The sequence below is a fragment of the Pipistrellus hanaki genome (genome assembly GCF_964339955.1).
Source record: "Pipistrellus hanaki genome assembly, chromosome: 3".
Taxonomy (NCBI): Eukaryota; Metazoa; Chordata; class Mammalia; order Chiroptera; family Vespertilionidae; genus Pipistrellus; species Pipistrellus hanaki.
The window spans coordinates 122,505,478-122,577,566 of record NC_140505.1 but is presented as its reverse complement, the minus strand read 5'-3'; the positions used below and the strand labels follow the sequence as shown (position 1 = coordinate 122,577,566).

Below are 72,089 nucleotides of genomic sequence, written 5' to 3'. Positions count from 1 at the left end.
CCATCAGGCCCAGCCTCTGTGTGCAAGGCCCTTTTGTGACAATGCGAGAGTGAGACACCACCCTGGCTATTATTAGTATAGATCAAACTTGTTCTCTTGACATTATTTGAAATAACACTGTGCATCCTTTTTTCTTTTCTTTTTAATAACAGCTTTATTGAGATATAATTCACATACTATAAAATTCACCCTTTTAAAATGTACAATTCAGTGGTTTTTATTATGTTCAGAGTTGTAACAATCCAGCAATTACCACTATCTAATTTTAGGATCTTTTCTTTTTCTTTCTTTTTACAAAGACATGCTCAGCCCTAAGCTGGTTTGGCTCAGTGGATAGAACCTGGGCCTGCAGATTGAAAAGTCTAGGGTTTGATTCTACCTCAGTTTCAGGCTCCTACCCAGCCCCTGCCCTGGTCAGGAGGCAACCAATGGTCCCTCTTCCACTCTCCAACAGTCAATGGAAAAATACCCTTGGTGAGGATTAAAAACAAACAAGAAGGTGATAATCTGGTCAGACGGTCAAATCTCCAAAGTGCTTGCAAGCTACTCTTCCTCTGAAGCCTCTTCTCCCCAAGGTGGCCTGAGCGCAGGGGATGGGAACTGAATGTTCTCGAGCATTTCCTGGAAGGCCTGTGGGGATGGTGCCTCCGCATTCGGGAAGGTGGCCTGGACTCTGCTGTACAGGCTGAGGCAATTGGGGTACAGCCAGATGAACCCGAAGTGGTCCTCATCGAACAGGACGAAGACTCCGGGGATGCGCTGCATGTAGGCGAAGCCATAGAAACACATCCTGCAGGTTCGGGGGTAGTTCTGGAGTCTTGAGCTCGTGCCCTCAGGCAGAACAAACTGCACAGGCTGCTCTGCCAAAGCTGCAGCCGGGGACTCCCCGACACTGGGCTGCGCAGGGCTCAGCCAGCCATGGCCCTCGCCATCCTCGCTCCTCTGCTGCTGCTGCTCCTGGATCACCTGCCAGTGAACCTCCTGGATCAGGCGGGAGCACTCACTGAAGGAATGGGGCAGCTGGATGCGGCGCCCGAGGTGGATCTCTAGCACCTGCTGCCCAGCGGGGTTTTGGTAGTCACCCGTGATCTTCGTGACCCTGGCATGCTTCCCGTGGAAGCTGAGCAGGACGATCTCTGGGCTGTAGACATCGTGGGTGCCTTGGAAGAGGCCTGGCCTGATGAGGTCGCCCGGCTGGCTTGGCGGGATGTAGATGCGGCGGTAAGTCCAGTTCTCAAGCCGACGACAGCGGATGGACTTATTTAGGACGAAGCGCAGCCTGTCATTCTGGAGAATGTCCTGCATCGCCCGCTCCCATTCTTCCTTCAGCCACGTTTCTAATTCCTGGGTGCTCCAGTCAGACATCCTGTGGTGGTCCGGCTGGTGGCACTGGGTGGAGAACCCGTCCTTCCGAATCTGGTAGCGGCAGCCGTGGGGCCCTCGGCGGCCCTGCAGGCACTCCACCACGGCCTGCTTCCTCTCCGTCAGGCTAATCCTAAACGCGGGCTTGAATTTCATCGAGTCATACAGATAGGGGTCATGGAGAGGCAGGTACGTCCAACCAAAGATGCACACGCCGTGCACCGCTACCCCCAGCAGTCCTCCATAGGGCTGGTTATCTGGCTGCCACAATCCCAAAATGTGTCTGTAAGGGTGGAGCAGCTTCGCATAGAGTTCTCGACAAGACACACCCATCGTCTTCAGGTTCTGCAAGTTTTCACCACAGCCGTACTCCTCCCGGCAGCGCCGTCTCCAGATGCTGTCCACGTGCAGGATGCTGTAGAATTTGGTGCAGGTCTGGGCCACGCTAGGCAAGTCGGTGCCCGGGAGCGAGGCGAAGATCTCCACCAGCATCTCAGGAGGCAGGTCCTGCAGCGAGCAGCAGCGCGGGGGCAGGATGGGTGGCTTGGGGCTCCTGGTCCCTTCACTGCCCGCAGAGGACCCAGCCACCTTGGTGTTCGCAGCCACGTGCTGCTCTTCAGGGGCCGGGGCCGGCTTGCTGTCGGCTGCTGCCATCTCAGCTGGTCCGGGGTGGTGCTGGCGACACTGGCATCCCTGCGAAAGGCCCGCGCAGCAGAGGCAAGCGCACTCCTCCTCCATGCCTGGACCAGTAACAGCCAACTGTCACATCGACCTCCATCAGCCCGGCTTTTAAGCTGGCACCTTCCCGCCCAAGGAGATACCCAATCCTATTAACATTCACCTCCCTTTCTCAGTGCTCCCTCCCTGCCATCCCACCCTAGCCCTTGCCCCAGGCAGCCACTAATCTGTGTTCTGTCTTGATATGCCTCCAGGGATATTTCACATAAATGAAGTCTTAATATCTGGTCTTCTGTGACTGGCTTCTTTCACTTAGCAAAACATTTTAAAGTTTCGTGTATGTGTGTTATATCATGTCTTGGTATTTTGTTTCTTTTATATTGGCTAATAATGTTCTAGTGTGTGGGTATACCACATTTTGTTTACCCTTTCATCAGTTGATAGTTGATGAATATTTGGGTTGTTCCCAGTTTGGAGCTCTTCTGAATAACACTGCTATGAATATTATGTACAACATTTTGTGTGAACATGTTTCCATTTCTCTTGGATATGTACCTAGAAGTGAAAATTTTGGGTCATATGATAACTCTATGCTTTAACATGTTGAGGAACTGCCAAAAACGTTTTCCAATGTGGCCCCACTATTTTACATTCCTACCAGCAGTGTACCAGGGATCCAATATCCAATTTCTCTACATTCTCATTAATGTTTCCCCGAAAATAAGACCGTGTCTTATATTAATTTTTTTTCTCCCAAAGTTGCACTAGGTCTTATTTTCAGGGGATGTCTTATCTTTCCATGTGCTAGGTCTTTTTTTCGGGGAAACATATATATAATCAGCTATTGAAGGAGTTAAATCATCTTTCCTCTCCCAGGATTTTGAGAGCCAGAGACACCACACCCTAGGAAGAAATCTGTGTAGGAGGATTAAAGGCAGGCCAATAGATCAACAGAAAGACAGAGGCTGCTGCTATTATTAGGGGCAAAAAAAAAAAAAAAAATAGAATTCTGGGAACTAGCTATGGTTATGGGAAATATTAACCATCCTCTGCTAACCGTGATTGCCTTTTATTGGTTAAAGAAAGGATATTCTGACCTAGCTAGGAGTTTTATGCCTTCAAGATTGGGAGTCAATCTTTGACCAGGAATCAACCTTGGAATGTGGCTCATTCTCATTCAAAAATGGCCTATTATCCTGAAAAGATTAACAGCCTTGTTGCTCAAACAATGCAGTCCCACCCCAGCCTTCTACTTCCCGGTGTCTGTAATCCCTACTTCCCTAGGCCTATAATTCCTACTTCCTGGTGTAATCTTTGTTTTATCAGACATAAACAGATTGGAGGGCTTCAGAGCAGATTTTGGTGAATGACCTACTGCTCTCCCATACTGCTGGCAGTATTGGAATAAATGTTAATATATGATTCACCCCTGTCTCTGCTGAATCGGCTCAAGTAGTGATAGGCAGCCCAGACCTTTGGATTGTCTGGTTACACTATCTGCTGCTCCATCTGTTTACACAGCTCTCCCACTCCACCCACTATCCAAACCTCTACTCCTGTGCTGGGCCTCACCTACTAATGGCACATGATCTTGGTCAGGAAGCCTTCTAAAGCACCTTGGCCTTAAGTGCTCATCAATAAATGAGTGACTAAAAAAGTGATGGTGCATTTATACTATGGAATACTATGCAGCAGTAAAAAAAAAGAGAAGGAACTCTTATCCTTTTAGACAGCATGAAGGGATCTGGAGAGTATCATGCTAAGTGAAATAAGCAGTTAGAGAAAGAAGTATCACATGCTTTCACTCATATGTGCAATATCTCCTTTTTCTTTTTAAGACTTTCTGTCCACTTAGCTTCAGTGACATTAGATCCTGATGATTTTGCTCTGGTTACTCTGAACTACCTGGTGAACATCTGATTGCTCTTTTCATTCTATATACCACCCAAAGAAAGATGGTCAGTTCCCTTAACTTCACCCAGTTTTGTTAGTGGTTTTATAATTGTCTCTACATTGGGTAGAGATTACCTACCTATTTTGACTCTTTTATACTTAATTTGTTACCGTATTCTGTCCAATCTATATCATAAATACTACCTGGGTATTCCTCACTGACCCTATTGCTACTACTTTATACACTGTGCTATTATCACCATGTTCTAATGCAGGGGTCCTCAAACTTTTTAAAGTGGGGGCCAGATCACGGTCCCTCAGAGAGCTGGAGGGCCGGACTATATGAACTACTAATTCCTACTGTAACACCTTGGCTGCGCTCACTGCCCAAAAAACCTGGCGGGCAGGATCAGACTCCCCTGGGGGCTGCATGTGGCCCGCGGGCCGTAGTTTGAAGACCCCTGTTCTAATGGCTCTCTTACCGTCTCACATTATTTACCTTGCTATGTCAAAGAGACTAAGACATATCTGTAGCATGTACCCAATTATCCCAGTGCTTTTTTAAAACCAGCCAAGCTCTCATTTATGGAAATGCTTGCCATAAACTCCTTTTTGAAGCAAACTCAAATCTTCTACCCCTAACAATAAGTACTCTACTTCTGAATGTATCTTGGGCCTATTTTCTCTATTCCTTTTTCTCATGATCTTGCATGTTCTCAAAACATACTTCCACTCATTCTCTGCTTTATAAATTCTTACCAGTTATTAAAGGTTTGGTGCAAATATCACTTCCTGTAGTTTTCTTTGATTCCTCTGTCAGATTCACCTTTTATCCTCATCTGAGTTTTCATAGACCTATCTATGCATATACCTCCATTATAGCACTCATTATGCAGTACTGGGAGGAATTGTTTTTGTATCTGGCTGCTTTTAAAAGACTGAGAACTTCCCACAGGGACATGTGCCTATTTCCCAATATCCCCAATGCCAAACATCATACCAGAAATTAGAAGGCTCCTAATAATTGCTTGAGTCACCACTTTATCATATTAAGAGGCATAGAAAAATGAACTGTCTCAAAGGAAAAATGGAAAACCAGGTCTAAGAGGTTTAAAAACTATTGAACTTTTATTTTTTTTTCTCACAGAAATGTTACTATAATCAAGACAAATGCCGATAATGAAATACAGAGAGTGAAAAGGCAGTCATTGAAGTGCAAGTAGCTCTTGTGGAAGTAGGCCTATTGCTTTGTGGTGGGTGAAGTGGATTTGATGAACAGCTACCCAGACTGGACAGATGAGTGTAGGAGTGAAAGCAGCATGAGTATTAGCTACAGAGGATGGCCTCTAAATTAAGAGTCTAGTGATAACAACAGCTTTATTGAGCTTTGGGACATATAGACCTAGCTACCTACTGGGTAAGATCAAGCCACTTGGGACTCACACATTTCCCTTCTCTGTAATATTTCTAATCTTATTTCTTCGTTGCCCTTGTTCACATTCTTCTTTACACACATATATCCTATCTAATAAAGATGGAATATGCAAATTGACCATCAATTCATGATAAAGATGGGGGCATGCACAGCCCATAAGGAGGGAATATGCAAATTAACACAACAAAGATGAAGGCCTGGGTCCTGGGTGGCAGAGGTAAACTGTTGCCAGCAGCAGGGGAAGGAAGGCCTATCCTTGAACGAATCTTTATATATATATACTAGAGGCCTGGTGCATGAAATTTGTGCATGGAGGGGTGTCCCTCAGCCCAGCCTGTAACCTCTCCAATCTGGGACCCCTTGAGGAATATCTGACTGCCCATTTAGGCCCAATCCTAGGATTGGGCCTAAATGGGCAGTTGAACATCCCTCTTACAATCCAGGACTGCTGGCTCCCAACCACTCTCCTGCCTGCCTGCCAGATTGTCCCTAACTGCTTCTTCTTACAAGCCTGATCACCCTCTAACTACTCCCCCGCCAGCTCAATTGCCCCTAACTGCCCTCCCCTGCTGGCATGTTTGCCCCCAATTGCCCTCCCCTGCTGGCCTGGTTACCCCCAACTGTCCTCCCCTGAAGGCCTGGTTTCCCCCAACTGCCCTGCCTTTAAGGCGTGGTACCTCCCAACTACCCTCCCCTGCAGGTCTGGTTACACACAACTGCCCTCCCCTGCTAGCCATCTTGTGGTGGCCATCTTATGTCCACATGAAGGTGGCCATCTTTGACCACATGGGGGCAACCATCTTGTGTGTTGGAATGATGGTCAATTTGCATATTATATCATATATATATACTTTATATGAATGGGGTGGGAAGGAAGTAAGATTAGGGACAACTAATAAGAAATAATTTCTTGAGCTTTATCCATGTTGTTCTCAGATGCATGTTTGTTTTATATAAGAAGAAAGTCCTAGTATCTGTACTACCAAGTAAATTTTGAAGTTTCAGAAGTGGAACACAATGAAGTCTCCTTACACAAATGAATTCTAATGGGCAGTTTGTGTGTTGAGGGTGAGGGTGGGATGAGTGTGTTGTGGGTATGTGGGAGGATAAACTTGTGTAGTATGTTCAGTAGAGAGGATTTCTGCTCCATATGGTCATATGGTCATTCAGGAATCCAAACTGATAGAGACTCTACTCTCTTCAGCACAGACATCAATCAGATGGACATTTCTAATTCTTACGCAGTCTGTGAAATGAACTCTAGCCATGCACCCAGAAGAAAAGGAAGTTGGATTATTGAACAATAAGCCTATATCTACCAGAGTAAATATAAGTGCTAACTGGATGTATCAAGAAGAAAAATGTTGCTGTTATATTTATATTCATATGTATATCTACAGATGTGTGTACACATATAAAGCTATAAAAGAAATTATGATAGAATGTTTTTAAGACATTATAATTAATCACATACTTTTTGAATGTTTCTATATGACATAAATAGGCTATACTTCAGTAAATTCATTCTGTAGTTTGGAGGGAATGACTATAATATTACCTATTTATTGTTTTTGCTCATTTTTCTAAAAAAAAAGAGTAGTGAGAACTTTAAATCACACTTGCCTAAGGTTTCAAAAGTAAATAGATTTGTGGGTGGAAGCACTACCCCTCTAAGTGGACTTCATGCTTTTACTGTTTGTGATTCTCTCTGCATTCAATATGTCAACTCCAAGTTAAATTGTACTCCGAGTGGCACAGTAATTGCATCTGATGCCTAGAAGGGTGAACATCAATTAGTTACAAGTGTTCAAAAGGCTGCTGACTGACAGGTTGCATTATTCTTGTATGAGAACTTCAAATTGTTTGAAGGCATTTTCAATAATGCCAATAGGTGGCAAAACTCTTAAATGATGTTGCCACTTATCTTTCTTTGCCACCATTCCATTAGAACTCTAGATTTATCTACAGTGTCTAACACACCCTGATCCTGACCTCTCCAGATTCAAAATTGTCTTTATTTTTCCTCGGTTTTTATTTTCTCTGAATCTAGTAATAGAACTATGTAGAAGAAAAAAACTATATTACTTACTTCCTCAGAAAGTCAGTGTTTTGCAGCAGTTTCTCAAGTGTTTATGTGCATACAAATCACCTGGGGATTTAGTGAAAATGCACATCATGATTCAGCAGGTCTGGGGACCACCTTAGGTTCTACACTGCTAACAAACCCCCAGACAATTCTGATGTTGCAGTCTGTGGATCAAAATTTGTGTGGCAAGGGCTAATATTTCAGCAATCTACAAGACTAATGGTTAGCCAGAAGGCTAAGATATATCCACAGATAATAGGCCTTTCATTTTCTGATTAGTAGAATAAAGACTACTCAATTGTTTCAAAATACAAATGTTGTTAAATATCTTTAGGTTCACTAGTGGCTACTTATAATTATTGAACCTCAACCCTTAATAACTAACAAAGTCTAGTAGGAAGAGCCAGCAGTCTGAGAATCTGGCCTGAGGAGATTTGCTCCTAAATTGTGGGTAACAGATGAAGCAAATAAGAAATTTGGCATACTAATGTGCTTTATAGATGTCTCCTTGCAAAGCCACAAAATCGGGGATCTATCTGAACACACTAGTATTTAGCAGAGGGTCTTGCACTTATTTTTCAGTAAATGCTCAATGAATAAATGAATGCAACAATCTTTAATTGTTAAGAGATGTTGATAACTAATCACCTACATAAGTTTGAGTAGGTTAATCTTTCTGTTAGACACAGGCTCTCTTATATAAGTGTATTAAATAAAATATGTGCTGTTCCCTCCCCACTCCCACCAATAACATGAATGGGTTTGTTGAAAGACTCTTGCTGTCTGCATGTATTAGCAATGAAATACACTAGCAATGTGTGAGGGGGAAATTTGCCATTACAAATCAAATGGTCAAGAATGTCTGGTTGAAAAGGTAACATTTTAATGAAGAATGAAGATGGCGAGGAAGTCAGCCGTGTGCAAATCCAAAATCAGAGATCCAAGTAGATGGAACAGCAAGGATTTATGAGGTGTGAACATGCCTGGGCTACTGAGGAAAGGGCAATGTGGCTTTATCTAATAAGAGATGGAGTCAGAGAAGTAAGGTTGGAGAGTGAGAAGTAGATCCAGAAGAAAAATGAATCAGAGAAGGAAGATGGGTGGGAAATGCTCTGTATGTGTGCATGTGAGTGCTTGTGTGTGTAGCAGGCACAATTATAAATGTATATAATTTTTAAAACTTCGACTTTAAATTTGAATGAAATAAAAAGTTGTGGAAGTGTTTTGAGCAGAGGAAAGGCATGACCTCATGTTACCACAGAACAATTGGATCATTTGTTAGGAATAAAATGAAATGTAGTGATTGTGGAAACAGAGACCAGTTAAGATACTATTTAAAAAAAAATCCAGGTGAGAGAGACTTAATCTAAAGGGTAATGGAAATAATTAGATTCTGGATATATTTTGAAGACAGAGATAGAAATATTTGCTGATAGATCTAATGTGGGATATAAAGAGGTGAGAGAAGTTAATTATAACTCTAAGATAGGAGGCATTGCAAATGGAAGGTCCAGAATGAAGATATAAATTTAGAGGTCATAAACTTACAGATGGCATTTAAAGCCATGAAATTGGATAGGATAATATTGAGAAAAAGGAGAAGAAGCTCAACTACTGAGTCCTGCAATGCTTCAACATCAAGAGTTTGGGGATATGAGCAGGAATCAGCAAAAGAACCTGGGAAGGATCAGCTAATAAGGTAGGCAAGAGAATAATTATCATAATTCTCAGCAGTAAGTTACTACCAATCAACACAGTCAAGACAGGAGAAATCTCCAGTAATTCAAAAGTGAGCATAAGTGAGATGTAAAGATATGTTTTCAGAATTCTAAATATCAGTGTAGTAAGTGACTCTTAGGAATATAAAGAGATATCATCATCGGCATTATTATCCTATCTAATAAAGAGGGAGTATGCTAATTGATTGTCACAACCTCACAAAGATGGTGGTGCCTACAGCCAATAAAGAGGGAATATGTTAATTGACTGCCATACCCTCAAATATGGCGGCGCCGACACCACAAGATGGCAGTACCCAGTCCCCTCAGCCCCATTGGGGCGGCAGGCATGTGGCATGGCTTGGCCCACCCTGCCTCTGGAGTCCCCCAGTCCCTTCAGCCCCCAGCTGCCAAGGGCTGGTCTGAGGCATAGGCAAGCCTCGGATATCAGCTGCCCAGCCATCTGGGGCTACTCAAGACTCAGGTAACCAGGGCCAGCTAAGGCTTGCGCTGCCTGAAGTGGCAGCAGCAGAGGTGTGATGGGGACATCACTTTCCCCTGATTGCCGAGACGCCTCTTGCCCCTGAGGATTCCTGGACTGTGACAGAGGGCAGGCCTAGCTGAGGGCCCCCCTCCTCCAGTGTATGAATTTTCATGCGTTGGGCCTCTAGTTATTATTAAAATGATAACACAAGTAACACTTTAAAAAAATAAATCTTTATTGTTTAAAGTATTACATATGTCCCCCTTTTTTCCTATTGACCCCTTCTAGTCTGTCCTTCTGCCCCTACCCCATCCAAAGCCTTTACTTCCCTATTGTTTGTGTCCATGGGTTATGTATATATGCATATGATTTCTTTTAAAAAAATATATTTTATTGATTTTTTACAGAGAGAAAGAGAGAGGAATAGAGAGCTAGAAACATCAATGAGAGAGAAACATCAACCAGCCTCCTCCTGCACACCCCCCACAGGGGATGTGCCAGCAACCAAGGTACATACCCTTGACCAGAATTGAATCTGGGACCCTTCAGTTTGCAGACCAATGCTCTATCCACTGAGCCAAACTGGTTTAGGCTGCATATGATTTCTTTACTTTATCTTTCCCCACCTACCCTCCCGAGCCTTCCCTCTGAGCTTCCACAGTCTGTTCTCTGCTTCTATGTTTATTTTGTTCATCAGTTTATTTTGTTTATTAAATTCCACATATGAGTGGGATCATGTGATACTTGTCTTTCTCAGACTGGCTTATTTCACTTAGCATACTACTCTCCAGGTCCATCCATGCTGTCTCCAAGGGTAAGAGATCCTTATTTTTTACTGTTGCATAGTATTCCATGGTATAAATGTGTCACAGCTTTTTTATTCACTCATCTACTGATGGACACTTGGGCTGTTTCTAGATCTTAGTTATTGTAAATTGCTCTGCTATGAACATAGGGCTGCATACATTCTTTCTGATTGATGTTTCAGGTTTCTTAGGATATGTGCCTAGAAAGAGGATCACTAGGTCAAATGGGAGTTCCATTTTTAATTTTTTGAGGAAACACTATACTATTTTCCATAGTGGCTGCACCAGTGTGCCTTCCCACTAGCAGGGATCCCTTTTCTCCACATCCTCCCCAGCCTTGTCATTTGTTGAGTTGTTGATGCTAGCCATTCTTTTAAGTGTGAGTGATACCTTATTAATTTATATCTCTCTGATGATTAGTGATTTTGAGCATTTTTTTAAATGTAGGTTATATAAATTTAACCTTCAAAAATGGAATTATTAGTCACACTTTTTTTTGGTGAAAAATGAAGATGAGAAAGGCAAGTAACATTACCAAGTTCATTAAGCACAATGAAGTAAAAAGATGGGAATTACAACTGGAATCCACACATCAAGTGGCATAGAAGGATGTAACTTTGAACTAGGAATATGCATTTTAATTAATTTAAAATTATTAAGATCACATACACTTTTCCATGTAGTTTTCTTTTTTAAAATTTTAAAAAAATTTCTTTATTGATTAAGCTGTTACATATGTGTCCTTATTCCCCCATTACTCCCCTACCCCCCCTCATGCCCTCACCCCCCTGTTGTTTGTGTCCAAAATGTAAGTACAGTTTTTAAAAAATTGTTATAAAGCAAATATTGCATAACTACCATTAAGAGCATGGAATTGAATATTGTCAGAACTCCAGAAACTTTTCAAGTGCTCCTCCCAGGTGAACACCTTCCTATTCATCCCACCATCCTGTTCTAAATAATTTTATCTCCTATGTGTGAACGCTTGAACTATATAATTAGTAGAGGCCCGGTGCATGAAATTCATGCACTTGGGGGGGTGGGGTCCCCTCAGCCCAGCCTATGCCTTCAGTTCAGGAGCCCTCGGGGGATGTCCAACTGCCATGGAGGTGGGAGAGAGCCCTGTCACTGTCACTACTGCTCACCAGCCACGAGCTTGTAGCTGAGCGGTGCTCCTTTTGTGGGAGTGCACTGACCACCATGTGGCAGCTCCTGCATTGAGCAGGATTGGGCCTAAACTGGCTCTCTGATATCCCCCGAGGGCTCCCATATTGCGAGAGGGTGCAGGCCAGGCCAAGGGACCCCTCTAGTGCCCGATTGGGACCAGGGAAGGACACAGGAGGTTGGCCAGCAAAGGAGAGACCGTGGGAAGGCTCCAGGGCATGAATGGATGACTGAATGACTGGACACTTAGCATATAGGGCTTTTATTATATAGGATTTTGCTTAGGTTTGAACATTTTATAAAAGGTGTCATACTCTTTTCTATTATTTTGGGATAAGAATTGTAACCATCTGTATCAAACATAGCTGCTAGGATTAAGAATTAAGACTAAGTGTGGCCGGGACTGGTTTGGCTCAATGGATAGAGCGTCGGCTTGGGGACTGAAAGGTCCTGGGTTCGATTCCGGTCAAGGGCATGTACCTTGGTTGCGGGCATATCCCCAGTAGGGGGTGTGCAAGAGGCAACTGATCGATGACTCTCTCTCATCGATGTTTCTAACTCTCTATCTCTCTCCCTTCCTCTCTGTACAAAATCAATAAAATATATTAAAAAATAAATAAATAAAATAAATCATGAAGAATTAAAAAAAAAAGACTAAGTGTGATTAGCATGACTTAGTTGTTTGTTCAAAAAATATTTGCTCAGGAAAGATAAAACTATAAACCAATAAATAGCATCACTGCTTACTTCAGAAATATTACATTAAAAAATTTATGAGACAACTACTCAAGGTAATTGAAGATAATCATTTTTCTATATTTACTAATATGTAAGTTTGATGTCACAGACTTTGTACAATCCAACCTGTTCCCTGACTTGAAAACCTTAAACTAATGCCAAGACCCCAAGATCACATACATACATTTTTATTAAAAAGTTTTCTGTTTATAACTCTTCAAGAAAACTTGCTGTCATTCTTCCTGCTCTTTTTCTCAGATTCCTATAACCAGTCTATCTAATGGTTTTTATCTTCAAAAAATTGTTTTTACTTCTCACCATCCTCTGTGCCACTACCCTGGTTGATACCATCATCATCTATCACCCAGTTATTAAAAAATGTCTCTGAACAAATTGGACTTTCTGCCTCCACCCTTATGCAGTGAGGGCCCAGTTTTTATCATATAAATTAATCAAAACCACACAACATTTCCATTCAACCCCTTAACTATGATCCCCTCACTTGGGATAAAAGCCAGAGTCCTGACAAGGACTGTCAGTCTCTTCAGGAACCCTCCTCCATGCTTGCCCCATGAATAATACTCTCACTTCATTCTCCTCTAGTCTTGCCTAGTTTTCTGGACTCCAGCACAATAGTGTTCCCTCTGTTCTATGGGCATGCAATGCATGTTTTCATATCAGCACTTTGCACTCATTGGTCTAACTTCTTAGAATGATCTTTTATCCTTCTGTATGCCTGACATTCTCATTTCCTTTAAGTCTTAAAAGTCACATTTTTATTGATATCTTTCCTGAACACTTTATGTAAAATTATACATGATTCCCATTTATACTTTTCTGCTTATTTTATAGCACTTATCAATATGCATTATACCATAACTTTGACATTTTTGGACCCCTTCTCTACAAGCTAGAATATAATCTCCACAAGGACAGAGCTTTCTGTCTGTTTTATTCAATACTATATTCTCAGAGTATAAAACAATGCCTGGGTTGCCCCATGATGGAATAAACTAGTTCATTATTTTATTTCTGAAATTCTACATTTAAAAATATCATTTTACAGTTTCATTTCACATAGTATCCTATTCCCTGTGAATAGCTTCACATTTTTATTGTATGTAGTTCTATTAAGCCTACTTACAGTATACTCTATGTCTGATCATTCCAGCATCTACAATCAATCCGAGACTGTGTTAGCTCCCTTATTTCTACTGGTTTTCAAAGTTAATGTCATTTCCCTGTGGGCTTAGAACTGACTGTGAGTTCCCAACTCAGCATTTGCATTTCCTTCTGACAAGCATTTACAACACTCTTTCTGCAAACTTGATTAAACTCAGTGTGTAACGTGAGGGTTTGTTTTGGAGTATGATTGTGTTATAGGGTCCCATAGAGCTTCGTCTGAGAACCTTCTTTTCCCTTTTGCTCTGCTTTTTATGCAGTCTGCTGAGGAAAGGTGGAGGTGGGGAAGGTTTGTTTATGGTTTGCCATTTCAGGGAAGTGTACACATTTGGAGTTTGGCCTTCTCTTCATTGGACTCTCAAGGTTGGTTGGCGATTTCTGAATTTTTGTTCCCATTCTCCAACAGGCCATCATGAGGAGAAGTAGATCTTGTTAGTTTGATGGATGCTCAAGACAGATATTCTTACTTCTCTGATATGCTTACTTCACTTGGTTCCTACCTTCTCTTTGATTTACTATCTTGTCACATATATCACAACTTTAAGAAAGATTTTAAAAACATGTTAAAAGCATTTTGGTTGTTTTCAAAAGAAGGGATTATTCAAATAGCTTAGCTTATATTAACAGAAGTAGGATTTAAACATTTTTTCAATTATATTATAAAAGTAGTATGGAAATATGATGAAAAATATGATGAAAAAATTAAGGAAAGAAGAAAAATCACCTATGTAACACACCAATACAAATTCTATCAGCATTTCAATTTTGGTTATATATTTTTAAATTCATATTGATGATTGTCAAAATTTTTGTGTGATATTGCATTGATTTTATCATTTAATGCCCTCTCAGAAGTAGAGAACCTTGTTTCATCTTTAATAAATATTTTTTAAGGCCTAGTATAAGATTGCTTATTTCTGCTTTTCCACTTTTTCTGTGTGATCTAGAATAAGCCATTTAAATTTTATTTCTTAGTTCCCTCGTCTCTAAAATTTGGTTTTTCTCCCATAGTTGTTGTAAAGAAATTAAATTAAATAAGTGATACATGTAAATAACTTAGAACAATATTATCATATAGAGTTTTATTAAATGTTTATTTTTATAATAATTTTTATATTTTGTTATACTTGTTATTCTATGCACCATGATACCAACCAATTTATTTATAATTATATTTAATGCTAGTTTATTTAGTGTTATTTTATATTGCTTTAACATAAATAACACTATGGTGGGTAACACTGAATATCACTCTTCTTCATATTTAGATTATTTCCTAAGGAAAATCTCAAAACAGATTTATTAGTCCCATGCATGCATATGTTTATTGTCTTAGTATATATTACCAAATACTAATTCAAAAGGATTATACCACTGTATAATAAAGACTCTTCCCAGTTTAAATTTTAGAATGTTTATTGCTAAACAAACTTGACAAATGTTTTTTAGGTGATTATTTTGGTTTGTGTCTAGTTACTTGTAAGAATGAATATTTTCTTATAAGTTTGTTATCATTTGTATTTCTGTTTTTGAAATGATTTGGATTTATGCCTATTTTCTTTTGAGATAAGTTTTTTCCCTATTGATTTTATTAGCTCTTTTATATAATAAAGATAATAACTTTTGGTCTATCATATTTCTGCCACTATTTTTCTTAATCTGGTATTTAATTCGAGTTTTTGTTTTTACATGAAGAAATGTACATTTTCTGTATCTTTGAATCAGTACATACTTTCCTTTGGGATTTCTCCACTCAATTCTAGATTTAAGAAATTTCCTGCCCTCAAGATATTTAATAGATACTGTTTCTTGTTTGGCTAAAGATTAGTGTTTACATTTATCTACTTAGTTTAAATTTAATTTATTTGGTATGTGATTCTACGTAAAGAACCAAACACAATATTTTCTAGATGGCTCAATATATATTCTAAATCCATTCATTATATAACTGTCCCTCCATTGATCTGAGATGTCTCTTTTATATTTATTAACTTGTTTACATTTGAGCTTTGGACTACCTTTATAATAAAGTATGTTATATTTTGAGATAGGAAGGAGTTAGCTGTTAACTAAATTCACAATGAACAGATTCTGAGGTTATCAGTTATGTACCACTGTGCTGAAGGATAGGTTTGCTCATTCATTAATAGCTGCCAAAAGGAAAAGGGCTTAATTCACTTAGTTTGTTTCTAAAATTATAGTAATTTAGATTGGAACATAATGAAGAACTCTCCCAATTAGGGGTTTTCAAATGGAATTTATCATCTCAGGAAGCAAGGAGTTTTCCTTCACCAGTTATAGTTAAAGAAAATACTTATATAAGCGCTCACTACCAATTGGAGGACTTTATAAAGAGTTCTTATTGTTTTTTCCCACAGGACTTTCATGTGTGTGTGTTTGTTTTTTTTTAATTTTCCTATGAATTTGCTATTTTTACATTGTAAGATTAACTTTGTGTAGTTTCTAAACTATAGAGTAAATCAATTAATTTATTCCTTCTATTTGAATGATCAAATTTGTATAGGTTCTAATCAACTTTCATGTCTACACTAACTCTACTTTTTCTGGACAGTAGATAACAGAGTCATAGGGAATGGTCCATACCTAAGAGAAACACAAAGCTTATTTAAACATTCCCAGGTAGTTTAAGCAGTTGAATAATACAATTAACTGCACTTGCCCAACAGGGGCTTTGTGCCATTACTGAGAGACTATATAGCTATTACCTGTCTTTAAGGGGTGTAATGATGATGAATCCATAAGACTACTATATAAAAATTACATTGGAAGCAAAGATATGTCTCACTGTTTAGATAACTGATGAAAAAATAATTTTGAATGATAGGATATTTAAATATGTATGTGTGTGTGCCTATATCCTAAATAATTAAGAGCTAATATGCTAATTATATCAGATGGCAGAATGACCTTCTGGAACAACCAATGGGCAGGGGGTGGGGCTGTGAAGCAGCCTGGAGTGCTGTGAGGCCTGAGGCACCAGTAGGGGTTGCAAGGGCTGAGCCCCTTACATGAATTTTGTGCATCAGGCCTCTAGTATATATATGGCACAGAATAAAAATTAATAAAATACAACCCTGGAAGAAGAAAAATACATTTATCTATAAAATAAATTACTTCAACAAATAGATGAGCATAAATTATAATATAGGTGTTATATTTGAGCAGATATATTGAGAATTAAAATGTTTTATTTCCTTTATATATAGTTTCAAAAATGTTGATGGAATGGTAATATATTAATATGCTTATTAATCTTTTTTCTGTGATAATCTAAATTGTTTTATTCTGAACACTAAATAATAAAAAAATAAGTAGGTGTTCTCATTGATGAAAATATAATATACTAGTACATTTCCTATAAAGCAAAGAGAACACCATAGACATCTATATCACAGAAGAGGTAAAATCTATGAACCTTAAGATGACTCTCAGGAGGTAATCAAATTAGCACAGTTAATGAAATTTCCACATCCCTGACTCCGAGACTTTGTAGACAGGTCACAACAAATTGCACAATTTGGAACTTCCTCTTCTGCTGTATGTCTACAGACACACCTGAAATGTTTACATGATGCAGATGTTCACAGTTCCTGGAACAAACACAGAGGAATTTGTAATGTATGATCATAATTTCAAAAATTTTGCATTTGTTTTCTGTTGTGAAAGAATCACTTAAAATAATGTGCCTACTGAAAATTATTTTCATTGTAAGACACACAAACACATACCCATACACAAAGTGGTTTCACACCTTTTAGAGAAAGCATTCTTAGTTTCAAATAAATTGGCAGAGTGTAGGTAAAAAATAAAAATAATAGCTGAAACCGGTTTGGCTCAGTGGTAGAGCGTCGGTCTGCGGACTGAAAGGTCCCGGGTTCGATTCCGGTCAAGGGCATGTACCTTGGTTGCAGGCACATCCCTGGTAGGGGGTGTGCAAGAGGCAGCTGGTTGATGTTACTCTCTCATTGACGTTTCTAGCTCTCTATCTCTCTCCCTTCCTCTCTGTAAAAAAATCAACAAAATATATTAAAAAAAAATAATAATAGCATTTTAACATAAGTATTGTATTTACAAGGAACAAGATGAAGATTTTCCTGTGTCTCTGAATTATTCAATGAGAATGATATTAGTACCCACTTCATTTGGGTGTTAAAAGATTAATTAATTATATACAAAGCATATGTGCTATATTAAATGTCTCTCTCTCTCTATATATATTGATATATTTATTATTTTTCACTTTAGTTTAGATCTATGAGATACAGCTACATTCAATTTGATATATGCTTATAAACTTATGCTAGGCACAGTAGTGAGGCCAAGGTGGATAAGACCATGTACATGGAAGAGACCAACATATGTTTACGAGTTATAAGATCGACTATGATGCTAGAATAAGTTGAGTGGGAGACATATTCAAGGTTGGAGGTGAGGGAATGATTTAAACAGTTATCTATGTTTCAGAAATTCTGGTCCCTGACCAGAACTATTTTTTATACACATAAACCAGACTTTCCATTGGAGTATCTCAACACAATAGTCTACCACTAGAGACATCTTTGGTTAAGTTCTGAAGCTTCTAAAACATAGTATTCATTTTCAATATCTTTTATATATGTTGCCCCCCCCCTTTTCCTTCCTTCCTTCCTTCCTTCCTTCCTTCCTTCCTTCCTTCCTTCCTTCCTTCCTTCCTTCCTTCTTTCCTTCCTTCTTTCCTCCCTCCCTCCCTTCCTTCCTCCCTCCCACCATCTCTCCCTCCCTCTCCTCCTCTCCCCCTCTTCCTTCCTTCCTTTCTTCCTTCCTTCCTTCCTTTCTTTCTTTCTTTCTTTCTTCCTTCCTTCCTTCCTTCCTTCCTTCCTTCCTTCCTTCCTTCCTTTCTTTCTTTCTTTCTTTCTTTCTTTCTTTCTTTCTTTCTTTCTTTCTTTCTTTTTCTTCCTTCCTTCCTTCCTTCCTTCCTTCCTTCCTTCCTTCCTTCCTTCCTTCCTTCCTTCCTTCCTTCCTTCCTTCCCTTCTTTCTTCTTTCTTTCTTTCTTTCTTTCTTTCTTTCTTTCTTTCTTTCTTTCTTTCTTTCTTTCTTTCTTTCTCTTCTTTCTTTCTTTCTTTCTTTCTTTCTTTCTTTCTTTCTTTCTTTCTTTCTTTCTTTCTTTCTTTCTCCTTTTTTTCTTTCTTCTTTCTCTCTTGATAATCCTCACCCAAATAAATTTTTTTCAATGATTATTTTAGAGAGAGTGGAATGGAAGGAGGGAGAGGAAAGAGAAAGATTGATTTGAGATACACACATCAATTGGTTGCCTACTACACATGTCCCAACCAGGGCCAGGGATTGGACCTACAACCCAGGTATGTGTCCCTGGCTGGGAATGGAGCCTGTCACCCTTTGGTGTGCAAGCTGACTCTCAATACACCAACCACACTGGCCAGGTTTGTTGTGCTCTTTTGTATCTCTAGCCCTCTGAAAATGCAGTTTCTCTCTGCTTGGAATTTATATTTCTTCCCCTACTTGCCCACTAAGGACTTTATATGACAAATTTGTACTCACCCTCCAAGCCCAGCTGAAAATTACTTCTGTGTAAGTTTCTTCAAATCCTCTTATATGGTAAACTACCTTTCCCTTGGAGTTCTCAATGTTTTGCTTTGTATCTTATAATGCACTCATCAGATCATATATCATAATTTGTACATACTATCTAAAACAAATTTTTGAGCTATTTGAAACAATGTTGAGCTACCTGCAAACAAGGACTGTCTCTTATTCATATTGGATTTCCTAAAATCTAGCAGATACTGTGATTTTTTTTCTTGAGTTAGGATATGATCGTTTTCATATCATAACTTATATATGAAATTAGCTAAAAGAAAAAAATAACATAGAGACAGAAATATGGCTGAGGGAATAAGAGGGTCAGTCAGAGCTAATGAGAAATCATTACCAAGATTTCCAGTTCTAGGAAGACTTCAGAAATCAAGACTCCAGGAACCTCCAGATATAAGAAAGGGATTCCAGGTAGTAGAGTGGCTACAGACTTTGAGACAAAACAAAACAAAACAAAAACACAAAATAAAAACACACAACAAACTGGCTATTTCTCAACTCTGTCCAAGGCAATCTCTGAGAAGAGGGCCCTCAAATTCAAATGGCTTCTTTCTTCAAATTGAACCCCCCTCCAAAAAACCCATGAAGGACATATTGGAGTTGGTTTTATTAAATTTTATTGTTTCTGTCTCTTTTACTCTTTTTACTCTCCAGGAGTGTATGTGTAAAATATAGTTTTTAAGTTTTCATGCTACTTACAGTGCATTTTCCTTTTCGGGGAAATTCTGTAAAAAAAAAAAAAAAAAAAAAAAGTTCTATATATAATAAATTTGAAAGCAAAAAACTCACATTTCTCACTCTTAGTTTAAAGAACAGTATTTCATCAAATCTGAACTTTGCACTGGATTAGTACTAAGCTAAGTCTGACTCTGAAAAGGAAAGAATCATACAAGATGTCAAAACATGGTGTCTGCTCCCAAGGATAGTAATCTATGTACATATAGCATTTTATGGGTAAAAAGAATGCTTTCATATGTTGAGTCTCAGTTTACCTTCTTTCTACAACTTATTTATCATTATTATTTACTATTTAACAGACAAAGCTTAAGGTAAGAGATGGAATGACAGTGGAGGTCACAGAGCTCTTAAGAAGAAGAGTGTGGACTTGAAAGTGGGTTGTCTGACTACCCATTACATATTCTTTGAATGAATTCTTTTTCAGGACTCATAATCCAGCTGAGAAAGCCTGACCTCAGCAAGCTCAGTTTAACATTGGAGATAGACACATTTCCAGTGTTTCTATAGCACTGCTAGTGTATATATGCACAAAGTGAAACAAGACCCAAAGGGATGAGCTATAGTATTGGGGCGTGAGATGAGAAGAAAACTTCCTGAAGGAAATGATTCTTAAATTGAATTTTGGAGAAAAAGTTAGTGCAAGCTTGAGAAAAATTGAACAGAATACCTTCATGTAGAGAAGACCAAGTGCATATCAGTACAGAAGTAGGAAGAGACAGGACGTATTCGGGAAATTAAAATGACTGCAGAGTGAATGAACTTGAAAATGAATGAGTGGAAGGAGCTGAGCTAGAAAGGCAGACAGATGTTAGCTCCCAAAGGGATTGATAGACTCTGAAAATAAATCTGTTATTTTAGGCAGTGGGGACCTCACAGAAGTGTGACATGACCTAATTTGTAGTTTGAAAAGTTCATTCAGTCAGCACACTAGATGATTGGTTGAAAGGAGAGGAAGGATTGTTTCAGGGCACGGACACAAGGAAACCATAGCAATCACACAGGGGAGAAGGAAAGGAAATTTAAAAAACAAGAATAGCACTACAAATTAAAAAGGAAGGGGCATGAAAGATCAGGCAGGTAAATGCTATAGAATTTGATAAGTGATTTTTTAGATCAAAGTGGAAAAGAAAGCAGGATCCATGGTAAGTCTCAGGGTTATGGCTTTTAAAATACAAGTGGGTGATGTTGCTATTTTCTGAGTGAGAAATTCTGGGCAGGCCTGAAGAAAAGACAGTGAGTTAAAGCTGGTGTTATGTTGGACGTGGTATGTCTTTGGGGCATTCAAGTGGAGATGCCTAGTAATCACTTATTGTGAAGAAAGCAGTGGAATCCAGGATTTAGGATTGAAATCTGTGAAGCTAAGGTGAGTTACATTCCAAGCCTTGCTCACCACACATCAGTTGTATGACCTCAGGCTAATTATTTATTTAATACCTTAAATATTATGTTCATAATTAATAAAAATGGGTTTAAAATTACTGACTTAAATTTTTCTTTGAAGATTAAATATGATCATGCATGTAATTATTTATGGTCTATCTTCTCAAATCAATTATTTGGAAATAGGGACTATGTCACTTTTGGTTAATTGTGTATCTTAACTATGCCTGGATTTTAGTAGGTATTTAGTAAATTTTGAGTCAGTTGAACACATAGCAACTGACTCTGTAGTAGGTGCTTAGTAAATGGTAATGTAAGTGTCATATTTGAGACTGGAGCTTAGCAAAGAGGTTTGGGAAAGAAAGCGTATAACTGACTCCAGGTATGGGTTCAAAGTAGGCAGGCCACTCAATATGTGTCTCTGGGGAACAGAATTGTCCCATGTTGTGCATCAGTCCATCAGGGGTAGGTCCCACTTACAGCTGGAGTTCCTCCTCCCGATGGCCGGTAGTCCATCTGTCTTCTGAGTTGCAGAGTTCCACCAGCAGCATTTAAGGGTGTCGCTGACTTTAATGGGGCCATTTAGAGCATGGACGCAAACAGTGGCCCCTTCCAGGCATTCCTTATACAGCAGAGGTAGGTGTGCCCTTTATCTGGTTCCATCTCACAGCTAACTTCTGTGTGGCTGCTTGTAAACATGAGACAACTGTGGCATCTTTAGATGGGAGATTGAATTTGTTTCATGCTATTCTGGATTTAAGTTTCTAATTAGACTCAGAGAGGAGGCAACATTGTGGGTGTGTGAATTGCCTTCCTGCCAGCTGAGTGTTTCTCCTTGTTGCTTGCGTAGCAGAGAAGGTTGTACTTAGCTTTGTTAACACTGCTGGACAGATGCTTTCTCAGGCTTTCTGTGAACAGCTGGCCATTTGATGTACACTCTACTGTTCTTCCGTCGATGACAAATGTTTTAGGGTGACTCTCTGATCTAAATGATGGCAACAATAACAACCATTTTCCAAATTTCTATTATTTTCCAAAACACAAAGTAGGCAAGGATGCTAAGAATGGATGTGTGTTTAGAAGTTGCTGATTGTGATTTGTACAAGGTGATAGTGGCTTGAGCTAAAATGGGTACAGTGGGATTAGAGGGAAATTAAGAGATTTAAGTGTATAAGGATCTGTGAATTATGTGTGAGTTGGTGCTAGATTGGGGGGAGTGATAATGAGCAAGAGGGAGAATCAGTGATGACCCACTCCAACCTCCAATAATTTTAAATACCCCCTTTCCATACTCTATGCACTTTTCTTTTTGTTCTAAGACCTCTTATTTCTGGTTACATTTTATTCTTCACTATTGGGTTGAACCTGAAGGAAGGCAGGGGGCACATTTGTTTTTGTATCACAGTATCTTTAGCAGCTGGTGGAGCGAATAGTGGACCATAGAAGGAGCAGGTTGGAGCTGGGTGAAGAAAATGATAGTTATGGGCACATGTGAAACATTCAGGTGGAGCTGTACTATACCAAGTCTGGGACCACCTTCTGGAATGAAGAGAGAGTACTTTGATGGGCATTTAGTTAAGGGAGCCATCAACACTGACATAGTAATTGAAACTGTTAGAGGTTTTGTAATCTATGGAGGATTTTTAGGGTGAGAGAAGACATTACAGAATTCTGGGAACATTAAACTTAAGGATAGGTGGAGAAAACCCACTTCTCTTTAAATAAGTTAAGTAAACTGAAGAATTAAAAGCAACCTTTGATTCTAGCACCAAAATCTCATTGCTTACCTTGCTAAGTGTAGATTCTATTGGATTTGAGCAATGAAGATGTGTTTGTGAGAGGTAATCTGGCTTCTGCCACTGTCTGCTTTAGAATGGCTCTTTCCATTTATGGGAATTAAGAATATTGGTTTTATTTCTCTATAATTGCTCAGAGTTTACACTTTCAGTACAGAATTCTCATTAATTCTATTATAAAGAGGTATACCTTACTTCAGGTATACATCCCTCACTGAGGATGTGCCTGCAACCAAGGTACATGCCCTTGACTGGAATCGAACCTGGGGCCCCTCAATCCACAGGCTGATGCTCTATCCACTGAACCAAACCGGTTTCAGCTAGAGAGATTTCTTAAATAATGACAAAATATTTTACCTGTGACTGGTTTTTCTCCTGCTCTACATTTCCTCTCTATCAGTTCTTTCAGACTGTGTGAGGCACTGCACCAGAGTGACAGGTTTTCTAAGTTTCTAAGTTTGGTAGAAAAAGAGAAGTGTCCAAGCCAACCTACAGATGACTTGAGTAGCTATTATGCAGCTTAGGGTTACAGTATAGATAGCCTTGATTTTAGAAGCTTAGTGTTTTTCTATCTAAATTTTCATGCTCCCATAGGTAAAGTCCATATAAATCCAACTCAGATTGATCAGGCTAAAGACAGAGAAATGGACAGAAGTAATAATGCACTGCTACACCAGTCACATCTGTTCTAAAGCAAAACATGTCTTCAGTAATCCTGACCTTTGAGACATCCATCATCTACACAACCAAATTCAAAACAAATTCATCACCACACGCTCTGTGTACGCAGCTGGAGAAACTGATGCAGGGAATAATGACATCCATATCAAAGGGCTAACTGAGCATGACAAAAGAGTCAGGGCAAAGTTTTGCCACAATCTCTGAACAACAATAATCTTTGCTTTGATACATAGCAGGTGTGCACATTGGACAGGAATTAAGTCATTTTCTGTTATGCCAGCAAAGGGCCTAGTCCCTATACTCCTATAAGGGAGCAATGACCTGCCTCAGCTTCCTGGAATATTGCTAAATTGAATCCTGACTGACATTGTAGCAGATAGAATATAAATTATTTGTATGACTTCGGTTATCATGGGCATACCATGGGGTTTGAGGAATACATTATTTGGCTTCTAACGTTGTCAATTTAATTTGTTTCTGAACACTTGCTAAAGGGCTAACTAAATCCTTTGCCAGTGTGAAATACATCACTAAACGTTGATAGCGGCTGTATTTATTCTCATGGAGCCATATTTCCCAAGAAGTCAGCCTTAGTCTGCAGAGCCAGAAATGAATTTCTGAAGGAAGGTTTTGTAACAGTTGAATAGTTCCAGGCTAAAGATAAATGTTGAATATTTGTGGGTTACATATAGTAGTCAGAGTAATGATTAAAATGTAGAAAGACTTTATATATATATTTATGGTACATTTGTCTCACATTTTAAGTTTCTTAGCTGTTAAATTATCATGTGCAATCGCATACTTTTATCCAGAGAAGTTCTGATTGCATCTCACTGGCCATCTTCGCAAACAAGTCTAATCATTAATAAGTAGGAAACAAAACTGTTCTCCTACTACAAAAAGTAGAAATAGTACACACATGGTTTGGGGAGGAAACTTAGGAACTTTATTTTGCTCTTAGGAAAAAAGTAAGATTTCTACTTTAAATCTTCTTGATACTTTTCTAAAGTAAAAAAAAATAGCTACTAAGGTAAAAAAAATAGATATAAATTAATAATGTATACATTAATTAATATATGTATTAATTTTGCAAATTTCATGAGGAAGTAGAAAAATAAAACACATACACACACACACAAACCTATTTCATGCCTTTGGTATACTCAACAGTATAAATAAACTTGAGAAGAAAATATATTTTAAATCTATAGTAGAATACACCATGATATGTAAAAAAAAATTTAAAAAGAAGATAATGATTGTAAATCTAACTGTATTGCCACTAGAGTTTAGCTGAATTACTTACTTTGTGACATGCATGACAATAAAATAATGTTTTGGGAAGAGAAAGAAACATATTTCTAAATTAAAAATTATCTTTTTAATAATCATTCTGGGAATATAGATAGTTCATTGAATTCTTTTTTGGGACTGCCTTCAGAAATCAGACACACACATAAAATTCAGGTTTTATATCATAGCAATATATCTGGGATCCAATAATATATTACCAATATGTCATACATATTATTCACATAATTGGTCAAAATACTGTTTAGACTTATTATTCTTATTAATAGAACAAACCTATTATATTCCCAAAGGTTCATATATAGGCTGGTTTAACGGGCTAAAACAGAAAATCTTCCCCTTCCTTTGCCATTTCTAAAAAACAAAAACAAAAAACCAACTCCACATTACGAAGACAAGTCGAACCTAACACAGGGCATATCTGACGCATCATCAATTTTTGAGTAGTCTATGGTAAGTCAATGACACAGAGGCAGGACCTCTGTGTGGCAGAGTTTTTCAAATCACAGCAGTATAGCAGCAGCAACTCTGGGAGGTCTACCTACCATGAAGCCAGGTAAGCTGGAGTGGGGAGAGTATTATCAAGGACATAATTCCAATCATTAGAGTGAAAGGTAACAGAGCTCTAATATGCTCCTAGTTAGGGCTCTCAGTATTCCCATGCCAAGAAGAGGTATGATTATTGTGGGCAGATGAAGCTGGTGCAGAGATGGATGGAAACACCTCAAAACATTCCAAAACAATGTGCTACAGAAGATAAAGATAACTTTGAAAGAGGTGTGTAAGGATAGCATTTGAAAGGAATTATTTAAAAATATATATATATATATATTATTGATTTTTTACAGAGAGGAAGGGAGATAGAGAGCTAGAAATGTCGATGAGAGAGAAACATCGACCAGCTGCCTCTTGCACACCCCTGCAACCAAGATATATGACCTTGACTGGAATCAAACCTGGGACCTTTCAGTCCACAGACGCTCTCCTGCTGAGCCAAACTGGTTTCGGCTGACAGGAATTATTTTTTAATTAGAATCAAGAGCTGCACCATCCATCTGGCAGTACACCAACTTCCAATACATCGTTTAAATAATACTATCCTTATCTTTTAATGTCAAAACGCTTATGTTTTTAATCCTTATGCTGACTGTATTCTAAAGTCTCTGAATATTAAAGTTTGCAATTTGCCATAAGGAATGATAGTCATACTGTGATCCAATTTGGATTTTTCACATTTCTTATGCTATCGGGCATCCTCTGTGTCTGGTCAGCACTGTTCCCTTCACAGTGAATGTTTCTGATCTTTGAGATACCAAAGTTGTACATATTATATTATATATATGCCCCGCATAATAATACAACAGGCAAACTGAGAAGAATTAGTTCTACATTCTGTAACTTCTCCTTTATGATCTTTGTGTGCTCCCTGCATTCACTGTGTGCATGTCTGTCTTCACACCTAGATTTTTAAGCTTTCAAGGGTTTGGGCCAGGCTTTATTGACATTTACATCTTCCACATAACCTAGGAGAGTGTTTTCTATTTGGTTATTTACATTTTTAAAATCATGGGGATATATAGACCAAGTACCAAGGGAAAGAGAAATGTGGAAAGGTTGGGTCACATCCTGGAGTTCCACATGGGCCCTTTTCCTAGGCCACCCAAATAGGCAACAATTGTTTTCCTGAAAGTGCTATGCTACTTGTAGTTGCTACTGTGAGTTTAAGGAGAGAGAATGGCCTAGCAGGTATTGTTCCGTGGTTGAGTGTCAACCCATGAACTGAGAGATCTCCAGTTCTATTCTTGGTCAGGTCACATGCTGGGTTGCAGGTTCAATCCTGGGCAGGGGCATGAACGAGGCAGCTGCTCAATAATGTTTTTCTCTCATCAATGTTTCTATCTCTCTATCCTTCTCCTTCTTCTCTCTCTAAAAATAAATAAAAACATATATATTGTTTTTTAAAGGAGAGGGAGCTCTTAGGAGATGCCCTAAAAGAATTCGTTCTACATTCTGTAATGTAGTCTATTCACTTGTCTGTTCTGTTGCAGAAACTGCCATTGCAGTAAAGTAACAGAAAACTAATTTACAAGGTCTGTTTGCTATAGCTGAGGATAAGACTGGTAGCAAATGGACCAACAAGCAAAATGAATTATTGTAACCTCAGGATCAATAATCAATAGGGGCTGATGAACTGAGAATTTATATGCTGGAGCGAGATGGCTAAGAAGCTACTGATGCACACATAGTAGTTAGAAAAAATTGGAATGGTCCCCCACCTTCATCAGGTTAGAGCTTTTCATGCCATGAAATTTGTGCTAAGATAGAAGTTGAACCATTAATTATTTACCTTTTAAGTACCTTCAAGCAGAAAGCAGAGATTATTTAAAATGTTCATGCAGAACAAAAATTAAAAACATTTACTAAAAGGGTCAAGTGGCATTGACATTGAATTATGACCAGGTGGAGAAATGAGAAGAGTCATCTACTAGAAGAAAATATCTAGAGTAGAGAAACAAAAATACAACTGTCTTTTAGAAATATTTGACAATAAAGTGCAAGAATTTTGTCTTTATATAAAGTTTAACTTCTGACTCTTTAATAGAATTAGAGTCTTTAGGAGCTTTCGATGTTTATTTTTAATTTTATTTATTTTAATTTTACATTTTTAAAAATATTAAGGGTCATCTCCCTATTCTATTTTCAAGACCACTAAACTTATTTCTTCTTTAAAAAGAAGTAAAAATAAGGAAGATAGAAAAAAGCTGGGCTTGTATTAGTTTTCTTAGCAGACTAAAAATGGATTATGGAGTTGTTTATTCATGAGCAACTGAATATCCCTTTTGGGGGCTGAAGTTAATTAATTATGTTGCAGGCATTTACACTTATTCTGCAGGATGAGCTCTATAACACAAGTAGTTCGCATGGGCATTTTCAGGAATTTCATATTTTAATACTTGTTATAAGGACTTAAGCCATTAAAAAATGTGTTTGGTTTTTTTGGTTGTTGCTGTTAATGATAAATTTCCTTGCTTCACCTTTTGCATATGTCTCTGAAATCTTTGCTAACGCAAACCTAAATGACCAGGAGTTCTCATCACGAATATTGAATGAATATTTCTGTCTAAAATATCATTATTTCCTAACCATCCAGTTTTCAATATATCCCTGAATTCTTCACGCTGTACCCTTGAAACATTCTTTCGATTTCAGTTTATGTCAACAACTCACCCTGCCCAATCAATCTCACTTGTCTGTTCTGCTGCAGAAACTGCATGGCAGGAGTGGTGGATATAAGATTCGAGCTTTAATTTCCAATTCCATATGCTTTTGACCATGTCCTGTGGAAGCTGAGAGATTTCAGCATTCCCATTTTTTAAGCCAGCATATGTGAATAAGTCTGGCAGGTGGCCACAACACCTGGGACAATTAAGCCCCAGGGATGGATGAGTGCCTTCTAAGGTGAGCAGAATTTTCCATCTGCTCAAATGGCACTTTAGGAGTTTAAGCAAAGGCAGTGTTAGCTGCCTGGAGTGTGTACCTCACATAATTTTACTTTTTGGTACCCAAGATACTTTTTGGCTATCCTTCTAAAAAGTGGGATGGCTGGAAAATAAATATTTACTCTATTTTGCTGTCTGGCTGCTGTAAATGGATAACTTAAATCCTTTGGGTTTATCTTTAAGAAACAAGATCAGTTTACATGAGGTTCCACCCACATTTTAAATGCATGCTTATTTTGGTTTATTTATTTTTATTTTTTGCAGAATATTCCAAAGCCAGAATTAAATGCTAAAGAATAAATAAGCCCATTTAAAAGACATTGGTGTACCATGTAACAGATTGTGGCTACCAATATTGTGAGTCAGGCCCTCCCCTCCAAATGTCCCATCATCCCTACATCTATACAACCCACTCATGAACGTTGAAATCCTACCCAATCAGTATTAGAAATACATTGTTTGGAACCTAGGTTATTATTTGGAAGGTTTGTTTCTCAGGATAAAGCCACAGGAAATCATTCGTGTAATGGGCAAGGTTCTTTTGTTTGTTTGTTTTCTGTTTAAGAACGTACAATAAATTGGCTAGTACAGGGAAGCTCTTACATCCCTGCAAACTTTAGTCACATCGCCATGCAAAGCCATTGCCAAGTTTTCAAAAATGAGTCTGGACTGCTATTCCAATTCGCCACTGTTCCGCCTCCGCGGCAGATGGCCTTGGTTTATGCAGGCGACACAGCAGAAATTGCGGGGTGGAAGTGTCATTCCGCTGCTAAGAGTTTGGATTTTGTTGCTCTGAAGAACTTGCGTGCCAGAGAGTGATAGGTTCTCAGTCTTCATTTGCCATCACTCGTTGGTGTCCGCCTTTCTACCCATTTCCTAGACGATCCTCCTCCTTTGCCACCGCTCTTATCTTTCTGTATTTTGTTTGTAAGTACGCTGACATATGGTTTGCTGATAATTCCTGAATAGGCATTGTTAGCTTTGAATCTCAGTACCTTTCTGGCTTAAATATCTGGGCAGTCTATGGCACTACTTGGCGAATCCTCTCAATGCTGAGATCCAACCTGTCAAAAAATGGAAGTACCCTGATGAACTAAAAGAGCACACATGGCTCTTGGATTTATATAGACCAAATGTGAGCTTCCCTGGGTCACTTGTTATCAGGGTAGCTTTAGGGCATATACTTGATCTATGGTACTTACAAAATGGAAATAATAATTTTTTAGAAACCTCACAGAGTTGGGAGAATTAAATCTTTATGTTTGATATTTTCTAATAGTAATAATCCTCTAACATTGTAATTATCTTAAATTCTTTTCTTCTTTACTTTCTAAATCGAATCTATTATCATGTTATATTAATAACAGTGCTCCTTATTTTTTGTGTGTCCATGATTGCAGTAAGATTTTTTTTTTAATTTTTAAAATAATTGATGTGCAATATTATATTAGTTTTAGGGGTACATCATAATGATTAGACATATAACTTAATGAAATGATCTCCCTGATAAGTCTACTACTCACTGAATACTATACATAGTTATTACAATAATATATTGTAATGTATTTTGTAATATGTATTCCCTATGCTTTACATTGAATTTCCAATGAAGATCTAAGGATGCCTACTCATATGCAGTATCAGACACTGGAAATAAGTCAGTATTTATTTTATGATGGTAAAAGTATTGTTTGAAAATAAAAGGAACTCATGTGCTAAATCACTCTCTGAACCTTTCAGCAGCTTTGAGATAAACTTCATTTTCTATATCTAAAAACACTTCCTAAGAGTATTTTGAACACTAGTTAGCTAACTGGGGCAATATTCTTTGAAAAAAAAATATACACATTATACAAATGTTAAATATTTTAATTCAGGTGAAAATGGAAAGAGGTAAGGGATTTTTAAAGTGTTTGAGTATCTGGAAATTAGGTACACACATTTTAAGAATATATGAATTCAAATGGTGTTTTAGAAGAACGTATTCTGTTCCAAAGAACCGAAAAGAATGAAATGTTAAATAGAAATTTAACAGATTTTCACATGCTATGAAATTATTTTGTAGTATATGGACTTGGAGGCTTACAAGATGTGCTCATATTTGGGTCTCCTTGAAGGTATCAACTAGAAGACTAAGGTAGACCTATCTGTCATGGATGGCAGAGGAAATGGCAGAACAGTAGTAGATGTATTTAGTGACAACCAAGCATGCTCACCAAAGGCTGGGCTTTAGGCAGTAGATGAGAGGAGGGTAGAATGACTGAAATGCCTAAAATGAGATGCAGAAAATCGAATAGTCTATCCTCAGTTTCTCTTAGTTTCCTGACTAGGATCCTTTAAAAGAAAATAGTATTTTTAAATTCCATTGACATTCTTACTGTGGTAGATATATTTTGAAATTCAGCAACAATTCTAATCATCTTCAAGCCTTCATTTTGGACAAGTCTCCTACTCTACTGCCTCTGTTTTCCCAATGCCCCTGATTTGCTAGCTGAGAATAAATGCCTTAATGAGAATGTTTCGTTAGGATAGGAACCTGTCAAAAATAGGAAAATATCACTACCACTTTTAAATATGCTTGTGTGATAAGCCTACTCACTGGAATAACCAGCTCCTCAAACATCATTAAAAATCATTTTAACACTTTGATATTTTATCAAATTCTGTTTATTTCATCAGATGCTAAAGTATGCCTGCCACTTCAATGGGAATTTGAATAATAAAATTTAGTTCTTTGCTTAGTATTTGAATTTGGGACAACTACAGGGTATCAGCCTCTAGATGTGTTCAAAAAGTCACATTTTTAAAAAATCAAAGTTACACAGATATTGAAGATATTTGAAGGAAAGGAAGAACACATTACAGGGATCAAAACCAGTTCATGGACTTCCCACCTAGAAACCTAGGATTCCTAAGTGACATAAAATGCTTTGTGGCTGTGTGAGTGGCTAAGTAAAATGACATTTTTGACATAAATTGAATTCCTTGTTTTAAAAGAAAAAGGTAGATTTTTCTTAGAGCAAAGAACTTGCAAAAATAAAGTACCATAAACTGAACTATATTTAAGAGTCACACAAACATTAGTGCCCCACACCTATGCATTCTTGGTGTTGTTATCGCAGAAAAATGTGCCTGTTCTTTTCCCCTTGCTAATGGGAGTGGGGTTCTTGGGGTACTGCTTGAATAAGCATTCCCAGAGGCCCCTATGGGAGGATAAGATGGCAGAAAGCTTTATTTCAGTGAAATTACATCCCTGGGTATCCAAATTCCAATTTTTCTTAGTACAGTCATAGAAGAAGTGTAGCTGGGGAGTCAGTAGAGCTAAGAGCAAAGCCAGTGCCCAGAGGTTCCTTTCCACGTTGGAGCCGGGTCCAGTTCAGCATCAGGCTGGTTGCAGTCCATTAGTCCATTGTGTGTGGGGTTCACATGGCCCTGGGCCATGTGGGAAAATGCAGGGAAGCAGGAGCAAAAAGCCCACAAGCCCAGTCACACAATTCCTAAGAGCCAAAGGCATAAAAGAGCAAACTCCTTTGCTCAGGGAGTGAAGTATCCCAAATCTTTGGGGGCTTGCAGTGTCCATGCCCATTCTGGCCAACCATCTCTGTTCCCAGGTGTGACTGACAGGTAGCACCTTCCTTGTCACCCCCAACTTTATTGGGCATGTGTCTATCTTCCCTTTGTCCAGTCCCATTCCCCATTGTTTTGCAAGTAACATGCCTATAATTTCTGGCCTTTCCTTTGCTCCTTTCCTGTTATTAATAACTAGCTAATTACAACAGTATCAGTGTCATCAGTGCTCATTTGACTTGTAGTGGGCAGATGGCTGGGAAGCACCAGGCAAGAGCACACAGCACTGGGGAAGCAAAAGGAGAGAGCAGTAACAGGGCAATAACAAGAGTGGCCTTGATGGGGAAGGGAATAAAGGGGCTGAGAGAGCCATCGACAGAGAGATGCTGCAATGGGAGGAATCGGTCAGGGTGACTTAGGAAGAACCACTGAGGGGTCTATTCTAATCCAAGCCATCGAGTCTCTGAATGCACTTGCCCAACTCCACCTTCTTTTTCTCTAAGCAATATGTAATTTGTTACAAATGACTGTTCTGTTAATATGCTCAGGTCTAAAGTGCCTTCCATCTGATAACATTATTAAACAATCTGTGAGACACCACAAACCGTGTGCTTTTTTAATAGAAATTAAAGTAGTTGCCACCAAAGCTTTCAAAAGAGGGGAAGAACCTTCTCCTCACGCCCATCTCTTTAGTGTTTTCCAAGCTCCATGTTACATTGTTCTGAGCAGAGCAGTTTTGTGAGCCTTTTCAGAAGGCCTTGTCACTAAAGTTAAAAATATCTGCCAATTTGGATTTTAAGAAGAACAATGCAAGTCTTTACAGATATTTTTTGCTTGGTTGGTTTCATTTTTGCTAAATTGCAGATACATCATTCTCTGCAGTTGGACACTGTACTCTTTCAAATATTTTCCCTTCTCAGAAATTAAAAACTATATATATATTTGCCAAATTCTTTCATCCAAACACACACACACAAAAAAAAATCATTTTATTAACTCATTTTATGCTTCAAGGTGACAGATTTAACTTGAGGAGCCTGTCACTAAAGGGCTAGATAACCTGGCATTACTTCAGACAAGCAGCCAACATGTTGGCCACAGGTTTTATTGTCCAAATCTGTTCAGTGAAACCCCATATCAACAGTGGTCATTACACAATAAGACTACAGATATTGTCAGAGCATCTAGAGACCATAAAATCTGCATACTGTATCCATAAATTTGCATATGAAATAAAAGAGATCTTAAATCCAAGTGGGTACTTCCTGAACATAATGCTGCTTAAAAAAAAAAAAAAAAAAAAAAAAAAGTGACTGCTGTTTTTTTATCAGTCACAGTTTAAAACAAAAAACTTATTAATTTCAGAGAGAGAAAGGGAGAGGGAGAGAGATAGAAACGTCAATGAGAAAGAATCATCAATTGGCTGTTTCTTGCACACTCCCACTGGGGATCAAGCCTACACCAGGATATATGCCTTGACTGGGATTCGAACTGTGACCTCCTGGTTCTTAGGTTGATGTTCAACCACAGAGCCACACTCGCGGGCAGTTTTTCATTTTAATGTTTATTTATTATTGTTTTTTTTTTTTTTTTGAGAGAAAGATTTACTAGTATTATTCCACTTATTTATGCTTTCATCAGTTGCTTCTTGTATATGCCCTGCCTGGGTTTGGACCCATACCTTGGCACTTTGGGGATAGCACTCTAACCAGCCAGGGCTGAACTTCATGTGTTTATGTTTCATCTCAATGGTCATGTCTGGACATCTGAATTTACAGCTGGATGTGTCATGATGCTTGGGAAAAGTAGGGTAGGAGTGAGCATGTTCCTAGCCACTAGCAGAGAATTAAGCTTCAGATAATGCATTTAGGCACAAATGGATGGAAATGACCTCTGTTATTTTGTCTCCTTTTTCTACAGAGTAAGTGAGGTTAAAATTTTAATTTCATATTTTTATTCATCTGGTAGACAGAGTTCAACACTAGCTAATGTCAGGAAAAGAACTAAACAAATCTTTCTGAGTCCTATTATTTTGATATTCATTTTCTATCACATTAGCTTACTGTGATAAACCATAGCTACAATAAAGAATTTGGAGACAGCTCACATCATTTTATAAGTACTTAGTAGATCTCTCCTTCTCTAACCTCATAAGAGCTGTCTGAGAGATGTTCATGGAAGCTGAAAATAGCCAGTGATTATTATTCATATAACTCCACTTCTGAGAAAAATACATTAGGAAAAGGCTTGCTCTGGCTTTTCTAGCATGGGCAAACCCAATCATATCAGTTCAACATACAAAACAATTTAATAAAATACTTAAAATACTCACTTCCCCTGTGCTCAGGTCATAGCTATATAGAATTGATAAATTAAAAGTTTTTCAACAATACTAAATGACTTTCAGCCATTTTTAAACTAAGCCAAACCAAGTAATTGACATATACAAAATATAACTCTTAATCATTAGGATGATTAAAAATAATGTATCAACAACTTTTCTAAACAGGGATTTATATTCCTTTTTATTTTATAACTAGAGGCCTGGTGCACTAAAATTCATGCACTCAGGGGGTTCCCCCTCAACCTGGCCTGCACACTCTCACAATCTGAGACTCCTCTGGTAGAGTCCCTAGGCCTGGCCTGAGATCAGGGCCTATCAGGGCTTTCCTTCCCCTGGCTACAGGCAGCTGGCCCCATCCCTGCCACTGCCACTGCTTGCCATCTGTAAAGTGCTGCCCCCCTCCCCCACTCCCCTGCCACCAGTGGCCTCCCTCTGAAGGAATCAGGCTAGGGTGCAATGGCTTGGCTGACCTGGGCCTTCCTCTTTTTTTGCTGGAGGGTGGGGCCAGTCCTGGGAGGGGCTGTCTGCCTACCTGATCATCCCTAACTGCTGGTCTGCCTACCTGATCACCCCTAATCCTTCTGCCTGCCTGATTATCCTTTACTGCTTGCTTGGGGGCAGGGCCAGCACTGACTTCTGGTTGGTCAGTCTCTGGTCATTACTGGTCTTTACTACCCAGAGTTTTTATATATTAGGATTATAAACCATTTTCCTTTATTAATTTAACATACACTTACTGAAAATAAACTATGCTCTTGGCATTGTGAAAAATTTTGAGAATATAAAGATAAATAACCAAATAGTTTCCATAAGTAGTTAAAAAAAAAATCTTAGCACTTAAAAGTGATTGTAGAGATTTCAATCCACTCTGTTTCAATGTTTTTCACAGTGGTTACTGCATATTTCATAGAAAAGCTGGTGGAAAAAGCTCAAGGAGGGAAATCAAAGGATCTGAGTTAGAATTCTGGCTCTGTTGTGTGCTTGCTGAGTAACCATGGGTAAGTCAATGAAGAGTGAAACTTTTTTTATTTAATTTTAAAATTACAATTGACATTCAGAATTACTTTATATTAGTTTCAGGTATACAGAATAAAGGTAAAACCTTTATATAGTTTAAGAAGTGATGCCCTGATAATTCTAAAACCCACCTGGCACCATACATAGTTATTATAATACTAGCAGCCCTATGCATGAATCCATGCACCAGTAGTTTGCTAGTAGCTTGCTGCTACCCTCTAGTAGATCTCTGCCCACTGCCCCGCCCTCCTGTAGGTCCCTCTGCCCCCCAACACTCCCTCATAGCTTGCTGCCCTGCCCCCTCTTATAGTTCTCCTGCTTGTAGCTCCCTGACCAACCCTCCTGTGGATTCGTGATCTGGTTGTTATGTGGCGTATTACATCTTTATTATATAGGATTAGTGACTATATTCCCTACGCTATACTTTACATCCCCATGACTATTTTGTAACTACCAATTTGGACTTCTTAATCCCTTCCCCCAAACCGACTCCAATCTGGTAACCATCAGTTTGTTCTCTGTAACTTCGAGTCTGTTTCTGTTTTTGTTGTTGTCGTTGTTGTTCATTTATTTTGCCCTTTAGATTTCACATATGAGTGAAATCATATGGTATTTGTCTTTTTCTTGTTTGACTTATTTCACTTAGCATAATATCCTCTAGGTCTATCCATGCTGTTTTAATTTGTAAAATTTATTTTTTTATGATTGAGTAATATTCCATTGTATGTGTGCACCACATCTTCTTTATCTAATTACCTATTGATGGGCACGTGGGTTGCTTCCATATCTTGGCTATGTATATACACACACACATATATACACATATATGTGTGTGTGTATATACATGTATATATATATATGACCATCTAACTGGTAGCTATGATATGCAGTGACTTGGCAGCTGTGGTTCTTGGGTGACACAACTGGAACCAGAAAGGAGGGAGTGAGATTCTGTGGTGCACCACCCGAGAACTGCCCTCTCACAATCTGGGACCCCTCAGGGGATGTCAGAGAGCCAGTCTCTGCCCGATCCCTGCAGGCCAGGCCAAGGGACCCCACCAATGCATGTATCTGTGCAGTGGGCCTCTAGTTGTAAACAGAGCTGCAATGAACATATAGGTGTATATATCTTTGGATTTTTTTGGATAAATACCTAGACTCCTTAGCTTGAATCCTAAATTATAAAATAGGGCTGTAATAATATCTATCACTTAGGGTTGTTGTAAGAATGAATTGATATCATGAAGAGCCAAATATAGTAATTTGCATAGGTTCCACATTACAAATAGTAGTTCTTTTCAAAGAATTAACATCCAAATAAGACATCTTATTGTGTTTTTCAACTTCTAATTATCACAAAATTCTGAAATCTGCTTCCCTGCAAAATCCAACCACTGGAACTCACGATGCTCACTGGAGCAGATGAGCTTAAGTCTTTGTTCCACAAGAACACCCTTAAGATATTGAAACAGAGTTCCCACCTATCTTTAATTTTCCCCAGTTGAGCATCTATAGTGAAACATTTATTACCTATTTTTTCTTAGTATAATGACTCTACTAAAACCTCCAAAAAGCATCTATGCTGAAGTGGGGATTGGTTTAGGATGGGGGATGGGGCATTGAGGCTTTTTTTTTTTTTTCACCCAATGCAAATCTGTCTATTAATTAAAATTAGGAAATAATCTCTCCTCCAAATTTTACTTATAAGATAAAGCCCCATGAAATTTCACCAAGGATGTAGTCTCCTAGCCCATTTCCTGTCTGCCTACTCTGTCATGTTCTAAATACAAGTTTGCTTTCTACTCCTTGTCCCAAATAAAACCTCAGCTAACTTAGTATAATAGTGGTTTGAAAACGTTTTGATGTCCTGACCCCTTTATACCCTTAAAATTTATTGATGAAATCCAAAAACTTTTGTTTATGTAATTTAAATCTATGTGTATTTACTGTTATAGACACTAAAACTAGGACAAGTATCAGTCCCCGCCAGATAGCTCAGTTGGTTAGATCATTGTCCTGATATGCCGAAGTTGCAGGTTCAATCCTCTGTCAGGGCACATACAAGAATCAACAAATTAATGCACAAATAAGTGGAACAACAAATTGATGTTCTCTGTTTTTCTCTCTCTCCCTTTTTCTCAAATCAATAAATAAAAAAATAGGACAAATAATTCATTAAAATAATAACTCTATGATATATTAACACAAATAATGTATTTTAATGAAAAATAATAAACTTCCCCCACAAAAAGAAATATAGTGAGCAGAATAGCATTGTTTAATATATAAATAAATGCTTAAAGTTTAGCTTAATAAACATCAACTAAATTTTCATATCTTCTATATCTTCTTCTGCATTCAATCTATTATATGTTATTTTGGTTGAAGTATGTGACAAAAATCATATCTCACAGAAATATGTAGTTTGAAAGAATATTTTAATAACATTTTTCAGGTAATTGTGAATATTCTTCTTTGATACTATACCAAATTCCTACAAATGATAGGTTTTTACAGAGTAGTTGAAATGTCTGATCTCAAAAGGTATTATGACTTTTTTTACTCTGTTAAATTAAAATCTATTGGTCTAACTTGCACTTTTAAAAGAACTTTTACACATATATAATTTTATAAAAACATGTTTTGGTTATATGGAAAATATTGGTTCACTGAGTTATTCAGATATTCTGAAGGTTGATGTATTTCATTATATACCATCACAAAATTACACCCTGTCTGGGTTGCTTAGAGGATAGAGCATTGGCCTGTTTACCTAAGGGTGGTGATTTCATTTCCTAGTCAAGAGCATGTACCTGGGATGCAGGTTCAATGCCCATGTGCAGGAGGCAACCAATTAATCTCTCTCTCCTTCTCTCCTTACTCCCTTTCACTCTCTCTAAAAATCAATGGAAAAAATATTCTCAGGTGATAATAACAACAAAAACAAACAAAAACTAATATCACCCCAAATCTCATAAAAAACGTTAACTATAGAAAAGCTGTCAAGCTCATGGTGGCAGGTACAAGTTTGCCAAAATTTTAATTTTCTCTAAAACTTGAATTTCATCATTGGCAATAAATAGTGTTTACCTTACACTGGCAAATTCACTTCATTCATTTTCAATAAAATATCAGCCAACTATGTCTTAGTATTATAAAACTTGTTTTGGCATTATAGTATGTCTGGTAGAGTCTTCTGGATCACAAGAGTCCTAAGATCAACTTTGAGAAGTTCTCTTTTGGTCTTAATAACGTCCACTACAAGTTCCAGCCTGCCCTCTTCATATACCATGCCTATAATCTGCTCTGGCCTTCCCACACCTGTTCTCTAAAAAGTCCTGAACTCTCTTTATTTCCTGAATACCCTGTGCTTCTCTCATACATCTCTACCTAATATACACTGCTAAAGACTAATTTCTTTCTTTCTTTCTTTCTTTTTTTTTCTTTTTCTTTTTTTGCGTATGGGGCCAATATTAATGAAACCTTTCCTTCATTGTTTCTAGTACTAGTGAGATAGTATTAACTTCTGCCTCCATGAGTCTTCACTGTATATACCTTGTACTTACTTTTAGCATTGACCTCACACATTTTCATTTGTTTATATCTTTATCTTTTACTTTTATACAATAAGTTAACTCAAGTATTGCAACTCTTTCATCTTATTATTTATATAAGAATGGATATCCTAACTCTACCACTTATTAACTTAAACAAGTTTCTTAACCATTCTGTCTCTGATTTCTCATCTGTAAAATGGAGTACTATTACTTACCCCATAGAAATATTGTGAGGACTGAATGAGAAAATGCATATATTGGCTTAAAATAGGAGCTATAATTATTATTACTAAATTTTTTTTTGGGGGGGATTACTCCATTGATAAGAGAATTCTGTTTCAATATAAAAATATTAATTAGAATTGAGTCTATAAAACTGTCTGAATTTATAAGCATTTCTTATCTTATATTTTACTTTCTAGGGCCTAAATTCTAGACAATAATTTATTTGGATTTTTTCTTCTTTTTTTCAAACCCCTTTTGGATTAGCAAACATTTTCAGATATCATACTTCTGTCACTGTGTTTCTTCCATGAAGCTCCATGTGGTTCAGGCTGTCACTGATGTAGTCAGTCTAGACTCTGTTCTTTGTCTGATCAAGAAATCCATGAACTACATCCTGCTGTCTCATGAAATTCTTCAGCCTTTTTCTTACGGCTACTATTTCAGTTTAGATCCTACCCCTTCTCCCCTGAATTATTTCAAATAGTTTCCAGTCTCTCCTAGGCACAATTTAATCTCCTTTCTGATTCCAGAAGATCTTCATAAAATGCAAATACAGCTAATACCTTTATTAGCTACCTGTCACACACAAGGCAAAGTCAAAGCTTGTTTGCAAGTTATATTAAGGCTCAGTATGCTGTCACTTCTTTATTTCTTGCTATATGGACCTCTCATTTCATTCCCTCTGCCCCACCTGGCTCACGCACCTGCTGTGTTGAGCAATTGCACTTCCTAGAATGTGAAATATCTGTATTTTATGACTTCATTTTTTTCTTTCTATTTCTGGGATGCCTTTCTAAAATTACCAGTAAACTTTTCAGACTAAGCTCTTTTCTGCTCTGATTTTCTCCTCCTCTGGGTTTATTTAAGCTCTGTGTCCTTTAATGATTTATGCCATTGCTCACAGCCCTTTGTTACCTCTATTTGTGTTTGTATCTATCTTCCTTCACACACGAAGGCATATTTATAGAGCCTGCTGGTCATAAACTTTTCCAAAGGAAACTGTTCTCCCTCAACCCCTTCTGTATAAGAATTCATGTTTTGGACCACAAAGTTCTGGTCTGGCAAGGTCTTCTGACCAGTAATGTTTGACTGAGATGCTCAAATCTCAGAGGGAAGGTAGGGGAGGGTAGGGATAAGGTGTAGAAGTCAACCAGAGGACTTGTATTCATTCATATAAGCATAACCAATGGACATAGAGACCAGGGAGGTGAGAGCATGAACGGGAGTGGGGTTGGGGGCAATGGGGGGGTAGGGACACATATGTAATATCTTAATAAATAATAAAAAAAAGAAGGCAGCTAATCCAGAAGTAGCTCAGTGACCTATGACCCATGACTAGTGGCAAACCAGGCACGAACATCTCAGCTAAGCTGATCAGATTCTCTTTAGCAAATGGTGTTGAAAAGTACTAAGTCATAACTGGAAAGTGAAAGAACTTCTAGGAATACGGTCACTAGTCCCTACCTCAGTGTCTGCTCTCCTGCAGACATCTGTGTCAGTACCCTCTGCCTCTCTACCTTTCCCATAGGTGTACTCCCTAACCATCCTTACTCAAGGCCAACCCCTCCACTGAAGCACCTGATCCTAGTCTCTCTCATTTGTTCAAGAACCTCAGTCCAACAATTTTTTTCTTTTCTTCTACCTTCTCCTTTTGTTCTTTTAATAAACCATTCTCATCAACATTTGAATATGCTATAATTTATTCTATTTTAAAAAACAACAGTTCTCTTGACTCTGCATTTGCTCCTAGCTGGTGTACTTTTTCTCTTGTTCCTTCCCTAACAAATTTCTGAAATAAAATCACTTATAAAATATATTATAATAGATTCTTCTAATTCCCTGAATGTGTTGTCATCAAGCTTTAACTTCAACATGGCAGATCTGATATTTTTGTCTTTTTCTTGACAAATCAAAGGTCTTGCCCTGGTACTCAAGCCATCTCTCTCCCTTAAATCACTTTCTCTACCTGTCCTTCAGGAAATCTCATTTACCTGGGCTTCCCTTTACCTCACTGACTCTCTTTTGGAACTTTCTTAGCTATCTTCCCCTCATTTTCATTTATTAAGGCAATTCTTTTTCTTTGTTTTTCTACCTATACTGGTTCTATTAGTATATTCATCAATCAGGTGGTTGTATAAACACCTATAATTGTTGGTTCACTGTTTTTAATCACCAGTTCACACTACTCCCCTCAACTTCAGATTCCAAATGCCCCCTAGTTATATGCACCAGTATGTCTTCCAACTTCTTCGTTCATCCTTCCCAACAGCACTTTTTGTAATGCTGTAGCTAGAATAATCTTTTTTATGTGGTCAAAAGATATTACTTTCTTCTGTAGCCCTATCATACAAAATAGAAGTCAGAGTCCTTGCTATGATGTAAAGATTAATACATGAGCCAACCCACTCCTCCCTGCTACCTTCAAGACTTCATCTCCTACTGTCCTTCTCTTTGATCTCAGGACTCCTGTCAAGCATACTCCTGACTCAGACTTTTTACACTGTTCTTACCTCCGCCTGGAATTTTCTTCCCTTAAATATTTCCTTGGCTTAATCTTATTCCCTTGGGAATAAGGTCCATGTCTGCATTCTGCTTTCATTTCTACTGAAATGTGGGATGTGAGGATCTCCTCCTTGTGGGTTATTGCCTCACAAAGTTTAAGGAATAAAATTCACAGACTAAAAGGACTTGTTACTAAAAGGGTAGAAATTTATTAAAAGCAAATACAGACTCCCACGTAGGGAGGGGTCCCCAAGGGGGTAACCCACTAAACCCCATTTTTCTAAGGCTTATAAAGGCTGTAGTTCTTTGTCTCTTCATGCTCTCTTCTAATTGGACCTCTTCCCCATTTTATGTCCCTGTGCTTTTCTAATTGGTCACTGGTTTGCAGAATACCATCTTTAAAGTCCAAAACCCACATTGTCCTGCCTTCATTATCTCCCCCTTATCTTGCAACATTTCTTTATCTCCTGTGAACATTTCCCTCTTTCCAGCATCTGTCAACATTTCCCTATCCTCTGTGAAAGTATGTTTTCTTTATCCCCATACTCTGTGATTTTTTCTTTTCTCCTCCATGATTGTATCCCATCCCCTTCCCTCATCCTGTGGCCCTTTTCTATTCTCTGTGAATGTATGCCTTCTGGCAGCTCCAACTCTCACCCATACATTCCTTCTCCATGGACTCTCTTTATTACTAAAACTCCCTAAACCTGCCTATATCATTTCTAAAACTCTTTTCACTTACCTAGGCACTCATTCAATCAGACATATGTTTTGTTTGCTTACTTAAACTTTACTTGTTTATCATTTACTAATATAGACTCCTAGAATATAAGCTTCATGAGGGTAGGATATTGTGTCTAATATTTTTTACCTGCTGTATCTCTGACCAATAGAACTTTAATATTCCCCTTAGCTTGACTGAACTGTAGACTAGTTTATTTATTTATTTATATTTTTAAATATTTTGTAATTATTATTTTTATCTTTATTGTTGAGAGTATTGTAGACATCCTCCCTTATTTACTCCATTGCCCCCTATTTCTGACTATAGGCCCCTGACCTTTGTTTTCTTAGAGCATTTACTTTAGAAAATTTGCCATTATGAATTCTTTCTCTGCCCCTTTGAGATGTAAATGATCTCTTAACCTCTTAGTAGGTTTATGTCCCAGGTATGTCTTTCTCAAAGACATGGGATCCATTCATTTGAAATGTAAGCATCATAAAGAAATAGAATTATCTTAGTCTCAGTAGGAGAATAGGAGCCTAATTTCAATAAGTACCAATTAGTAAGCACATTGACCAGCTTTCCCTAACTTCCTCTAATTATAGCATCTGAGGGAGCTATGAGGAAGTATTAGAGTCTAATACTTCCTCATAGCTCCCTCAGATGCTTAAACTACCCTACTTTTTGTTTCAATCGAATTGAATTCACTTCTGTACTGAAGTCCTCTCCCCTATAATATGTTCAGTGCAATTTATCTTTAACATTCCTATAATTTTTCTTTAACATTCTATAAACTATGCTTGTACAAAGTATATATTTAAGAAATGTTTGTTGAGTGAATAAATGGATGCAAGACTCATAAAAACTATAACTTTCAGAGAATAGGAAAGGCATAGAAAATACAGACTCTTGTAGGCAAAGGGAGTATGAAGAAAAAGACACGTTTTGAGAGTACAGGGGGAAAAGAATGAGAGGGCAAAGCAGAGACCATCTCTGGTCTACCTCTGTTAGTTCCATATATACATATAATATAAGAAGGTATGAGAGTGTATATATATATATGTATATATATATACATATATGAAAATATTAGAGTATATGTGACATATATACATTTATAATACATGATAAAGATATATATTAAAAATATAATAAGTATATCCTTACATTAAAGCTGCATTTCTTTAAATTCCTTCTTTTATTTATTTATTTATTTTTTAAATATATTTTATTGATTTTGTACAGAGAGGAAGGGAGAGAGATAGTTAGAAACATCGATGAGAGAGAGTCATCAATCAGCTGCCTCTCGCACACCCCCCACTGGGGATGTGCTCGCAACCAAGGTACATGCCCTTGACCGGAATCGAACCCGGGACCTTTCAGTCCCCAGGCCGATGCTCTATCCACTGAGCCAAATCGATTTCGGCTAAACCTGCATTTTTTTTTTCTCTTAAGTTTAATGGGTGAATTTCCCTAATCACTGATTCTTGCTACTACTTAGAACTCTCCATTTGACTGTAATTTCTTATGTAAGATCTCATCTTTAAGTCTAAGGTTCCTGCCATAGTACCCACTATGTATTAGGCATTAATTAGCAAGATTTTGAGAAAAAAAAATCAACATCTTACTGTTTCAACCTTCTCTTAAGTAGGTCTTCTAACATCTTACGACTAGAACAAAATATATTCTATGTGGTTAAGATTGGAAAAAGAGTTACATAGCTGTCTTATTTTGAGATAGAAATAAAAACATTTAATAACAGCCTAGTCAGTGTTGCTCAGTGTTGAGCTTGACCTATGAACCAGGAGGTCACCATTCGATTCCTAGTCAGGGCACATGCCTAGGTTGAGGTCTCGATCCCCAGTCGTGGGCGTGCTGGAAGCAGCCAGTCAATGATTCTCTCTCTTCATTAATGTTTCTCTCTCTCTCTCTCTCTCTCTCCATCTTCCTTCCTCTCTGAAATCAATAAAAATATACTTTAAAAAATGTTGAATACCAGAAGAAGCAAATCAAGTATTTTTGGAGTTGTTAATTGTTAATTGAGTCCTTTGCCAATTTCTGGTTGTTAGAAATCAGACTAGGCAAGTCAGTAAACCTCTGGACCTACTAAGAGAAAAATACATTTAGAGTTCAAGTTCCAATTATGTTATCACTTCTGTACATTTTTCCAACATAGGGTGTGTGGTTTTGCTGGAAAAACCAACCGACATTCTCAGAGGAAGCAGCCAATAAATGTAGAGTATAGAAACACATTTTCTATTTGCCTTACCCCTCTACTTTTTCAATTCTAATCTTCCAACCAAACACGTTCTTGGATAAACTGCCTTACTTTGCTGTTGTCTCCATAAGGCAGCAGATCTTGTTCCCTTCTTATAAATAGATATTTGATCTAGGAGATAGAAAGGTGTTCTGCATAACTTCACAGGTCCATCTTTGCTAGTTAACATTGATTAACTCTATGTCAATTCATCACAAAAAAAGGACTTTTCCCCCTCAGACTATGAAGCCTTTCATATAGTTATACTTCCGCCTCTCTCTCTCTCTCTCTCTCTCTCTCTCTCTCTCTCTCTCTCTCTCTCTCTCTCTCTTTTTGTAAAGCAAAACAAAAAGTATCTGAAGGATTGTTTTTTTTTTAAAAAAAATATATATTTTATTGATTTTTTACAGAGAGGAAGAGAGAGGTATAGAGAGCTAGAAACATTGATGAGAGAGAATCATCGATCAGCTGCCTCCTGCACACCCCCCACTGGGGATATGCCCGAAACCAAGGTACTTGCCTTTACCGGAATCAAACCCTGGACTCTTCAGTCCGCAGGCTGACACTATCCACTGAGCCAATCCAGTTTCGGCTGAAGGATTGTTATGTCTTCCATGCTAATTATTTTAATGATTTGGTTAAAGAGAAAAATAGATATCATGCTTCTATTTATCAATCTATTTCAACTGAACAATCTTTTGTCTAAAATATTTTTAAGCAGTCAAATGAGATGTGAGGAATGCTTCTGTCTTTGACTTTAACTCAGGGCTCCTTTACAACCAATTCTAAAGGGATGCGTAACGAATGATTTACGATAAAACTCAACATGAGGAATTTGCCTCTATTTCTAAGGTAAAAGCCAAATCGAGGCTTTTAAGGCAGTCTTCAACCAGAAGCCTCTAAAAAACAATGCTCTCTATCCAATTCTCAGCAGGTTAGACCTGCCCTAGCTAAATGTTAAATACAAGCCAAGCACAGACTATACATGAAGAGGTGCCTGAGGGCAAATGTTGTTCTTTAAAGGGTCAAATACGTGGTTCAAATCGGTTTCACTGTGTTCTATCCTGGTTTCTTGGAAAAGCAAAGTGTCTGGATGGAGTGCAATGGATGGTCCACTGAGACTACAATGCATTTCCTTCTGCCTCTGTTATGTAAAAGGATTCAGGGAAGGCTGGAAAGAAAACATATAAACCACCCACATGGGTGCATGCACATACGTTCACTTGTCATCTAACAATCTGCTTTCATTTGACAAAAGCAAAACTATTCCGAACTAAAAGATTGAATAACTTTGCAGGAGACAAGGTTTGGAACAGCATTTACTAACATTACAGTGAGATGCTGAAGTATCTCATGCTTTTCAGGTTCTATGGGAAATGCGATCAGATGATAGCAATAAAAATCCTGATTCTCACTCCAACCTCATATTTTTCTTACTTATGTTGCTTTAGCTTTCAATTATGTTTGACACTCGTTATTATGTATTCACAACTAGATAGGACCTCTAACCTACTAAGTCTTATACATCTCTCCTTTCCTAGGAGGATTTCATTGGAAATTTCAAGTAAACTTAGAATTTTTCCACTTTTCAATCTGGGGAAAAATTATGAGCAGGCTAATTCATTATGGTTTGATTCAAGGCTTGCCTAAACAAATTGTCCCCCAGAAAATATGGCTTGGTTAAGAAGTTTAAAGGTTTTATTTATTATAATTACTTTTAGGAGGAATTGAATTATGATAACTGCTATTTATTAATTATAGTTATAAGCTGTACTATTCTGGAAATATGGTATTCAGGCTAAGAATATTTATTTGTGGTTCTGATTAGCATTCTGGACATGGCTAAGGAGCCTTGAACAAGGAGGGCGGCTATAAAAAACAATCTGCAGAAAGCTTTAGAACCATGTAACTAAAAAGTAAAATTATTATCAGTAATTTATACTTCTGTATTAGACATTATACATACAAATATTGATTTCCTTTTTCTTCACAATGATGAAATGTCACATTGGTGCAGAAAATTAAAAGTCTGCTATATTACCTGCAAAAGTTATTTTCCTTGATGATAACACTTGATATTTATCTGGTAGTTCATTCATTCATTAAAAAAAAAAAAGTCTAATAGGGATCCCATAGCAGTACATCAAGCAGTATATTATAGCTTAGGATTTAGAGCGGAGTAATACCACTTAAAGGAGCTTAGGCTTGCTAAGGAAGGTAGAATATGCTGTGGAAGTTATACAACTATGTAATTAGTAAACAGTGTGGTTAGAGAAAGGAGAGCTCTCTCAAAATGTTGAAGGGCTTTCCGTTGCATTTAGAATAAAGCTCCATAATATGACCTTTCTCTCCAAAAAAACTTCCTACACTTTTCCTTTTGACCACTTTGCTGCAACTGCATGGGTCTTTCAAAGTTTTGATCATTTTGAGACTTGTCTTAAGTTTTCTGACTTGGTTCTTCTCTCTGCCTGGGCCACTCCTGCCCAACTCTCTGCATGGCTGTCTCATCCATGAACCTTGGAGTGTGGTGCATAACCACACTCTGCTTTTCCTCGACCACCTCATCGAGCAGGCTTCCCCTGCCTGTCCTGTTATTTTATTCTTCCTGTGTTAGTTTCATTAACACAGTTGATGCTTCTATGTTTGCCTGCTTATTTATTTTACCTATTTATTTATTTTATACTATCTTCCATTCTAAATTATAAGCCTGATGAGAGCCACCCACCATATTATGTATTAGAATAAAAGAAGGTACAAAAATGCACTTGTTACTTCTAATGAGTCCTTGTTGATTAATGTTTAATGGTTTGGCAGGTAAGGAAGTTTATCTCTCAGCTTGATAGATCCCCAGACTAGACAGAAATAATCACTAAGTGTCCCAAATAACACTGTTTCTTGATTTGGGCCCCAAGAAGTTTCCATGTCCAGATATTCTATTCCTGACAACAATTAGAAACTGCAGCTTGGCATTTATGTAGCAAAACATCTAGAAATTGATTTGAAAAAATAAAATATGGGTACCTAGGCATTATTTATTCTAAATATCTATTGAAACTATACAGTGCTTTAGTTTTCCTGATGAAATATTTATAAATTAGTAATATCTTTCTACCTTTTAAGAGTTGTCTGAAACTCCAAACAATGTTAAAGATTGTGAAGTTTGCATATCCTAGTTATATAAGGTATGATTTTGGCATTCTTTTGTAAGTTTAGTCTGTACTTCCCTGTCCTTTATATTGTAGTATAAAGCCAAAATTACAATTTCCGTTTGTTCCTAATTTTTCTCTTTTGTGATAAATGACTTCATAGGTCTTTGTAAAAATCCAATCATCTCACGTGTTTATATAACCTATTTTCTTATAAGAGGCTATTTTGCTTTGAGAGCTCCCATTATTCTTGAAACAGTCTGCTTGTTTCTTCCTTGTGGTTAAGATAAACTGTTGTAACTCTTCGAAAACAAAACTATTGAAATCCTAGCTTGTAAGTCAAACAGCAGGACACAGTGATTCTCCATTCTGAACGATAATTTCAGCATACATGATTAGATAGAGCATGGAGCATCTGGATAATTGAAATAAAACCTCCAAGATAACAAAGCAGTTAAAAGTAAAAATCTGAAGATAATTGTATAAAGTGTTTTGTGAGGAACAAAACTAAATTTTGTCTACCTTTAAGTGTTCTGTTTATACATTCACATAGCAGAAGAATAGGGTTAGCTAGTGAACTATAAACTAAAAATCAGTCATGATGCTAACTTTAAAAATCAGCAAGTTATTGAGTATAAAGACAATTCTATAATTTCTGGAAGCCACAAAATATTTGTTTCTAGAAATAAGAGAGACCCCTGACCACTGAACTGGCTTTTTAGAAGTGGAAGTGTTTAAGAATCTTTTTTCTTATGTTTGTTTAAAAATAGGATGCTATTCTATAAATAAATTAACACTTGCTTAAAAGAGGTTAAAAGGAAAAATAGTTTTTATAAAATGGATTATACTGAGATTTTCAGGCCTGAAATGAGAAAGGTGGTGGAGAAGCACAATGCAGATTATCTATGCAAAACATGAAACCTTGTATCAAGGATTTTGCTAAAAGTGGTTGGTTGCCATGGTAGCAAGAAATAAATGTAGATACTAATGGGGGTGAGGGGATGCCATGTACTGGTATCAGAAAGGATTAGTGACAAGAGTTTTATATTCTTTCTAACTTGGAAGGAAAAAGCAAAAGTAAAGTGTGAAGTTGGCCAGGACCATTGAGTGCCTCATCCAAGGACAAACCTCCAGCACGTGGGAGAAAGAAGACTCCCTCTCGAGAATCAACACCAGGACTCTAAATGCTTTGCTGTTCTGATGCTGCCCCTTAGGTTCTCCGGGTGGTCCTCCTGTGTATGCATTAGTTTCCTATTTCTTCTGTAACATGTTACTGCAGACTTAGTGGCTTGAAACATCCAAATGTATTTCCTTACAGCTTTGGAGGTCAGAAGTCCAAACTGGACCTCACAGGACTGAAATCAAGGTGTCAGCAGGGTTTTACTCCTCTCTGGAGGCTCTAAAGTCAGACACCGAGAAACCTATGAAGTGATTTGCCATTAAGCAATACAGTTAACTACATCCCAGAAAAGTCACATTGTCAAATAATACAATTAGGCTCTCAGATGCCTTCTCTGTAATAATAAAGATCAAAGACATAAGTTCCTAGAGGTGTGTGTGTGTGTGTGGGTGTGTGTGTGTGTGTGTTGTTGGGGGAGGGAAGTGCAAGCCAAGAATATCTGTACCTATTTTCATGATCCCTCATTTGTGATGTAAAATGAAACAAACAAACAAAAAATGCCATCAATATGCTATCAGTAAAGAGTTTTTAGACTTTATTTCAAAAACCTGAATGAAGAACCAAAAGGAAGAATGAAAAAACATGAGTATTAAGGTAAAAGGGCTTGAAGGTCTTCCTTAGCTTAGTTTTACGATCTAAGGATAGCACTGGTTAGCAAAGAGTAGCAGGATTCAGGATGCTTTTTGTTTATTTCTTCAACTTTTGGAGGGTATGTTTTACAAAATTTAGGCAAGAACCATATATTATTTTTACAGTATTGCGATGTCCTGAATGATTACATTCCCCCGCAAAGTTATATCTTGAAGCCCTCACCCCCACGGTGATGGTATTTGGAGGTGGGGCCTCTGGAAAGTGACTAGGTTTAGACCAGGTCACTTGTGAGCTCGAGTTGCCCTAGCCCCGCGCATGCACATACGAGCTGACTGTTAGTGGTAGCTATCTATTCCTGACCCAACTCTGTGCTCAGTGGCATCATGTTGGCATCTTTAAATCAGCCACATGGAAGTAAAAATCAGCAAATACTTTCTAACCAGGGCATTTCTTCTGACCAGAGAGCCAGTGATTCAACATTTAAACCAATGCTTTTAAGGAAATTTGAGCTTTTTATAAATATATTGCCATTCATATATCTACCTAGAATTTGGGGATAGAATAAAATGTAGATCTTTTTCTCCCCCATTTCACATCAGTCTTATTTTGAATTGGGTCATAAAATTTTCAAAATAAAATTTGATGTCAGTCAATTCTAGTATATCTGCAAATGTTTTTACTTTTAAATTACATGCGGTCTCTTTCCTTTTGCTCCAGGCTGAACCCAGATCTCTAGGAGGTCCTTTTGGGGAGATTAAGATGAGCCACAAAAGTGTTTAAACATGAGCACCTAGAAAAATGCTTTCCTAAATCAATATCTCAAAATCTATTAAAAATTAAAATGATATTATCCTTATATAAAATTAAAAGTATGCAAGCTTGGTTGAATATATAAGGGTGCATTTACAACAAAGAATATGTAGCCACTTAAAAGAATGAAGCTGACTCAGTGACTTGGAGTGATTTGCAATTTTCACAAGCTATTGCTGATGGAAAATAACACATGGCCTCACTCATTTATGGAAATTAAAGAACATTATAAACTGATGAACCAAAAGTCAGATATAAAGACAGTAAAGAAACAAGCAGATTGTCAAATTACAGCCGGGAGAGTAGGGAGATCTGGGGGAGATAAGAGATCAACTGAAGGACTTGTATACATGCCTATAAGTACAACCAATGGACACAAAACTCTGGGGAGGGAGGGTATGTATGGGAGAGGGGAGCAATGTTAAAATATGTACACAGATAATAATTTAATAAAAAAAAAAAGAAAGAAAATAACACACAGAGAGGTGAGATAATTATTTTGAATACACTCTTATAAATAATGTAAAAAACTCCTTGCAAGTTCATCTATATGTATGTATATGCCACTTAGAGTGGAGGGATAGATTGTCATGCTCAGATGATTCAGACACTCTACCTGGGGCTTCTTGTTACGATTGTGGTAAAGTGGAGGACATATGGTGGGGTTGGGGGTGTGGTTGGTGAAATGTAGAGAAACAGTAAGGAAGAAGAGGCAACTACTTAAAATAAAATAGCACCAAAATTATATATGTGATTACATTTATGTAAAATGTTATGTGTATATGTATCAATACATATGTGCTTTAGAGATAATAGAGGTAGATTTATATAAATTAACTAGTAAGAAAACAGGTGTAAGACTATTAGCGTATGAGAATATTTAACAACTAGAGGACCAATGCACAAAATTCAGGATCGAATAGGCCTTCCTTTCCCCAGCTGCCAGTACCAGCTTCCCTCTGGTACACAAGACCTGGGCTTTCCTCAGGCTGCTGGCAAACAGCTGGGATCTGGGCTTCCCTCACAGCCCCAGCTTCATCTGGAAGATCGTTCAAAAAGGAATCTGTCTAATTAGCATATTATGCTTCTACTCGTGGCCCAGAGTTCCTCAGCCCAGCCTGAACCCTCTCCAACCTGGGACCCCTCTCGCAATCTGGGACTGCTGGCTCCAAACCACTCACCTGCCTGCCTGATTGCCCCTAACCACTCTGTCTGCTGGCCTGCTTGCCACAAGCTGCCCTCTCCTTTTGGCCCCTAACCACCTCTACTTCAGCCCTATCACCATGGCTTTGTCCAGAAGAAAGTCTGGAAGATCTCCTGGAAGGTATCCCAGTCTAATTAGCATATTACTCTTTTTTTCAGTATAGATAGAAGCCTGGTGCATGGGTGGGGGCTAGCTGGTTTGCCCTGAAGGGTATCCCAGATCAGGGTGGGGTTCCCTTGGCAGGAGGGGCAGCCTGGGCAAGGGTCCTGTGGTGGTTTGCAGGCTGGCCACGTCCCCTTTATGGTGGGGTTCCCCACTCGAGTGCCTGGCCTGCCTAGGTGAGGGGCTATTTGCAGGCTGGCCATGCCCCCTGGTGAGGACTCTCACCCTATGGGATGTAGCCACCCTGGATAAGGGGCTGAGGGCTATTTTCAGGCCCCTCTCTCAGCAGCCAGCCTGGGAACCATGATCCAAGCCTCCTGTGTGCCCAGGTCAGCTCCAAGGTCAACACCCACAGGCCTCTCCTTTGGCAGCTGGCCCAGGAGGTCAGGAAGCTTGGCTTTCTCCATTGCCATAGGTGACCCAAGCCTCCCACTTGCTCTGGCTGGCTCCGTGGCCGCCGCCATCTTTGTCCCACTAATTTGCATACTCACTCCTGATTGGCTGGTGGGCGTTGCAATGTGATTATCAATTTATATATTTCTCTTTTATTGGTGTAGATCACATGTGTCAAACACAAGGCCCGCGGGCCAAATCCAGCCTGCCAGGCCTTGCAATGTGGCCCGCACCGCGCTGTCATCACTGCACTCCGCTGTCAGTTTATGACATTGTCAGTTTATGACTGTTCAGTAAACCATTCGGCCCGAGATTTAGGCTGGATTTTAGATTTTGGCCCCTTCTCTGATTGAGTTCGACACCCCTAGTGTAGATTATTATAGATGGTTGTTGTCCCATAGATCTATGAAAATGGAAATAAGGGTGTATGCATGAGATAATATTTAGTTTTGCCCTTGTATCATTTCATGTATATTATTTATATTAAGATATTTAAATATGGTAGTAGGTAAAGACATTCAAAATGTAAAAAAAAAAACACCAAAATTCTTATATTCATACATACATCATTCATACAACCAAAAGAGAAGCTGGATATACTTATTTTTTTTTCTAAGCATTTTTTTCATGCATACAGCACATAAACATAAGACTGATTGCATTTTGATAAAATCCAATTTTGAATTCACAGGCAATCATATTTATATCATGAAGAATATTCATGATTACATGAACATTTTTTTTTGTATCACCTGTATGTTTTTTAGTTGTTTGATAGTTTCATTTTAGTGGGGTATACTTTTCAAAGAAACTAATTGGTACCATATTCTTTACCAAGTTTAAAAATGATTGTCAAGTGAAAGAACATGAGTCTGAGTCATAAGATATTAGTTTTATATTATTGAATGCACTCTAATTATCTCTGTGTTCACTTCTTCGCTGGAAGCATGTTTTTCTCCTTACACAGTCATTAGATTTCACAAGTATGAATTTTTAAACCATCACAAAATTATTATCTTTTGATATTCCACATTCCCCACCAGCAGGGTAGCCTAATTTGATGATGTTGGTAGAAGAAACTGAATTAATTAGTTTTTGGGTAAATACAATAACAATATTAGACATTTCAGCATATAAATCTTTCTATTTTCATAACTAAAAATATACTGGTTTATTTTGTAAAAGACTATAAACTTGAGTTTCAGGATATATCAAATATATAATTCCTAATAAGAATATAATTTATTAAAATAAAATAAAATATTTAAGTAAAAACATTAAAAATAAAAATGTTCAGGAGTTTAGATATATTGTACCACCTTACTAGATATGTATGATATTGCAAAAGAAGTTTGTGTTTTTTTTGTCAAGGAGCAAGCAATTGTTTTTGTAAATTAATATAATTAATTTTTTGATGTTAGATTTAAAAACAGTAATTATCATGAACAATAAATAATAGCAATGCTTTGTGCATGGTACTGTATTAGGAGGGAATCTTACATATATGTACACAAGACAGTCCTAGAAATGAAACATATGTATCAGTAACAATATAAATGGAGAATTTATGATTAGGTAACTAGTGTCCCTAATACAGTGGGGGTTCCTGGCCTCTCCTCATAGAACCCCCCCACTTTCTCTTTCAGCTTACTTTTAGTGGGTAGGGCTCCCTGGTGTAGTAAGATGAATAGGGGTCTTAGGAATCAAAGTACCTCACAGTAAATCCTATTATCCTATTAACTCTAATTCAATGGCAAAACTCTTCATCAAGGTTCATCATCTTTTTTTTTTTTTTTTTTTTTGCTTGCCTGCAAAATGGGATCAGGTAATAAAATAATATCTACCTCATATGGCTGTTAGGGTTATCAAATATAACGTATCTGCACATAAACCTGTTATTTTCCTCCAGCTTCACTAAACTCCTTCTTTGCTCCATTGCCGCTTTTACAACATTCCCATTTACAAGCAACTCCCCTGGAAAGAGATTTCTATAGTTAAAATACCCAGTTATTCTCTATTTCCTTATAAACTGTCTCCAGTAAGGCTTGTAGCCCCCACTGGCATTTTTGCAGCGGTGGCCGCATTGCTCAGTCTTCATGTTGTTTCTGTTGATAGCTCCTTCTTCTGTCACTTCCGTGACATCAGGCTCTCATGACTGCCTTCCTACATCACAGGCTATCTCTCAATGTCTTCTGCTATTTCTTTTTATCTCCCCAACTTCATAATTTTTAATTGCCTTCAAACTCAGTGATTGGACCTTTTCTTTATTCACTTAACTATTTGATGCCCACACCAAAGACATAGTTTTAAAAAATATATATTTTATGATTTTTTACAGAGAGGAAGGGAGAGGGACAGAGAGCCAGAAACATCGATGAGAGAGAAACATCAATCAGCAACCAAGGTACATGTCCTTGACAGAAATCAAACCTGGGATCCTTCAGTCCACAGGCCGATGCCCTATCCGCTGAGTCAAACCGGCTTCAGCTAGACATAGTTTAAATAGAGTTTCTATGCTCACGATTTCCAAGTTTTTCCTTTCTAGTCTGTAATCCCTACTGAATGCTCCAGGCTTGTTTATCCATCACAAGATATCTTCAGATGTCTTTAGTGGCTATTTAATATATACCTTAAATTTAATCAGGCCAAAATTGAACTCCTAAATTTCCCTCTTATATCTTTATTTAGTGTTTTCCCCATCTCAGTTACTGGATACAGCAGCCATCCATCCAGCTGTTCAGGGGCAAAACCCTGAAGTTGTCACTGATATATTCAATCGATTGGAAGTCCGGTGAATTTTAAAAATAGACACATCATTATGTCCACTGCTATCACTCTAGTCTAATACACCATCTTTTTCGCTTGGATTATCACTGTATCTTCCTAAGTGGTTTTGCTGTTCAGATGCTTGTCCTCCTGTTTCTTCTCAATCCAGAAGTATAGCAATTTATTTCTTAAAAATTATGACAGATGATGATTTTTGATGTGTTCTGATCCTTCCAATGACTTCCATGTCACTCAAAGTAAAAAATAGTTTTTAAAATGGTCTTCAAACCCTATATAACCTGTCCTAACATTAATTTTTGGATTTCCTTTGAAACCGCTCTTCCCCTTTCTCATGTGTCTCCAGCTATGACTGGTTTTCTTGCTGCTTAGCAGATATCTCTATCATGTTACTACCTATGATCTTTGTAATCTCGTTTTTATACTCTGGAATGCTTTCCTTCTAGGTAACAGCATAGCTTGCTCCTTTGCTTCTTTAAGATATTTTCCCTGACTTTCCTCTTTAAAAGATAAAATCTCAGTACTTCTTTTCTTTCTTCTTTTGCTTGATTTATTTTGGTTGCACTCTTCACCTTGTTATACATTGCATCATTACTTCCCCAAGGAGAATGAGACTGTAAATGCCACTGGGATAAGGATGCTGGTCTATTTTGTTCACTGCTAAACTCTCAAAACAGTGTCTGTCATAAAATAAATGATCAATAAATGTTAATGGAATCAATGAATAAATAAATGTAAAGGAAAGCACTTTGTGAAATGTGCACTATAAAAACAGAGATTACTATGTTTTTCCTGGTACTACAGGAAACACTATTAAAATAACTAAGCATCCATTTAAGTGGAGCAATCAGCTCTCAAAGTACACAAGTATCAGGGACAAAGCTACCCTTCTCTACTACATTTACACTCAATTATTATATGCTAGAGGCACGGTGCATGGGTTCATTCACCAGTGGGGGTCCCTTGGCCTGGCTTGCTCCTCTTGAAATCCGGGATCCCCCGGGGGGGAATGTCAGAGAGCCAGTTTTGGCCCAATCCCTGCAGGCCAGGCTGAGGGACCCCACCTGTGCATGATTGGATAGGGAGGAACCAAGGAAGGGCTATAGGATGTGTCCAACATGTCTCGCCCAGTCCAGATAGATTGGACCCCCGCAGCAAGCTAACCTACTGGTCAGAGTGTTTGCCCCCTTGTGGTCAGTGTGTGTCATGCCAGCTGGTCGAACAGTCAAACATTTGGACACTTAGCATATTAGGCTTTTATTATATAGGATGGTATAAATATATTTATCTTGTCTACTATCTTGGCATTCAATTATTAGCAGCCTTCCCTGTTATTAGAGTACAAGCCTTTAGAGAACAGAGATTAAAAACAAAACAAACAAACAAGCAAAAATCAAACAAACAAAAAAAAGGCCAGGAAAAAATAAAAATATAGGCCAGGTCAATGTCATATGACAGTGTGGTTAGATGTTGGATGTAGCCATTGTGTCCCACTGAGTAGAATACAGTAACAAAAGTACTCAGAAATTACAATTCTTACAAGAATCAAGCTAAAACTTGCAGTAGATTTGGGGGAAAATACAGATGAGTTTCCTTAAAAGTCTGACTTAAGTTGTTCCTTTATGAAAACTAAACCACCTTGACAAGAAAAGCACTGGTTCTGACAGGATTTGTGTAGTTATAGTACTCTGTGTGAGAATGAAGCACCCAGTGTGAATAAAAAAGGGGATTCTATGGGAAGTAACCTCACAGGGTGATCTGATCATAAATTCCTAACTGGAAGTTTGTGGTGGGTAGTCAGACCCCAGGAATATAATATTTAATATAAGATTTATCTTTAGCTTAAGCAATCCCTGTCCCTTGATTCTGTGCATCTTGTTTAACACACCATTGAAATAATCCATAACCACCCTCAGGAAAACATGTAATCTTGTTAACTCTTCTGTAATCCAATCCCCACCTAGCTTTTTCACACATCCACATAATCTTCTTTATGTTCCCTTTTCAATATCGAAGGAATAAAAGTAGCTACAAACAGTTATTTTCCAGACTTCATAGCATTTGAAATCTTCCTCCCTTGCATATGTCATCAGTTTGGCTCAAATAAATTCTTATGAAAATTCTCTATGGGTTTGGACATTACTTACAATAACACTAGCAGCCACATTTATACTTTTATTGACTATTCCTTATCCACTGTTACTTAGCTTTGAACTCTTTTTATCAGACAGTATGTATGGAATCTTAAATACCTTGGGTGAATGCAAAGAATAAGTTTTGAGCCACAGGCTAGCAGTTATATCTTCCATTTACTTTGAAAGCCAGATCAGAAAACTTTTCTGGCAGAAGATTAGCTATAACACAATATCCTGAAATACAATGTGATAAAATTACTGCTTTAAGAAAGAGATAGAAAGAAAAGATCCACAGTTTATTTTTCTTTCCCACTGTAACCACAGCAACCTCAATTGTGGCTTTGTGTTTGAAGCCTTTCATAAACCACTTAAGCTTTTCATGGGGAAGAGAAAAGGGGGGAAGTAGACATGGTAACATCCTCTCCCTCCATATCAGCTCTTACATCTTTGTTCTGCAATCATATTTCCAGGGCTATTGCCACTGTCTCTCACTGTTTTTCCAGATTCCAGGCTCAATGCTTTCTATCAGAGTGATTTTCCTAAAACATAAATCCAAGTTTGTTTTTCTCTGCTTTAAGTCTTTTTTTTTTTTTTTTTTTTTTTTTTTTTTTTTTTTTAAATATGTCCTTATTGATTTCAGAGAGAAAGGGAGAGGGAGAGAGAGAGATAGAAACATCAATGAGAGAGAACCATTGAACGGCTGCATCCTGCACACCCACACCTGGGATCAAGCCTGCAAGCTGGGCATGTGCTCCAACTGGGAATTGAACCATGACCTCCTGGTTTATAGATCAACCCTCAACCACTGAGCAATGCCGGCCAGACTGCTTTAAGTCTTTAAATTTCTCCCTACTTATACACTCAGTATGGAACTTGAGGCCTTCCAGAGCCTACTTCTCCAATATGAAGGTGATGGTAATGATGATGGGGAGGAAGAAGAAAAGGAAAAGGAAGAGGGGGGGAAGGAGGAGAAAAACAGCTATGATTTATTGAGCATCTTATTTATCTAGACACTATGAAGATATTTCAGATTCCTGTTTTGTTTAACCTTCACAGAATCCCAACAAGGTAATTGTTATTCTCTCCTTCTAACAAATGAGACTTGATGAGTTATTTAATAAGTTCAAAGTCACACAGCTACTTAGGACGGATCAGGGCTGTGAGCTTGTCTGACTTCAAAGTTCATGTTCTTTCCTCTGTGATCATAACTTAACTTACGGCTTAGCCAGATGAATCAACTTGGAGCTCCCAGGTGATTCTCCAGGTGTATATACCACTCTGACTTTGTGCGGTTTGCTCACACTGTCTGAAAAGCTCTCTTCTCTTGATCATTTGCAAAGTCATTATTCATTCATCAAACAGCTAAGGCACTCTTTTCTCTGTAGCTCTCCCTGCTATTCTTCCTGCCTATTGGCACTCACTTATATAATCATTTAAGTGCCTTCAGTGGATCCTGTGTACAACTCTATTACAATACCTAGGTTATCTCATTAATGAGTAAGGTTTGCATATCTGACTATTTTTAAGACTATAATTTCAATTAGTTAAGTATCAGAAATTATTTAATATGTGTTTTATAAGAGTGATTTTCTAAAACATTATAATAAAAGTATAAGAAAAGTACTCTGGAAACAATTTCATTTTGCATGTTTTGTGCGTTACACCATATGCTGTTGAGAGATATTTATCACTATTTAGTCATGAATTTCCCTATGTATTTATTTTAATGGACTCACTTAGTATCTCTGAATTGAATTTTTTGAGGTTCTATTTCCCTGCTGCTTTATACTAACCAAGTTGCTTCCCTTGTGAGGCCTTCCTATGGTACTGAGGCTCACTGGTAAGTGAGTTCACTGGGTTCAGTTAGCACAGAAATGTTCATGAAAACCGGGAGAATGAGTAACCAATACTTAGAGATAGCATGTTGTCCATATGAATGATAGATTTTACATGGTCAAGGCAGAAATGATATTGAATATTTCTGTTCATTTATATTCTGTTATCTGTTTTGTTTTTTTTTTAAATATAGAAGGCACATCCTGCTCTTTTTTTTTTTTTTTTTTTTTTTTTTGCCTCCTTAGCCTTCTTGGTGTAGCTTACCCTAAATTATATATTTCTATTGTCACTATCTTGTCAGAAAGAATTTTCATGTCCCTAATATCTAGGCATAATAAATTAACAAATTCTCCTGCCCCAATGATTTGAAACAGGAAGGACTAGACCATGTTAATAGGGAGATCACCCCTTAAGGAGCAAACATAGACTATAATCTCTTTTTTTGTACCCCAAGTTTAAAAACTCACGGTATTGCTGCTGAGCAAAGCATAATATATTCAATGCAGAAAACAAGACTTGCATTCCCCTACTTTACACAAAAAGAAAATTAGAGTATTAGCTTCTGCATCGTTGGACAGTATCTGAAGATTAAATAGAGATTTGTAGTTTTAGATATGATATGTGCATTCAGGAAAATAAAATTATGATACTTTATGAGAGTACTTATGAGGCTGACATTGTGGTAGGTAAATTACTAAAACAAATTACTAAATAGATTACTAAAACAAATAAGATTAACTTCTCTCAGTGTTATCAGTGGGGCGAAGTCCTCGTCCACACTTATTGCTACAGTGGAAGTAGAGTTCTAAGAGGGACTGCTGTCATAAGAATTTCTGGAAGCCCCCACAGGAGGGTGAGGTATAATAGGAAGGCTTATTTCCTTGGAATTACACTCCTGAGTTTCCAAAGTCCCATTTCTCTTCATTCCCCCAAGGAAGAAGTGAAGCTGGAGCTTCAGCAGAGCTAAATTCAGAACCATTGTCCAGAGGTTCCTTTCTATGTTGGAGCCAAGTCCAGCCCAGCATTAGGCTAGCTTAGCTTGTATTTATTGCTGCAGTCTATTAGTCCACTGCATGTGGGATCCACATGGCCATGGACCGGCCATGAGAGCCTAATCTCAACAGCCAAGAGCAACAAGAGCAACAAGAGTCACAAGAGAGGGAAATCTTTTGTTTAAGAAGATTATTCCTACATTTTCACAAGCTTTCAGTGGCTCTGCCTACTGTGGCCAATGATCTATCTTTCCAGGTTTGTCTGATGAGAACCTTTCCTAGTTACCCCAGCTTCACTGCACATGCATGCGTTTAACTCCCCTTTATCAGGCCCCTTTCCCTAATAATCTGTAGGGAACAGACTGATGTTTCCCTGGGGAATGTGAAATTATAGCTTCCTGGTGAAGCTGCCCAGATGATATGCTTGTAATGTTTGGTCTTCCCTTTTCTATTTTCTATTAATAATTACTAATGACAATAGTATTATCAATAATCTTTGGATTCTAGTTGATGAAATAGACATATACATAGATTATTATAATGCAAACTTTTCTAAATTTATTATTATTTTTTTGTGAAAATCCTAGGATATATTTTTTTCCATTGAATTCTAGAGTGGAAGGAAGGGAGGCAGGGGAAAGAGAGAAAAGAACAACATGAGAGAAACACATCCATTAGCTGCCTCCCACATGCACCCTTACTGGAGTTGGGGAACCCGCAACCTATGTAAGTGACCTTAACCTGGAATCAAACCCACAACCCTTTGGTTCACAAGCCTGTGTTCTAACCACTTAGCAAAACCAGCCAGAGCTATAATATGTGTATGGATGTATACATATATGATTCAAATATATATATATATTTCAGAGAGGAAGGGAGAGGGAGAGGGAGATGAAGAGAGAGATACAGACACATCAATGATGAGAGAATCATTGACTGGCTATGTCTTGCATGACCTCTACCAGGGATAGGGCCTGCAACCTAGGCATGTGCCCTGACCTGGAATTGAACTGTGATCTCTTGGTTCCTAGATTGATGCTCAACCACTGAGCCACACCAGCCAGGCAACATATGATTTTTGAGTCCTCAGCTAGATTTTATTTACTTATTATTATTTATTTACTTTAATTAAATTTATTGTGGTAACACTGGTTAATAGTATTATATAGGTTTCAAGTGTACATTTCCATGATACGTGATCTGCATATTGCATTGTGTGCCAACCGCCCAGAGTCAAATCATCTCCTGTCACCATATATTTGACCCCTTTACCCTTTACTATCCTTCCAACCCTTTCCTCTGATAACCACTGTACTGTTGTCTGTGTCTATGAGTTTCATTTTTCATTTTATCTTATATTTTTATAGATTTCAAGAGAGAGAGAGAGAGAGAGATCAATGGTTAGAGAGAATTTGATGATTTTTTGTTGTTGTTCTTTTTCTTTAAAAAGATGACATTGGGATTTTGGTGGAATTTACATTAAATCTATATATTGCTTTGGGTAATATGGCCATTTTAACTATGTTGCTTCTTCCAGTGTATGAACATGGAATATCTTTCTATTTCATTGTCTTTTTGAATCTCTTTTAAATAATGCTTTATAGTTTTTAGTATATAAGCTCTTCACATTTTTTGTTAAGTATATTTCTAGGTATTTTATTCTTTGTGCTACAATTGGAAAAGGAATTTTTTCCCATTACTTTCTCATTGGTAGTATAAAGAAAAGGAGTGGGATTTTATACATTGATTGTGTATCCTGAAACTCTATTGTATTTGTTTATTGTTTCTAATCATTTTTTGGTAGAGTCTTTATGGTTTTTCTATATATAGAATCATGCCATCTGAATAAAGTGATATTTTTACTTCTTCCTTCCCAATTTGTATGTCTTTTATTTCTTTCTCTTGCCTAATTATTCTGGTTAGGACTTCCAGAAATGTGTTGAGTGAGAGTGGTGAAAGTGGGCATCCTTGTCTTGTTTCTGATTTTAGAGAAAAAGCTTTCAGTTTTCACCATTGAGTATGATATTGCCTGAGGGTTTGTTGTATATGGCCTTTATTACCTTGAAGTCATTTCCTTCTATACCCATTTTATTGAGTGTTTTAATCATAAATGGATGTTGTATTTGATCAAACACTTTTTCTACATATTTGATATGATCATATTATTTTATTCTTTGCTTTGTTAATATGGTGTAATACATGGATTGATTTGCATATATTGAATCATCCTTGTGTACTTAGAATAAACCTTGCTTTATCATGATCTATTATTTTTTATATATATCTGACTTGACAGTATTTTGTTTAGGATTCTTGCATCTGTACTCATCACAGATACACTAGGTCTGTAGTTTTCCTTTTTGTGTGTGTTATACTTACCAGGTTTTGGTATCAGGGATTATGTTGGCCTCATAATATGTGCTAGGAAGTATTGTCTCTTCTTCAATTTTTGAAAGAGTTTGAGAAGTAAAGGAATCAAATCTTTGAATGCTTAGTAGAATTCTCTAGTGAGATCATAAGGTCCTGGGCTTTTTATTATTATTGTTTTTTTGGTGGTGGGGGTAAGAGGGTTGGTAGTTTTTCAATTTCCTCACTGTGTTTATTGGTCTATTTTGATTTTCTACTTTATATTTCAGTCTATATATTTCTAGGAATTTATCCATTCCTTCTAGGTTATTAAATTTAGCGGCATATAGTCTTTCATAGCATTCTAGTATGATCCTTTGTATATTTGTGATATCTGTGATAACCTCTTCTTTTTTATTTCTGATTTTGTTTATATGAGTCTTTTTTCTTTTTTCCTTAGTGAGTCTAGCTCGAGTAGATATGAAATGCTCAGAAAAATAAAACCTATAACTTGGATTTATTCTTTGTCCTGACTCAAGTGATAACTAAACCCATATGAAATTGTATGCTCTATTTATTAGAGTGTGAAGAACAAAAGGCAAGAAAGAGAAGGAAAGGGAAAGTTAGTAGAGAAAAAAGGTGAGAGGCACAGTGAATGTTGTTTGGCTCCAAAGACCAAGACAGTAACTGGCATAGCTGCATGTGCTAGACACTGCAGTTGCCACTAGTCACCTGCTGCTAATTAAATATAAATTTAATTAAATAAAATTCAGTTCTTCAACCAAACTAGCCACATTCCATGTTCTTGCTATTTATATGTAACCATTGGCTGCAGTACTGGAAAATGCAGATCATTTCCATCAATTAAAAAAAAATTTGTTGAACAGCTCTAAGACATATAATATAATGAATGCTGCTTTAAGTTTGGATATATCCCCCAACTTTTAGAAACCTTCAGAAAGTCTAAACATATATAACATTAGAGTGTTAAGTGCTGTCATAAAGGGATCATGCACAGAAGAGAAGCTTAATGTATGTTGGATTAACCTATGGTTGGGTTTCCTACTAAACGTCTCTTCACTACTGAAAGGCACATTTTATTAACACAGGCCCACTATGTAGTCAGTTACATACTTCTTCATGCTCATACCTACTTTGATTGGTTTAAGAGGACCTTACAGGTAAAGGAGGGTTGCTAGTTAATATTAATCATTTATAACCATTTATTGTTTAAGAGGAACTTGACTATATGAAATTTAATAAAATTGAAACATAAACTTAATATTAGGGTGATGGATTTCTGACATGCACAGCAAATTTTATATTCCTTCTATAATGAATATTTAACCCATCAGAATAATCTGTCAGTAAACAAATTAAAGATAAAAAGCTGAAAGTCTGTCTAAGGTACCAAGCTGTACCTTGTCATCTTTAAGAGTGGGCTTTATAGAAATCAAAACAGTTAAGGGCGGTAATCATTCTGATAAGAATTATTCAAGTCTGGATCATAGGAAAGAGTTCTCATCCTACTGAGAAAATGAGATTTGACTATATGTTAATAAAACGTTAGTATTCAGGCCCTTACATCTGAAGCATTCTTTCTTCTTTGCAGGGAGGTAGTAGTTGTAGATCAATTTAAAGCAATATTTGTCCTAAGTTATTTAGATGAATATCATTTCAAAGACCACTAGTAGAGAAATGACATATTTGAGTGGGTTTTTATTTTTGCTGTAAAAGAAAAAAATGGTTAATTAAAACACGGTGCTTAAAAGCATTGAAACTGAAATTTTAGTCCTGTTTTCTGTGACAGTTTGAAATCCGCAGTAGCTGTTAATAAGGTCATCCTAAATCAGATAAATCAGATAGAGTTGTGTGAGTGTGTGTTTGTTTCATGCTGTATAAATAGGACCTTATTTATTTAATTTTCATCTACAACTGCTATGTAAAAGGACTATTGATATGTGAAGTTCCTTTTATATATAACTTCAGTGAAAAGATTACTTGAAAAATGCATTTCTTCTCTTTCACCTTCCTGTTCAGCAGGCTAGTCTCAGCATCTGTGGTTTTCTATTTGTTGTTCTGCCACATTGCTTAAGGCTACCTCCCTGAGTCCTTGAAAGTTGTTTCTCTCCTCTCTTTTTTCATGTTCAGATAATAGAAATGTATCTATTCATTTCTCTTTTTTTATTGTTTAAAGTATTGTATATGTCTCTTTTTCCCCCAACTGAACCCCCTGCCCACACCCACCCCCGAGAGTAGGCCCCCACTGCCCCAGTGTTTGTGTTCATTGGTTATGCTAATATGAATGCATACAAGTCCTTTGGTTGATCTCTAACTCCCTCCCCCCTTTCCCTGCCCCTTATCTCTGGACCTACTTTTGTTCATAAGTTTAGGTTGATCATTATATCCCACTATGAGTGAGATATTTATCTTTTTCTGACTGGCTTATTTCACTTAGCATAATGCTCTCCAGGTCCATCCATGCTGTTGCAAATGGTAAAAGTTCCTTCTTTTTACAGCAGTGTAGTATACCATTGGGCAGATGTACTACAGTTTTCTAATCCACTCATCTGCTGTTTCTGTATCTTAGCTATTATAAATTGTGCTGCTATGAACATAGAGGAGCATATATCGTTTCTGATTGGTGTTTCTGGTTTATGGGGATATTGTCCTTAAAGTGGGATTATTGGGTCAAAGGGGAGTTCCATTTTTAACTTTTTGAGGAAATTCCATACTGTTCTCCACAGCGGCTGCACCAGTCTGCATTCCCACCAGCAGTGCAGGACAGTTCCTTTTTCTCCACATACTAGCCAGCAAACTTGCCATTTGTTGATTTGTTGATATCCATTCTGATAGAGTTTTTAATGTTGAGTGCAGTTGTTATAATTTGTATGTACTATATTACACACTAGAGGCCCGGTGCACAAAATCGGTGTACTCAGGAAGGGCAGCTCCCTCAGCCCAGCCTGTGCCATCTCCCAGTCCAGGAGCCCTCTGGGGATGTCCAACTGCTGGCTTAGGGGAGCAGGCCTAAGCCATCAGTTGGACATCCTTAGTACTGCTGCGGAGGCAGGAGAGACTCCTGCCACTGCCATTATACTTGCCAGCTGTAACCCCAGCTTCTGGCTTAGTTGCACTACTCCTGTGGGAGTGCATTGACCACCAGGGGCAGCTCTTGTGTTTAGCATCTGCCCCCTGGTGGTCAGTGCACATCATAGCAACAGGTCATTTCACCATTTGAACAATTTGCATATTAACCTTTTATTATATAGGATTAGAAAAACTAAAAGGGTAAACTTGTATATATTTTAACGTCCAAATTGAGAATCTAGAATTTTTATAGTTACTTATTTTATGTTAAAGTATTATGAATCTTTTTTTTTTTTTTTTTATTAAAAAAATGTATTCCAAGGTTACATGTAAGAAAATAATGATGACCAAAACAGGTTTGGCTCAGTGAATAGAGCATCAGCCTGTGGACTGAAAGATCCCAGATTTGATTCCAGTCAAGGGCATGTACCTTGGTTGCGGGCATATCCCCAGTAGGGGGTGTGCAGGAGGCAGCTGATCAATGTTTCTCTTTCATCAATGTTTCTAACTCTCTGTCTCTCTCCCTTCCTCTCTGTAAGAAATTGATTAAAATAATAATAATAATAATAATAATAATAAAGAAAAAATAAAATAATGATGGGTATTCTTTGGGCTCTTGTACAATTTTTATAACATTTAAAAAATATTGACTATCATCTATTCTCCTGTTCTGACTACCTGCCTTTAAATTAGTAACAAAGTTGGACCTATTTTTTTCTTTCATTTCTTCCTTTTCTCTTCTTTTCTTTTTTTATGAAGACTTAGTAAACACCTATTTTGTATCACAAACTGTGATAGACATGGGGTCATCTGCAGTAAACCAAACTAAGCTGTTTTTTACCTTCTTGGAACTTATAGCATGGAAGTAACAAATTAAAAATTTATGATGGAGTGCAGCTATAATTCTCACATTGCATTATATTATAGAGGCAAATTATTATCAAAATTAATACAAATTCCAGGTGCCAGGATAACCCCAATATTTTCTAAATTATATTCTCCATTTTTATCAGTTAGTTTGCTATCATTTGCAACTAAGAGAAAATTGGAGTCAATTTGCTTAAAAAAAAAATAACAGGTTTCCATTAGCTTCCTAAAAAAAAAATGTCCAAAGGGAAGTTGTGATCTATCAAGGCTCTCACCTCTGCTTCCTACAGCTGGCCTCAAAACAGCACATCACACAACCAGAGAAAAGAGATATTTTTTAAAACACCCTGATCAATCTTCTTAATTTTCAGCAATCTGAATTGGGTCTAATACCAATTATTTCATCAAATCCAATAAAATTCAGGTCACCACAACAAAGAAGGGAGGTCCTTGGGAGAAATGAGGGGTACTCTTGGCAGAAAGAGCAGCCAATAAAAGTTGGGATGGCAGCCAAGTCCATCCTTTTCAGCACTGCTTGAATTATACTCAACATCTGATGATACAAGCTAGGGTAACTCTGAAGGTGGGAAAATAAGGGGTAGTACTTTTTGAATACATGGTTTTATGGTCATTTTTTTATAAGAAAAAAAAAGAGTATAAAATGTTATATTATATGCTATCCAGAAAATTGTTCACCATTTCCATTTTTATAATTTTCTCCCCTAGTTCCTAGGCAGGCATTCTATGTACAGAAACTGACATGGAACTACTAGAAGATTTTCCCAAATTCAAAACCTGCGGATCCTAGTATATTTAATGATTGCGTATTTTGTAGTATGTGGTCCAAGATTCCATTGCTACATCCTGATAAAAATTAAAAACGAGAATATGCAGCCAGTACTTCACACATGGTAGGGAAACAACATATATTAGCTGCTTTTGACACAGCTGTTGTCCTTGTCTGGCCATCCCATACCTGCCTGACTTTGACTAGTTTACTCAATAGCTGTGCACCTCAGTTCCTTGATCTCAAAATGAGGCTATTGAGCTCCTGTTATGTAACGAAAAACATTGCAATGGGCATAAGTCAGGGTAGCATATATCAAGTCACATGAACAAATAATATACAAGTCAGAAGTAATAATGTTATCTGTCAGTTAATAATACAAAGCTGTCACTTTTAGTTATCAGACATTAGGAAATATTATTTTCATATATGAAAGATTATGTATTAGCAGAGTTAGTAAGAGTAGTTAAATAGCTGCCTTCACTATCTCTCTGCTCTGGGAACTATTTGTTCCCCTCAATCTGTTTCTAAAAAATATTCACTTGGAAGCTCTGGCTGTTTAAGACTGAGTGATATTTAGTATATTTTCAAGGCAAAATAGTCCATTCAAGGAGCACAAAAGCACTCCTGCCCTACCGACCAGCAAGAGCAGCAGGGGCGCGTTCTGGGTGATGAAGTGGGGCCGGGAGAGTTATTCCGGTGAAGATCTTGTTCCTAGGTCAGCTGCCATATGGGCCTACTGGCATTTGAAAATTCAGCATGTTTCCCCCCACACACAGCTTTTTCTTTTCTGTCATTGAAGTGTTACATTCATTTCCCTAAAGAAGCAACAGGAAACGAACTGTAACAAATATTGTTTATTTCTGGAATGGACCCCTCAGGTCCTAGAGAATGGTCTGGGATTAGAGGAATCATTGATATTCTTAAAAGGTCTCATCTTTCCACTGAACAAAAATGCAGAAATCTCAATAGATGTTGACAACAATTATAATTTTAATATAAAATTGCCTTTTTTAAAAACTGATTTAAATTTCTTGTAGAATAATACACATATTTTGACTAAGTAAGTTCATAGAGATGAATAGAGGTCTAAAAATACTAAATGAAGGACCTGAGAAAAGGCTAATTTCAAGTTTCTCAGATGACAGCTTTCAATTGGGTGATTAATATTTTTAATTGATCTTTGATGAGAACTCTGAGGCATAAATCCAATTAAAATTTATGTGGATGTATGCATAGTAATCAAATATATTTACTCAGAATGATTAAAGTGTAGCAGAATGAAAAACTTCTAGAATTTTAAATATACAGAAATGAATACCTTTACATTACCCAATTATGAATTGCTTAAAATAATTTTGTAACAATTTCTTTGCTTTTCACATATGCAGAATGCTAGTACATCTTGTTTAAATAGTTCAGTTATAATTAAAAAAGCATTCTGCTAAAAATTCATTGTGAAGATGATATACCCAAATTAGTCCCCATTTTTCTTGCATATTTTTTCTTGACAACCGAATTATTTTTTTCCTTTAGGTATGAATACAATACCATTAATTTATTGTTAAGGAAGTAGTTTCTTTATTAGAGATAGGTAAAGGGAATCAAGTACCTGGCCTAATTTAATCAACTAAGAAATATGATAATCAAGATCAGTTATTCAAACCTTTAGTTTTTCTGTACTCTTCTTTTGTTGTGCGTAGAATGGGCCTAGAAATAATTTAGGCCAACCTTTCACTCAATTTTATGAATCCAGATTATAGTCACTTTGGCACACTATCACGCATTTCATTTTTGGACAGTTCTAAATTAAGTTCTTTCTAATATTAAGCTGACAGTTGCTCTCACACAATTTTAATTCATTGCTTCTGCATTTATGATGTAGTATAAAAAAGAAAATCTACTTATTTCAAAAAGTAAAAGTCATTTCTTATAACATCCCCATCCCCATCTACTGTACATTTCCATCATTCATCCTCTATATATTGAAACTGAAAACACTGCAATAGACCCTTAAGGAAAACCTGTTGAAATAAATTTATGTGAATTGAGTTATTTTTGGCAGAGGACAGAAAGACCCAGCTATGAAGTGACCACAGGATTGTGTCTCCCTTCAATTCACCAGCTGAATTACATCTGCTGCCTCTGAATGTTTATTACATTTAAAACATCCTACAGCTGAAGACAGTTCTAAGAGGCACAGTTCACCTGGCTTTGCTTGTCTCTATTTTGCTTCTCTAGACCCAGTTTGTTATTTCTCACATGAACTATCATTTTAAACTAGACAACTTACTTGCCTCAAGTTTCTCCCCCAATTGACCCTCCATATTAGGATAGCGTTAATTTTAAAATATACACATTCTTATATTTTTGCTATATGCAGGACTTTAATTAGGCTTACTTAAAAAATAAAATTTAGAAAGTTGGTCTTACTATACAGGAGCTTGCATATTAGGTAAAAGATTGGTAAAAAACATATAGGTAATGGAAAATCATTTAAAGTTTTAGAGAAGAAAACAAGAATGATAAACATTTTGATCTAACAAGATTGTTCTTGTAGTACTTGGCAGAAAACAAAACAAAACAAAACAAACAACAAAAAAACACAAAAAACACAAAGGCAAACTGGAAATAAATCAATTTGAAAGTGCTACTTAGCTTTTTGCTCTACTACTGACAGGCTGGGGAAGATAATATAAGAAGTTTAACCGTCCTTTTTGCTAGCCTATGAAATGGTAATTTCACTATTTTATAAAAAACAAACATAGTAATTTATGTGATATTTCAAAATAAATGTGTTATGTCTTTAAAGGAAAGATAAAGTAGCAAAAGTTATGGTGAAAGTATAATGAACTACTCAAATTTGTAACATCCCATCTAATAAAAGAATAATATGCAAATTGACCATCACTCCAACACACACGATGGCTGCCCCCATGTGGTCAAAGATGGCTGCCCCATGTGATCAAAGATGGCTGCCCCCATGTGGACACAAGATGGCTAACACAAGATGGCCAGCAAGGGAGGGTAGTTGGAAGCGACGGCAGTTGTGGGTAATCAGGCCAGCAGGGGAGGGCAGTTGGGAGGAACCAGGCCTGCAAGGGAGGGCAGTTGGGGGCGATCAAGCCTGCAGGAAAGGGTAGTTAGGGGTGACCAGATTGACAGAGGAGGGAAGTTGGGGGTGACTGGGCCTGTAGGAAAGGGTAGTTGGGGGGGACTCAGGACTGCAGGGGAGAGCAGTTGGGAAGGACCAGGCCTGCAGGAGAGGGCAGTTAGGGGAGACCAGGCCTGCAGGGGAGGGAAGTTAGGAGCAATCAGGCATGCAGGGGAGCAGTTAGACATCAATAAGGCTGGTAGAGGGGTGGGCCTAAAAGGGCAGTTGGACATCCCTCAAGGGGTCCTAGATTAGAAAGGGTGCAGGCTAGGCTGAGGGACACACACCCCCATACACGAATTTTGTGCACCAAGCCTCTAGTCATTATATAAATACTAGAGGCACAGTGCATGAATTTGAGCACCAGTGGGGTCCCTCCACCTGGCCTGCATGATCGGGCCAAAACCAGCTCTCCCACATCCCCTCATGTGTCCCGGATTGCAAGAGGGCATAGGCCAGGCTGGAGAGGGATGCAGGAGGTTGGCCAGCTGGTGAGGGACAGTGGGAGTGCTCCAGGTTATGTCTGGCCCATCTCAGCCCCAATCAGCTGGACCCCAGCAGTAAGCTAAACTACCTGTCAAAGCGTCTGCCCCCTGGTGGTCAGTGCATGTCATAGCGAGTGGTTGAGGAGCCTTAGCATATCATTAGCATATTATGCTTTGATTGGTTGAACAGATGACCAGACAACTGGACACTTAGCATATTAGGCTTTTATTATATAGGATATGCATGTGTTGCTTTCAATATGATAGCTTTTCAAATACTATTAGAATTAAAAATAATAAAAATATAAAAATGATGTCGATTAGGATATGTGATGTTTAACAGGTATAACCTATTGCTCTATTGATAGTGATGGGCAATTGGGAAGTGTTAGGCAGGGTATGTATGTGAACATAATAGATAGAAAATAACCAAACAATGAATTATTAGCATTACAGCTTTTATAATTGCATTTAATTATTAATCCCCTCAGTTTAATTTAAAGCAATATACAACACAGTAACAAAACCAATTCATGGTTACCATGGTAAATTCAAACACATAGAAAAAGTCAGCTGTGAATCAGTACTCCAAACATTCAATTATTAACCCAATCAGTTTTGATTAAAGAACAAACTATTGTATTACACAGGCAATTAATAAATATCACAGAACAGCCAAGTGTTTTGTGTACTTTCTCATTATTATGCATCAGAAAATATTTTGATAGTATCTACTATCACCCACCCAGGGTCACCAGAACTGAAAGTAACTTCTTATCCAAGGGTACCAAATGTTTGAATTTATAATATAAAGTAAAAATTACAAAACATTAATTCACTATGTTTTAAGTGTATTTTATATGTAATTATAATAATTGACATAAATTATACTAATTTATAAAAATTATTATTCTCTTATCTGTGGTCACAGTAAATACTATTATATATAACAAACCCATTACTAAAGTTGAGTAACAGTAGTAATTCAAATGTTATGACTAATTAGTAAAAATAATTTCATTAATCAATTTAATATATTGATTTTTTTTAACTTAAAATGTCAATATGACCCAGAGTTGTCTCCATATTCTAGCCAGTGTGCATACATGTGTATGTGTGTATTTTATCTGTAGACTCAGAGTAGAATAGATAAGGCAGATATTCAGCATCATTGGAGGATGAACACTATGAAGGCAAAGATTTCTGTTCATTCTGATCACTGGTTTTTATTCTTATTGAGACACAGAACAGATTCATGCGAAGTATCTCTTCAGTGAATGAAAAGAGAATGGCATTTGATAAAATAAATGTATTTATGGAATAAGTAATAGTGCTGGTTCCTTTTGGGGTTTGGAGTTCATCAGTGAA

General features: G+C 37.5%; 1 protein-coding gene across 1 annotated transcript; it reads right to left on the bottom strand.

Moving 5' to 3' along the window:
• Positions 1-543: 543 nt before the first annotated feature.
• Positions 544-2,100, bottom strand: LOC311619708 (F-box only protein 31-like; the record flags this gene model as incomplete). The annotated part of the gene is made up of 1 exon (XM_084878252.1): positions 544-2,100. One exon carries the CDS (start codon positions 2,098-2,100, stop codon positions 544-546), a length of 1,557 nt encoding a protein of 518 aa, XP_084734378.1.
• Positions 2,101-72,089: the final 69,989 nt, after the last annotated feature.